This window comes from Malus sylvestris, chromosome 5 (assembly GCF_916048215.2).
Source record: "Malus sylvestris chromosome 5, drMalSylv7.2, whole genome shotgun sequence".
In the NCBI taxonomy this organism is placed as follows: Eukaryota; Viridiplantae; Streptophyta; class Magnoliopsida; order Rosales; family Rosaceae; genus Malus; species Malus sylvestris.
Genome location: NC_062264.1, coordinates 21,597,024 through 21,669,112, shown reverse-complemented (window position 1 = coordinate 21,669,112; position 72,089 = coordinate 21,597,024). Strand labels below are relative to the sequence as shown.

The window sequence follows — 72,089 nt, the reverse complement described above, 5'->3', positions numbered from 1 at the left end:
CGTTTTGACTTGAACTTTAGTGAAGAGGCAACCATGCCTTCTCAAGACAACATATGGCGCCCATCTTTCTTATCCCCTACTGGTCCTCTTACCGTTAGGGACTCTGTGATGAAGAATGATATGACCGCTACGGTGGTGGCTAGAAACCTTCTCACTCGTAAAGATAACAAACTACTTTCCAAACGATCTGATGAGTTGGCCACCAGATGGTTTGGATACTTTAGTATATGTAAAGCAACGCACGAGGTACTTGAATTAGTTGAACTTAAACTTCCAGAATATACTTATGAGTCACAAGTAAACCTGAGTACTTTTTAACTTTGTCAATGGTTCTGTTGTTTGGTGTTTTTTAACCTTGAATTGTTTGTTTGGTTCTTTTGTATATATAAAATGCTTCATCATCTCATCAAAACAGGCAGTGTGGATTCTAGTTCCACATTGGATAAAAGAAGCAGTGGAGGCAAAAGAACTTCCGTGCTGGACTGCATGCTGCAACACATGCTGTTCTACACGTTGTGCCTTTGTAAGTCCCTTACATTTCTCTTCTTATCTAACATTCTTGTTAGCCATTTAGATTTTCTTAAGAATTTAAACCCAATAGGATCAACAAATTGCATAACCCAATTCAAAAGATCATCAAACACAGAAATCTCAAATGTCCCTGATCTAAGCATAAGGTCAAACAAATCCAAAAGGCAAATAAAACGAAAATTTTGCATCTTTGATTCTTTATGCACCTAACTTTGAAAAAAGAGATCCATTATGCAAATAAACAACTCTAAATCAACATTCAGCTCAATAAGTTCCCAACAACCAAATAATTCAAGTAAAATACATAAATGTACAATATGCAGCAGAACAACAGATGTCAATCTACTTCAATCCACCCTTTTCCCACATTTTCTCAGCAACTAATCACTCCCCCCAATACAGATACAAAACAAAAAACATCAAAACAAATCAGACCCAATACACAAATCCAAAATCTAATAACAAAGTTTCCAACTTATTGTAATTCGTAAGTGGGCAGGAATCAACTCAGGCTCGCTCTCTCTCTCTCTCTCTCTCTCTCTCTAACAAGTGAAGTGAAGTGAAGTGAAGGAAGCAATGAAATATTCAGCAGGATGCGATGAAACACAATTAATGGAAAATATTTCATTTATTTTCTATGAGAGGTCAGAGTCTTCGTCCACAAACTCATTTACCCGTGTCGTTCAAACCAAAAAAATTCAACATAGAGATAAAAACGCAGAAGAAGTAGGGATTTACTTGTTGAAAATAATGAAATGAGCTGCAACTAAGAGGAGAGAAAGGCGTGCGTCTGAGAGAAGAGAGAAAGGAGCTGCGTAAAAAGGGAAATAACAGTCTGGGTTAAAAGGATAATCTTGGAAATAATGAAAGTAAGTATGGTCATAAAGGGAAAAAAGTTAGCATTCTGATTCCTCAAGCCATCCGGAATCCAAATACCTCTTTTATCTTAAGAATCCAAATCAGCCAAATATTGGAATTGGATTCCAAAATTTGTGTGAGACCCATTAAATTTTGATTCCTCAAAATTTAGTAAACATCGGAGTATACCGTAATCGGAATTTAATTCCGTTTCTTGATTCTGATTACCCTTACGTAAACGCGCCATATATATGCTTCAAGTTCGAATTCCCTTTTTTTTTTTCATAGTTTGTATCTAAATAAATAAAAAAATACTGACCATTCTAAATATTTCCTCAATGGTATCCAAAATCGTAACAACCAAAGCTTGACAATTCTCTTGTTTTACAGAGGCTGAAATTGCAACAAGACAACAATTATACATTACTCTATGAGACTGATAAAACCGATGTTTATTTATTCATTTGGAGTTATGCTTTTTATCAGTTGCATTAACGTGTCTAACTTTCACAAAAGCAAAACTTTCTATAAAAAAAAGAAAAAACGTAATTGCCTACCAAAAAATTATATAATTAGGGTTACAATTACACACACGTCCAAGTATTTAATCAAATAATTAATCAACCAGTTATTAATCCTTATCATTACACCGAATACATCCACTCTGGACAGCCTGGATTTAATTTCCCATCAAAAATAATTTTATAAATTTCCCATCAAACATTGGATTCTTCTCAAACAACTCAATCATGTATTAACCAAATAGCCCAATCAATTCACAAAAATTACAAGAAAAAAAATAATTAATCTAAAAATTTAAATCCTGCCGACTCATTCCTCACTGTACACTCTCATCCAACAAAATTTAAAAATTTAAAAATTTGAAAAACGGCAGCCGAAAAAATAATGCTGTGTTGGCAGTTAATCACCAAGAAAAAAAGAATCCGATGCCTAGCCGAATCCGAAACGACAATGCCTTCCCTCTAAACGACAACCATCCCCCAGCGAATCTACTGCTGCCTCAGCTCCTTCCGGAGTTTCTGAGAAAACGGCCGGCAAGCATCCATGCTCAGATCCATTGCCGCCGCCAATGCCACATAAGCGGCCGCATCTTCCGTGCAAGTCACGTGCTGTACCCCGACCTCCACCTCCGGCTTGCTACACTTCCCGACACCCTCCACCGTAGAGGACATCACAAACCCTCTCTGTACCAGGCTGGGAAGCAGCCCGAACCCGAAGTCTGATCCGGATCCGGATCCCGGTCTTGACGACGACCCCGACCCTAAGTCGAAGCTGCTGTGGGGGCTGTTCGCCGGAGTCAGGCTCGAGGTCAGGTCGATCGAGAACTTCCCGCCATTTTTTGCGCCGAGGGTGGAGTTCGCGAGAGTCGAGTTCTGGAGCTCGAAACGGTACCCAACGTTGTCGGAGCCGCCGCGCTCGAGCCAAGCCTCTAGCCGGCCCCAAGGCTGCCACGTTCCCTCGTTCGGGCGGAGGATGAGCCACGCTCCCGGGTTGGACCGGCTCACGCGGTGTGAACCTGGCGAGGCTACGAACGGGGTCACCATCGACGCCGCCGCCACGGGCGAGCCGGATAGGTCGTGGATCGTGATCGACCACCCTTTCCGCTCCTTCGCGCTTTGCTCCTTGTGGGTCCCACCGAAAGGCAGCCAATTTCGCGGTGTGCCTGGCTGTGATGACATTGACCTATTGAAAAACAAAACGAAATTAAAAAGGAAAATTAGTTATTGAGTGGCGATTTATTTGTTTCCTACTGCGGAAATCCAATTTCGCACTAGGGCAAAATTGAGAGATTTTCTCGGCAACCAAACATGTGATTAGGACTGGAAAGTGAAAACTAACCTTGATTGCAAATCGTTTCTGAAGCCGAACTTGCAAGTGAAGACCGGCTGCTTCACATTCCCTTGTACTTGAAATACTTGAGGGCTACACTCGGGCTCTCCGTCGAACTGAAAAATGAATCTCGGGTCGGGTTCGGCTCGGACGCTCAAATACAACTCCGCCGACGAGGAGCCATTGCCGTTACTCTTCTTCTTCCCACCAATGGCGATCCACCCGTTCTGATACACAACGGGCCTGGACTCCGCCACACCCAGCTCTGACAACGGCACATTAACCCGACCCAACAACTTCGCGCTGTTTAACCCACAAGTGGCGCCGACCCGACCCGTGTAGACCGCGATTTTCAAGATGGATCGCTTGGAAGATAAAGTCTCGATTTGGGTTTTGTTCAAATTGAAGCAAGCGGCGAGGGAATGGTTGTGGGTGGCCGTCTGCGCGGCTTGGCCGTCGTTGGCGATGAGCGGAACCGTGGAGACCTGGTGGGGGAAGTTGGAGAGTTTGATCTTGCAGAAGCAGGGGGAGGAGGAGGGGTGGACGGTGGCGGAGGAGGGCCTGGAGGCCATGGGAAACTTGAGGGTCAAGTCCCCGACGAGGATCCGTACAAACGGGCACGGATCCATTGAAAGGGTTTGGGAGGTTTGGTCAGGGTTTGATCTGGGAGGTTTGATCGTTGTGATTGTTGGGTTTTGGGTGGGATTAGGAATATAAGGGGAGAGAGGAGCGTGAAGACTGGAAGAAGAAGATAGAGACATGAAGACGAGAGACAGGCTGTAAAAACAGCTAGAGTCTGATGTGCAGAGACTCTATAGGCTGCGGCCGAACTCAATGACCTAAGCATGGGCTCTCTTTCCTTTTTCTTCTTTCAGATTTTCATTTTTATGGACAAAATATTTCATATTTATTAATATTTAAATGGATTTTATGGTAGTTTGGAGAAATAAACAAATTAAATTTTGATAAAAAAATTGTTTTCACAAGGTTAATGATTTATGACTTAAAGAGAAAAATTATGGTGATGAGAATACTCGAGAACTAGTTCGATAAAGAGACAAAATATGTTTAGTGTCTACTTCAAATTCTCGTCTCGTCACATATTACATTTTAGTGTGGAAACTTTTAAATGAGATTTTACTTGTAATATGTTTTGCTAAACTAACAATAACTATTCAATAGATAGAGGAATACGAGTTAATATTGTCTTAATACAATTTATATCTTCATTATCCCTCATTTAATATCGATAGGTTTCTTATGGCATGACAGTCAGGATATTTAATGATAAGAGTACTACAATTTAGTTTCTAATAGTATTATATTAATTACCTTCTAACAAAAATTCAATTCACAAACTTACATATAATGGTCAAAACTGATGTGCATGCCAATACAACGACAATTTTCGAACAAAAAAAACAAAAGTTATGATGACATTTCCTTATTTATAAGGAAATATTTTCCATGTTGAAAAACTTTGCATAATTGAAAAATACGTATTAATAATAAATCATTTCTAACGTTCATAAAATGACACAGAGAATATTAATTTGTTGACAAGTGTATATTTCATCCAGAACGGCTGGAATTCTAGCTGTCAAACATATTTTCAATTCATCACATTCTCCTACAATTCAATCAACAATTTACAAAATTACAATTTTCTACTTTATATTCTATTTAAATGTTGAAAAATTGCAAATTAGGTTCAGCCAATACCCTAGGGGCAGCGGCGGACATGTGTCGCAATCAAAAAACCAGCTCACGGAAACTGACAAAAAGTGAGCCACAGATGATTCGGGCTCCTTTTAGAAACGTATGAGCGTGCGTGGGTTGGAAGGAGGAAGCTGGATCACAATGCGCACGTACCCACCCAATTAATTTTTTATAATGGAACTTTAATCATTTAAATTTAAATTTTATTATTAAAATTTAAAATTTTCAAATCTTTTCGTTAATTTCCTTTTTTATAATTTGCCAGCAGAGAGCATCCCACTCATGTAATATTCGGACCCTTCTCGGTTTTCGGGTTCTGTAGTACGGATTCGAGTATGGCCCACAAAGAGCTTTATGGGAAATAAAATTGCACTACATGGCGATCCGTTGGAGCCCTGTCGGAGCTCCAACCAGCGGACAGCTGTGCCCAAAATTTATGCCAGAGAGGACCGGGGTTGGACGCCACTCTGACCAACCACATCCAATATGGGTCCCACGGATTTGACCATTAAGGTTAATCAATTAAAATTAAAGCTAATTGCACTTTGGACCCTTGTAGTTGAGGGTATGTAACAAGTTGGTCCCAGTCTTTGTGGGGATAGGATAAAGGTGACATATAGGTGTTTACCAAAAAACAAAAGAAAAAAAAATAGGTGACGTAGAGGTTATTGTTGGAGCATCAGAAAATAGAAAAGTTTATGGGATTTCAGGATTGTATTTTATTGTCTAAGATCTCTCTTTGAGTTAGGTCATCGGAGAGGTTTGTTTGTCCTTGTAACTACGTTCGTTTGTTCAATTAGAATTGATTTATTTTCTACATTTTTGGGGAATTGATTTTCGGCTCAATGGCAAAGTGCTCGGCTTAGAAGAAAAATTTAGTGTTGATAGAGTAGCCGAGTCCTGGATAAGTTAGGATTGTTGAGGATGGAGATGCTTTCTGATAAGGATTAGAATATTCTAAGGATCGAAGATTGTGGCTGGTGGGATAGGAATGAATTAGTTGCATAATAAGTCTAGGTTCAGAGTTTTAATCAAAGAAATTGAGACTTGACAGCAATAAATTTTTGGCGGAGAATAATTGACCATAGTCAGAAATCATGCTAAGGAATTAGAATATTATCAGAATTTTACAACTCAGCAGACCTAGGGATAAAGAAATTTGACCCTAAATTTATATTTTTAGGATTTTGTCCTACTTTTCTCTTGCTTTACCCTTCATGTTACCCTAGTTTATTAAGCTTTTGCCTATGCCTTTACCTCTAAAATTTGTTAGGGTTTCCTTGTTTGTCTTGCCATACTTGCGTCCATGTTGCTATTTTGTTGTGACAATGCCTTGGCTTGCTATTACTAGTTGTTGGTTGTTCATAAATAATATTTGTCACTTCATCAGTCTAATCATCGAAAATAACTTTCTTGCTATATGAATGTCATAATGGCACTATCACAAGTCACTTACGCACTATCTTAAAAAGTATTATCCACTTCATCAGTCTAATAATGACTATCATGCAACAAAAATGCTATAGTGGCTGTCATAAGCCATTTATGCATTGTTTAATGCGTAATTGGCTTGTGATACTTGTTAACACTCAAATATGGCAAGGTCAACAAAAGATCAATACGATTAACTATGATAGGTGCAATTGTACATGATATTTAAAAGACAAATGAGTTTAAGTGGTTCATCCAAAGAGACGGGTTACATTCACTGACAATATGTAATATATATGTTGGGTTATAAGGCTTTCAAGGAACATACAATGATACAATATTAAGCCTATTCTCTTTGCAGAATCCAATGCTTTCTTTGGGTCTTTGCTCCTCCTTATACAGGCTTTGCCTTCTTAGTCCAAAAGATATTGTCATGCCCTAATCCCGACATACGTTCAGGATCGACACGTGATGTCACAAAGTATTTGTATATCCAACAGACCCCGCCTCCAGGATATTTACAAAGCATAATTCAAGATTTGAATTGCTTAGAAATTTTCGTATACTTTTTGGCTGCATCTAACCTCCTTGTTAGACTGCCTACATACCCTAAATAGGAATCAAGTCATTCGTAGTTCACCATTTACTACAATTCAACAAATATCACAATATATTCAAGCCGAAAGGCATAACATTCCTTAATCAATCATTAGAACTTAACAAGCACGAAATTACTAGACTCACGGCTACATAACAAACCCACATGACAATCAAGATTTCCAATTCATCCATCATATAAATCATTATGTTCCACATAGTACCGCAATACATAGTATGCAACATCTCAAAGAACAGTCAACGAAGCACAATGTTATTCTCTAGCCACATTGGTCAACGAGTCTAATCATAATAATAACAATCATATCCAACATCATTTCACAATCACTCCAATTAATCAATCCTCAGAATTAGAGATGCACTATATTAACATTTAACTACATTAATCAATCAGTAAGATCACATTTCAATACACGAAATTTAATAAAGGAATTCTACATAATTCCCGACCTGGATTCCAAGTCATAACATGATAATTCTAATTTATAAACATAACGTCTACTATGAGCAATTCCTAAGCACTTGAACCTAGGGTCGGACTAACTTTATGGAAATGAGCAAGAGTAGGAATTCTGGACCACTCAACGGAATCCAACCAAAATATGATCGCCTATCGAAATTTACCAAGTGCAACTAATCCTCATCACCCCTAGAATGCGTATGGTCCCTCATCGCGGATATACCAAGCAAAACAGTAGGCATAATCTCATCATGCAGACAGTGATCACCCATAGCGGATATACCAAGCATGATCACCCCTGAATACGTATGGTCCCCGATCGCGAATATACCAAGCAGGACCACATCCTAACTCTAGGTAGTGATCACACATCGCGGATATACCAAACATGATCACTCCTAGAATACGTATGGTCCCCTATCGCGAATATACCAAACAGAACCATATGCATAGTCTAATAATGTAGGCAATGATCACCCAAAGCGAAAATACCAAGCATGATCACCCCTAGCAGTCCCCCATCGCGGATATACCAAGCAAGACTGTATCATATAACTCTAGGTAGTGATCACCCCTCGTGGATATACCAAGCATGATCACTCCTAGAATGCGTATGGTCCCCCATCGCAAATATACCAAGCATGATCACCCTTGAAATACGTATGGTTCGTCATCTCTGATATACCAAGCAAGACCATCCATGTACCACTGCTACATGGTGCAGTATATTCAACACACAAGCTACCCATACCTCAACCCCTATGAGTTACAACGTAGTCACCTACACCATCAACTTCTCAAGGCCACTAACTAATACGTCACACAAGCATATAAGTTCTACATAAAGGATGAATTTTGTGAAAACATGTTCATTTGAATAACAACTATAGCATGCATTTAACAATTAAAAGGCGGAATCATGCTTGCATGCATTCAAAAACAAAACATTAACCATGAAATTCAAAGCCTAGTAGATTGGTGAACCAAGACTCAACTCAAATCAAAGTGAGTTGAGAAATTATACATTTGTAGATTCCTCTTTGCATAAGCAAAGACTAATCACCCAAAGAGAGGGCCTTCATTCCTTGCATCTAAAATCTATGGATTTGGATGGATGAAAAGGTTTCTCCAAGTTCCCAAAATTGAGAACCTCTAAGTCTCCACACCAAGGAGAGATTGGAGAAGAAAATGAGTGACCTTGGAGTAGTGGGATTGCTAGATGCACCCTCCAAGGGGGCCGGCCTCCTAGAGAGAAAAGGAGAGACAAGTTCTCACCAATTTTCTCCAAAAGAAACCCTTAATGAATTTAGGCTATAAAGTCCTTTATATAGTCACTTCAAATAAGTGACCTAAAGAACCAAAAGGCCATTCTCTCTAACATGGCCGGCCATAAGGGTTTTATTGGGCTTTTGGGCATTTGTGAATTAAGTTGTCATACAACTTAAGTCAATGGGCTTGACGTTCGAAGCCTATTGGGCCTTGAGGCCCAAAACTAACCCGTGGTCTTTTAACGAACTTTATTCGTTTGATTAATTAACATATTAATTAATCTTTGCCATAAATAATTAAACCATTTAATTATTCTTACTCATCTCCATTGTTTCTTCAATCTTCACCTTACACGGTGTACGATCCATTAGGTTCCTTTTAGCGAGGCAGTGGGCGATTAAAACCATTTCACATCGATTGTGAATTGAAACTTACTTTCAATTCTCCCTTTAGTGATTACACACGTTTAGGGCTTCCACAAACCATGAGTGACACCTAGCAGCATATCATGGTTACCCAAGCTAATCAGAAGAGGTGGAGAACCTATTCAGTTTAGGATTACAAATGCAATATGGTCTTTCTCTAATACAATACTCTTGACCACATTGTTTGGTTTGATAGTTTATTTATTCATGTCTACTATCCAATGTGATTCGTGTGCTTATATGATTACTTTGAATGTGATTTGGAACGACTTCCTAAATCTCATTCATACTCTGGCCAAAGATTCCAAATCATATCATAGAGTATTATCCCTCAAACGGTTTGAAGGTTAGAGATCCCTTGTTGCACATTCACTTGTCTCCATGGCTAAGTGGCTTAACCCCAACGATGTCGTGGACACCCTCCAAATGGAGTGACTTTGACATAATCAAAGATCAAGGACTTAACCACAAGACAACTGTGATGCCTCAGGTCAAATGACTACTTTGCATTATCCCAACCATGAGTTCTCATGTGACATGAATATGAGAACTCTTCGTTGATCGTGTTCAGTGAACTCATTCTCTATTGAGCACCTACGTACTTGTCTTGATGTCACACACACCAATGACTCGAGACTAGTCACTCTCCCTGAGAGAAGACACAGCACGTACTGATCTTAACGGACTGTCAATGCCCAATTGGCAATCCTATGATCAGGAACGTTTAGGATGTGTCTACGAAAGAATGGTCTCATGAATCTAACTTCTTTAGATTGCATTCTCCCAATCACATATTCCTTGGACTTATCGTTTAAGCATATAACATTTATATGAGGCGGCTCAAACAATAATCTTTGCCCTTTATATTTAAACTAGATTAGTTTAACATGTGAAATGTCCATAAAGTATCATCATATGATTGGTTTTAGGGCACATTTCCAACAATCTCCCACTTGCACTAGAGCCAATCAGCTTGGTCTTCTGTGATGATACCTCTTCTGTAGTCATTTCATAAATGGCTGAATAGTAGGCCTAGACAATGGATATCTATATGTTATCCATAGAAGCAACCTTGAGAATAACGACGTCACCATTATACATGATTCTCAATCATGTGGTTCAGTCTCTCATTTGTTTTCGGACCTTGATGAGACCTTGATTTCCTGGCTTGAGCTATCGCCCCATTAGTGTCATACACTTTCTGGTTGGAACCGAATAGAGAGTTCATAAATGAACTTTCCCATCCAAACAACATTGTTGTAAGCTTCTATATGGCAATATATTTTGCATTCATAATGGAACACACTAAAGTCATTACTTTTAATGTTTCCATCCAAATATCTCTTTAGTCATAATAAAGAGATATCCGTTTATCTCTTCATTCATAATGAAGAAACATCCAATGATGGATTAGATTCATAATCTAATACATTTACGCTTCCTTTACGTTACTCTAATTCTTCCTCATTTCTTTGAGGAATCTATCCTTTAGTATTTCTTAAATACTTAAGGATTCACTTGACAGTTGCCATGGTTTTGATCCTGGGCTTTCACTGATATCGTCTTGTACCATTCTAGGTACAACTCATATCAATGTTTTTCATACAATATGAAATACATAAATCACCTTTCTGCTTACGCATAAAGGATTCTATTTACGCATTATTTCTTTGGGAGTCAAAGGGTACGTTCCCTTTGAGAAGGGCAACTTGCTAGTCTCACTAGAATCGTCCTTCTAATTGAAGTTTATCATTATATGAGAAACTTCCTAGCATCTCTTGTCTATTATTAGGGATTGATATAATCCAATTATATCCTAAAATCTATCATTATAGATTTACATCCCATGTATATAGACTATGTCTCCCATATACATTCTATCTTCATATAATGTTTTAAAGTCATAACTTTAACGAAGAAGTATTCTTTTCATTTCCAAAATTAATATATCATATATATTTGAATTTTAGGAACATGATTAACTCCCATATACATTCTATCTTTATATAATGTTTTAAAGTCATAACTTTAACGAAGAAGTATTCTTTTCATTTCCAAAATTAATATATCATATATATTTAAATTTTAGGAACATGATTAACTCCCACTAATCTTTTGTAAACCTAGTAAACAAAAGATTCATTTACATCTTTATGAGAAATCAAACGATTTGATCCTTTTCTCATAAGATGCTTATAGCTCCCACTAGCTTGCTAAGATTCATGATGGTTGGATCTCTACAACTTATATGTCTTGTGATTTATAGTTTTAGACATATATTATCAAGACTATCTTAATAATGGTTTCGGAAACCCATATTATGTCCAAACATTGAATCACCATTTAGTTGTAGCTAGCTATCTTCGAATTAATTGAAACCAAGACTACGTCAAAAATGGTTTCTTCAAAGTCAACCATCCTTTTGATTGTAGTTACCTTAAGCTACCAATTAGCTTATGAAGGTTTCATTATTTCGGGTCAAATGGTACTTTACCATTTCCTTGAGTATATATCATATATACACTCAATGTAGTCATAAGGATTTTCATTCTTATTTCTTCGAATTAAGAGGTGCAACTCTATGACATAGTCATAAAGTTCAAACCATTCAACTGAGACGGTTTATAAATCCTTCTTGACTACCTTGGAGCTTTTGGTATAGGAACTAGGTTGTTATATTTGTTAATTACTTTCTTGTCTCTCAAAGAACCCATTCTTTGAGTTCTATCTCTCGTTCATTTGCTCTTAGGCAAATCACATTGTAGGATTACAATGAACTACCCAACAAAACAACATTTGTTAGTTGGTTTATAGAATCGATATCCAAAAGTTAATTTAAGGATATCCCACAAGATTGTTATCAAACAAATATTGCTTATTAGCTCACAACCCCAAATCTTAACATGCTTAAGATTTGTCTTTCTTTCCAACTACCCCAAATCTTAACATGCTTAAGATTTGTCTTTCTTTCCAACTACATCTTATGGAGTTATGAAAAATTTGGAAGATCTTCTAATTGACAATCATATTGTTTTTAGAAGTATATATCCTATATATGGGTAATAGATAACATCCAACGAACTAAATCTTATTTAAGTTCGTTCTTCTCCTTAATGGAGAAATTTATTATCTTATGATGCTTCTTTCCTAGATATCTTTCAAGGAAACTGTTCTAAAGTGTTACCTTATCTTGGATCAAATCTAAGGAGGTAAATACTTTAGACGTCTTACTCATCAACTTACATTACTTGAATTCTTTGAAACATTTTGCAAAGTATTCGGATTTGTGTTTATTCAAAATAAACTATAGTCCAACCGAGAGTGATCTTCGGTGAATGTCATATAACATGAGTAGTATTATGTTGTGGACAAGTGCCACTAACATCTAAGTGAATTAACCTCAACAACTTTGTGATTCTTTCTTCTTTCCAAAAGAATAAAGATTCGAACATTTCACCTCTATACAATTTTAACAAGAAGGTATTGGATCCGGATCTAACGATCCAAAGCATCCATCTTTGACCAACTCGTAATTTATGATTTAGAGGTATCACAATTTAGTTGAGATTAGTCACTACCTTGCAACCTTTTGGGTTTTAAGCATCGTTATATTCTAAACAGTTAACACTACCATATCATCTCTACTATAGAGAGAATCAATTAGATTACTATAATCCAATCATTGATTAATAAAGAACAATGTTTTGTCAAACAAAACATTCATCCATCTCTACTATAGTGACAGAATTAAATTCCTTAAAATTAGAATGTAAAGACAATCTTTGGTTTTTCCAATTTCTTTGGTAGTTCATATGAGGAAGTAAGTACTATCTGCCTTCGCAGAGATCTTTATTTTATTCACGTTCCGAATGTGAAGTACCTTTTCTTCTCTCATATATCTTCTACTTCTTATTAGTCACACTTTTACAACGATTGTAAAACATAGTTACTAATACGGAATCAAGCATTCAAGTAGAAGAACCAACTATTTTGAACTATTCAAGAACAATTTACAACACCTTCGAAAGGTGTGTTCTTGTCATTTGCAAGACATTTCTTGCAAATACCCCTTCCAATGTCCATCCTTTCATAAAGAAAGTTTGTTCCCTTGGAGTTAATTTTATCTTCTTCATTTGACTTTCCACCTTTGACTACATTTAGTCATGGTCCCTAAACTCCCACTATCTCTCTTGAACTTATTTCAATTGTGTTATACACATCAAACATTTTGGAGAGTATGTGGTTATTGTTCACTACATAGTTTACAATAAACTTAGTGAACCATTAGGATAGGGACACATAGGTGAAGTCCTTGCCTAGTTTCCGTCTCGTTAAGTGGTTTATCACTTCAACACTCAATGATTCAAAATCATCATAAGTCCATGTTAATGGACTATTTTTGTCAACCAACCATTATGTTCTAAACATAATTACAAACTTTCAAGAGTTGTTCAAGGCAACTCTCATTTCTTCATACAACTATTTGTAAGTGAAGAATCATGGCACATTAAGTGTCCATGCCTTTGTGCTTTCTTCTAAAGTTCCTTGTTCATGTAACAAAGAAACAAGCACTAATGTTTGCATTGATTAAGGGTTGTTCAAAGCAACTCTTATTTCTTCATACAACAAATTGTAATTGAAGAATTATGACATTAAAAGTGTTGTCCTCTTTATGATAGACTTTATCTAACATGTTCTTCCAATGATACATTATCAATAGGAAGATTGTGAGGATGAGACTACTTAGGTACTTCTACAATCCATTTAAGACAATCTTTGGGATTGTTGTACCAAGTCCGGAAACTAAAGCATTCGGCTTTTATTTGTCAAGTGTTGGATAGCGTTTGCAAATATATTGGTAAACAAATACATAACGAATATAAATTGATTGATTTTAAGCCATTTGATTCGGGTCTTTAAATCAAATAGCACCACCCACTATTTTTGGAAAATTCCATATCCCTCATTGGAATTCGAGAGTTTTGGATGAAACTCTTAGTAGGGTATGGGAGACTCACTACTACCAAGCCCACCTCACAATGATATGATGTTGGCTAGCATTAATAATAATGAGAGAGTACGCTTACTCATTTGCATCACTTGCAAGTACCCATCTTATTTGGCCTCTAGAGAATGTCACCTCACAATGATATGATGTTGGCTCCATTGCACTTAGTTAAGTCATTCCCACCATGCTTAGTTCATGAAGGGGTTCAAGAATAGCCTCACGATGATACGATGTCGGCCATCCTCGTTGCCTACACTCACCTCATCAAGTATGTATATAGACTCCTCCTGAGTATAAGCATGCACTTTGCACTCCCCCATGATAGGGTGAAGGCGGTGTACAAGTCATAAACGATTGGAGCCTACCACGGTGGAAGGCTACGAAAGAGTGTTCAAAGCACTCTCACGCTTATCAACTTAATAATGGTTTGGTTGAGGGTTTTAGGTCTCATCACATATAAACATACATTTTAATCTCTATTAAAACAATTTTGGTCCTATTACAACTATTGGTCCATATGATTGTTTTTAGTTGTATATAATACTCCCACTATGCTTATAAAACGGTTTTTAAAGCAAGAGTATATGATACTACTAACATAACCTTTGCATTCATTTGATGGACTATATAGTTGCCTTAGGGCCTTAGGATGACTATGAACCTTTGTTTAGATTCAACACGAGCCTTGTGTTGAATCTCGGTCTAGGGATGGTGATTGATTTTAGTTACGCGTTTAATCACATTAAGGCGTGTTGTCTTAGGGGCGTTGGACCCAACTACTTCATTTTCATGCATATCAAATAAAGCAAGAAAGAAGTACTTCAAAGTAAAGGTGAGCTTATGCTCATTACAACATTTGCATAAAACAAATTACTTTAAAGTAAAGAAGGGCTTATGCCCTTTTACAACATTTGATCAAATCAAATTACAACCAAAATCTAATCTACTCATTCCCATGGTTCAAACAAATTTGAAACGGCCTTTCACATAGCTCAATTATATTAGGCTTAGGTTCATAATCACCCTTTAATTAATTAACACTTTAACTAATTAAATTGAATGCAACATTTTCATTTGGTTTTTGTATCCATAAAATTGATTTAAATGGAGCTAAACAAAATGAAAATCCAATTCTCATTTCAAGAGACAAAACAATTTTGTTCTCTACCTAAGTTGGGCCAAAATGCAATTACCACAACCTTTGGGCAATATTGCAAAAACATAAACTTTTGGGGTCACTTTGTAAGAACACAAAAGTCCACTACTTCATGTAATTACACTAGAACCTAAAATTTAAACAATGCAAAACTTTATTAAAGGAGCAAAACAATTTGTCCTTTAGCGTTTTTGGACCTAAACGTAAAAACGTAAACTTTTGGGCCAAAGTTCAAATACACAAAAGTATCAAAACTTTATGTAATTGCATAAAAGCTCCAAAAGTACTCCCACTTGAGGGAGGGCCAGTTTTGGAAGAGAAATGGAGTGATATGTGTGTTGATTTGTGAGTTTTGACATAAAGCATGCAAGTGGTGCAAGTGGTGTGTGTGAAAGGAAATTAATCCTTACACACCCACCAATATCTCTTACACCATTTAAACAAATATCTAACACATTAAATCATTTGAAAAACATAAAACATAAACTTTATGAAATAAATCAAAACTTTGAATCAAAACACAAAACTTTTTGTTCTTGGCAAAAATGTCAAGAACAATGAAGAACATTCATGAAAAACCCAAAAAATTTCCATGAACATTTTTCATCCAAAAACATCCCAAAACCATTCAAACTTTAGGGAAATAACATATAACCAAACTAGGGTACATAGGGGTTCCAAAAGTTACTTGAAAACACTTTTAACAAGTCAAACAAGAACCCAAAAATCCACCCTTTGGATTTGGCCGAAAATTCCCAAAAACATGGCATCAAATTTTAGCTCCAATATTCATGCTCATATGAACTAAATCTACAACATTTGAGATGGCAAATTTTCTAACAAAATTTACATTCAAAGAAACAAGAATAAAGCTTGTAACATATTACAACTTTTTAAATCACAAACTATGAACCACAAAACCCAAAAGGATTCACCAACTACTAGACCTAGGCTCTGATACCACTTGAAGGATGAATTTTGTGAAAACATGTTCATTTGAATAACAACTATAGCATGCATTTAACAATTAAAAGGCGGAATCATGCTTGCATGCATTCAAAAACAAAACATTAACCATGAAATTCAAAGCATAATAGATTGGTGAACCAAGACTCAACTCAAATCAAAGTGAGTTGAGAAATTATACCTTTGTAGATTCCTCTTTGCATAAGCAAAGGCTAATCACCCAAATAGAGGGCCTTCATTCCTTGCATCTAAAATCTATGGATTTGGATGGATGAAAAGGTTTCTCCAAGTTCCCAAAATTGAGAACCTCTAAGTCTCCACACCAAGGAGAGATTGGAGAAGAAAATGAGTGACCTTGGAGTAGTGGGATTGCTAGATGCACCCTCCAAGGGGGCCGGCCTCCTAGAGAGAAAAGGAGAGACAAGTTCTCACCAATTTTCTCCAAAAAAAACCCTTAATGAATTTAGGCTATAAAGTCCTTTATATAGTCACTTCAAATAAGTGACCTAAAGAACCAAAAGGCCATTCTCTCTAACATGGCCGGCCATAAGGGTTTTATTGGGCTTTTGGGCCTTTGTGAATTAAGTTGTCATACAACTTAAGTCAATGGGCTTGACGTTCGAAGCCCATTGGGCCTTGAGGCCCAAAACTAACCCGTGGTCTTTTAACGAACTTTATTCGTTTGATTAATTAACATATTAATTAATCCTTGCCATAAATAATTAAACCATTTAATTATTCTTACTCATCTCCATTGTTTCTTCAATCTTCACCTTACACGGTATACGATCCATTAGGTTCCTTTTAGCGAGGCAGTGGGCGATTAAAACCATTTCACATCAATTGTGAATTGAAACTTACTTTCAATTCTCCCTTTAGTGATTACACACGTTTAGGGCTTCCACAAACCATGAGTGACACCTAGCAGCATATCATGGTTACCCAAGCTAATCAGAAGAGGTGGAGAACCTATTCAGTTTAGGATTACAAATGCAATACGGTCTTTCTCTAATACAATACTCTTGACCACATTGTTTGGTTTGATAGTTTATTTATTCATGTCTACTATCCAATGTGATTCGTGTGCTTATATGATTACTTTGAATGTGATTTGGAACGACTTCCTAAATCTCATTCATACTCTGGCCAGAGATTCCAAATCATATCATAGAGTATTCTCCCTCAAACGGTTTGAAGGTTAGAGATCCCTTGTTGCACATTCACTTGTCTCCATGGCTAAGTGGCTTAACCCCAACGATGCCGTGGACACCCTCCAAATGGAGTGACTTTGACATAATCAAAGATCAAGGACTTAACCACAAACCACAAGACAACTGTGATGCCTCAGGTCAAATGACTACTTTGCATTATCCCAACCATGAGTTCTCATGTGACATGAATATGAGAACTCTTCGTTGATCGTGTTCAGTGAACTCATTCTCTATTGAGCACCTACGTACTTGTCTTGATGTCACACACACCAATGACTCGAGACTAGTCACTCTCCCTGAGAGAAGACACAGCACGTACTGATCTTAACGGACTGTCAATGCCCAATTGGCAATCCTATGATCAGGAACGTTTAGGATGTTTCTACGAAAGAATGGTCTCATGAATCTAACTTCTTTAGATTGCATTCTCCCAATCACATATTCCTTGGACTTATCGTTTAAGCATATAACATTTATATGAGACGGCTCAAACAATAATTTTTGCCCTTTATATTTAAACTAGATTAGTTTAACATGTGAAATGTCCGTAAAGTATCATCATATGATTGGTTTTAGGGCACATTTCCAACACTACAGTATACTTCTAATAGGATTCTAGGATCACATTGTCATAACATTTATCATACTTATGACTTAAGAAGATAAATAAACACATATATAGATCACAATATGATGTCCCATACACGTAAACCGATGTATATATTATCTGGGATAACTCACTAACCAATATAGGCCCATTAAGCCCTACATAGTCTCTAGTAATACTGATTTTAATAATTAAGATCAATTCGTAGCATATTGACCAAAAGTCAAGTCTCTGTCAAATGTGGGGTCCACAACCCTATACAAGTCAATCTGGAACATCCACCCATGGATTTTCGATCCGTAACTTCCCAAAGGTCTCGTTTATCTTCTAGAACAACATTATAAAATTTTGGAACGATCCAACTGTCAGATCTCTGCCAATTGCTAGAATTAGGTTGCTATCAACATTTGGATTTACAAACATAGAAATTCAAATTGGGAAGATCCATACGTCGGATTCCCAATCCTGTAATACCTATGATCCTCAAATATTACGTACTATAACGTATTAAGGTTTGGTAACGAACCAACGATCGGATCGTCGAAGCATAAAATGGTCAAGTGGCGTAGTATTCCATACTAGGTTCAAACTATCGAATTATATCAAACAGTTATCAAATTTGAAATCAGAACATCGAATTTAACTTAAAAAGATAGCGTTGGCCCATTCGCCACGCACCGCCGCGGATGGCAGTTTCCAGTGAACGAAAACGCCAAATTCCCACCACTAAAATTCACCAAAATTTGCAAAAATGTACAACTCAAGGAGAGGAACATTTTTCATACTTGGGCCGAAGCCTAGTTCTGCCGGGAAGTGACAGAAAAATCCCTCGAACCGTCAGAAACCTCAAAAATTGGGAGCTTCGATTCATCCCCAAACAAACTCCAACGCCTTATCCAATGCTTGGGCCTTGCTCTTGGGGTTGAGAGGAATCGATTGATGATGGTGATCGATGATGGAGCTCGCATAAATGGTGAATCGCCACCGTGTACCCATTAACGCCGACGAGTTCCGTTCTTCGTGAAATTAAGGCCAAACTTCTTCAATTATGGGTGCAAATGGGAGAGGGAAGATCGGGGAAGGTTTTCCAGGTGGTAGCTCGATGAAATTCGTCAGAAAATTGACGGAAAACGGTCAGAAAACTCACAGAAGTCCAGCTAAACCGGGTTAGGTCATCGATTCCAGGGTGATCCGGTGTTTCTCCATTATTTCCCTTCCCCTCCCAGTTCTTTCCTTTCATTCATCCGACATCCCCCTGATTGGGTAGTTCCACACCCATTTCTCTTCTCTTCTCTCCATCACAGCCATACACGTGGCTTCATTCTAACCATTCCTGCTCCAACAAATTTGGAGCCTTCCAGATTTAATAATTAAAGGACTATTTTGCCCTTGTCTTTGTTCGTTAATAACTCATTCGTTATAACTCCAATTTTCATTTCGTTTGCGCCCACACATTCGTATCGACATGTACCTTTCAGATATGCAAAGAAATCTAAAAAAATTATGAAAATATCAAGTACGTCCACAAAGAATCTCGTTTAACACAATAGGGGTAATTTCATCCTACGAATATGAATACGAAATGCGAGATATGTAATTTTAAATAGTGAAATCCAGGGACGGGAATTCACATTCTTCCCCCTAAAAAACTTCGTCCTCGAAATTTCCATTATCAACCCCACCAACTCAATTTGCAATAATTCCACTGATAATGAAACACTGAATGACGTTCACACTTCATCTATTCTCATATTAAGCTAACCTCAAGTTCGACGGTTTCGAACTTCAATTCACCACACAAAACAATCACAAACATAGCCATGTCATCAATAACAATACCAATTCCATAATACAATTTTTAACATCCACATGTAAAGGTACTTAAACCTAATACCTAAGCTCTAATATCACTAAAAGTTGTCACGCCCCGATCCCGACATACGTTCAGGATCAACACGTGACGTCACCAAGTATCCGTATATCCAATAGACCCGCCTCTAGGATATGTACAAAGCATAATTCAAGATTCGAAGAAATTTTCGTATATTTTATGTTGCATCTAACTTCCTCATTAGATTGCCTAAGAACCCTAAATAGGGATCAAGCCATTCGTACTTCACCATTTACTACAATTCAACAAACATCACAGCCCATTTAAGTTGAAAAGGTATAACATTCCTCAATCATTCATTAGAACTTGACAAGCATGAAATTATTAGACTCACAGCTACATACCAAACCCATATGACAATCAAGATTTCCAATTCATCCATCATATAAATCACTATGTTTCACATAGTACTGCAATTCATAGTATGCAACATCTCAAATAACAGTCAACGAAGCACAATCTTATTCTCTAGCCACATTGGCCAACGAGTGTAATCATAATAATAACAATCATATCCAACATCATTCCACAATCATTCCAATTAATCAGTCCTAAGAATCAGAGATGCATTATATTAACATTTAACTACATTAATCAATCAATAAGATCGCATTTCAATACATGAAATTTAATAAAGGAATTCTACATAATTCCCTACCTGGCTTCCAAGTAATAACATGATAATTCTAATTTATAAACATAACATCTACTGTGAGCAATTCATACTCACTCGAACCTAGGGGTCAGACTAACTTTATGGAAATGAGCAAGAGTAGGGATTTCGGACCACTCAATGAAATCCAACCAAAATATGATCGCCTATCAAAATGTACCAAGTATAACTAATCTTCATCAACCCTAGAATGCGTATGGTCCCCCATCGCTGATATACCAAGCAAAGCCATAGGCATAGTCTCATCGTGCAGACAGTGATCACCCATTGCAGATATACCAAGCATGATCACCCCTGAATACATATGGTCCCCCATCGCAGATATACCAAGCAGGACCACATCCTAACTCTAGGCAGTGATCACCCATTGCGGATATACCAATCATAATCACTCCTAGAATACGTGTGGTCCCCCTTCGCAGATATACCAAGCAGAACCATATGCATAGTCTAATAAAGTAGGCAGTGATTACCCATCGCAGATATACCAAACATGATCACCCCTAACAGTCCCCCATCGCGGATATACCAAGCAAGACCATCCATGTACCATTGCTACATGGTGTAATAAATTAAACACACAACCTACTCATACCTCAACCCCTATAAGTTACAAAATAGTCACCTACACCATCAACTTCTCAGGGCCACTAACTAATATGTCACACAAGCATATAAGTTCTACAGAATACTTTTAATAGGATTCTAGGATCACATTGTCATAACATTTATCATACTTATCATTCACATTATTAAGAAGATAAATAAACACATATATCACAATATGACGTCCCATACACGTAAACCGATGTATATATTATCTGGGATAACTCACTAACCAATATAGGCCCACTAAGCCCTACATAGTCTCTAGTAATACTGATTTTACTAATTAAGATAAATTCGTAGCATATTGACTAAAAGTCAAGTCTCTGTCAAAGGTGGGGTCCACAACGCTATACAAGTCAATCTGGAACATCCGGCCATGGATTTCCAATCCGTAACTTCCCAAGGGTCTCATTTATCTTCTAGAATAATATTCTAAAATTTCGGAATGATCCAACGGTCGGATCTTCGCTAATTGCTATAATTAGGTTGCTATCAACGTTTGGTTTTACAAACATAGAAATTCAACTTGGGAAAATTCGTACATCGGATTCCAAAAACGTTAGTTCATATGGTCCTTAAATATTACATACAATAACGTATTAAGGTTTGGTGATGATCCAACAGTCGAATCATCGAATCACAAAATGGTCAAGTGGCGCAGTATTCCATACTAGGTTCAAACTATCAAACTATATCAAATTTGAAATTAGAACATCGGATTTAACTTAAAAAAACAGCATCGGCTTACTGGCCACGTGATGCGGCTTGTGGCGGTTTCCGGGGAACGGAAACCCCAAATTCTGACCAACACTAAAATTCACCAAATTTGTAAAAATGCACAACTCAAGGAGAGGAACATTTTTCATACCTGGGTCGAAGCCTAGTTCGGCCTGGAAGTGGCCGGAAAATCCCTCGAACCGTCAGAAATCCCGAAATGGGTGAGCTTCGATTCGTCACCAAACGAACTCCGACGCCTTATCCAATGCTTGGGCCTTGCTCCTGGGGTTGAGAGGAGTCGATTGATGGTGGTGATCGATAGTGGTGCTCACAAAAACTGTAAATCGCCGCCGTGCACCCATTAACGCTGATGGGTTCCGTTCTTCGTGAAATTAGGGTCAAACTTCTTTTATTATGGGTGCAAATGGGAAAAAAAAGATCGGGGAAGGTTTTCTAGGTGGTACCTCGAAGAAATTTGTTGAAAATTTGACGAAAACTCGTAGAAGTCCGGTTAAACCGGGTCGAGTCATCGAGTCCAGGGTGATTCGGTTTTTCTCTATTCTCTCCCTTCCCCTCCTGGCTTTTTCCTCTTATTCGTCCACCCTCCCCCTGATTGGGCAGTTCCACACCCTTTTCTCTTATCTTATTTCCATTACAGCCACACATGTGGCTTCATCCCAGCCATTCTTGCTCCAACAAATCTGGAGCCTTCCAGATTTAATAATTAAATGATCATTTTGGGGATGGGATTTCACATATATGGTCTCTGTTTATCGGGCTTCTTTCTGGGCAAATGGGTTATAGTTGAGGGCTTTCCACATGCTATTTTCCTTGGCAATGACTGATACGTGATGCAGAGTTAAAATTTGAGCAGACCTGTTTAAGATTATGTGTCAAAAAGCTATTAGACACGGTGCTAGGTCACAGAGATAAGAAATTGATCAGGCCGAGCAGTTTAGTTTTTTAGTGATCAATGCTGGAGATTGAAGAATGAGTATGCCGAGTTCTTTACTTGTAGTGCTTATTGACTAATGATATTATGCTCAATCTGGAACTTCTCGAGTTGGTATTGTGGGCTTTATAGCTCAAGTTGTTGTTCTTTTGGGTCTATGTGGACCTTTTTAGGCGGCTCATACTAGTATGGTAAGGCCATTCATTAGTTTTGTTAACGCGGATCCCTATCTAACCCAACCCTACTCTTGCCATGTCACGGTTTTGAGGAAAGTCTCATTGACTGGGACTAGATTACCGTTGAATGGAGGACTCTTTGATCAGGGACTAGATCATTGTTAGATTTAAGAAACCCTTTTGCACATGATAAACCACCTCTCTCGAGTTCTTTATGGACGGGCGCCTTTCCAGAGCTCTCTATAGACGATTGCCTCTCTCAAACTCTCTATGGACGAGCACCTCTCCTAGGTTCTTTACGGACGACCACCTCTCCAGAGTGCTCTACGAACGACCACATCTCCCAAGTGCCCTACCGACAATCGCCTCTCCAGAACTCTCTAGGACAACCACCTCTCCCAAATGCTCTACGAACGACCACATCTATCGAGCATTTTACGGACAACCGCCTCTCCAGAGCTTTCTATGGACGACCGCTTCCCCTGAATGCTCTTCCTATAAACCACCATTAAATGAAGACCCTTTGGCTATTTGACCAAGACTAGATATTTGTTGGTCTCTAAATATTTATTGAATGGTTTAGATGAGGCCACATCATCTTATAAATGTGGGTTACCTCTAGCCACATACATGACCCTCTAGTAGAAGGTTTTAGGCATAAAGGGGTTGTCATGTTGAAGAAAAGGGTTGGACCCCTTTATCTTTAAAGGGTTCCCAAGTCTATTCTCGTGTAACACAAATATACATGGGTAAACTACTATATATCCTTGTGTTCATCCTATTATGAATCTCCATGATATCTCTTTATACCCACCAAGCGTTGACAATACTGATCTTTGTTGACTTCTCAATTTTGTTAACAATTTTAATGGGGCAAAAAGGGACCATGTGCTAATATTACTGTCACAATGACATCTCAAATGGTGTAAGTTTTTATATTAATCTTTCTTATTAACATTTGTGTTGCTACTTAGTATTGTGGTCTAGTAGTATTCCCCATTGCTTGTAAATGAGAGGTCTTAGGTTCGATTATTGTCAAATGCAAATTTGAATCATATTATTACTAGCTCATTGTGAGCCTTAGCCTACACCTCCACCATTTAATGTAGAAAATATTTTTTTTTGTGAAAAAAGAACATTTGTGTTTTATAGTTAACTCTTAATTGATTTTATTTTTTTAGGTCTGTATAGATGCTAATTCATAATCGTAATATCAAGATTGTTAAATGAACAATAAACATGATTATTTTTTTAACTTGCCATTCTAAATAAATTGAGGTGTTACCGTTGAAAAAATAACACTTCACTTAATAGATTGGCCGAAAGAAGAGCTTAAGTTATTTTTCAAACATATGGCGATTGATTACAATAGTAAAAATCATTTATGCATCTGAACTACTTAGCTAATTGAAGTTAGTATTCATCTTCATTTGAAAGTGAGAGGTTTTAAGTTTGAATCTCGTAAATGACAAATTCGATACCAAATTAGGTTGCTAATTATATAGTTTAGTCAAACTACCTCTCTAGTGTAAAAATATTGATATACTAAAAAAAAAAGTTATCGCTCTATTTAAAAAGGTTTTTGAAAAATGTAAATGGACCGAACTGGTATAGCTCTAGAGTATAGAAGGTCATAGTACAATTATCTCTTAAAATATAAAATAAAAAAAATGTGGGCCGGGGCTGATTAAATCAATTGATCGCGTCATAACAAATGACATGCCACCTCATCTCTTTGTCAATATTTGGATATGATCCAGGTGCACTTTTCTTTCGAATTTGTTTTATTGATCCTTTCCGAATTTTACACTGCATTTCCTATTAATCTATCTCACTTTGATCATTTCACACACAATTTATCTCTTCAATTTTTATATATCTTTTTCTTGAACGTTTCCATTTGCTTAATCGATAAGATTTCGAATTTGTTAACAACACTGGATGCTAATTACACATGCACAATTTATCTCTTCAACTTTTATATATCTTTTTCTTGAACGGTTCATATTGCTCAATCTATAAAATCTCGAATTTGTTAAGAATGCGAATTACACATGCACATTGCTTACTATACATATTTTATGGGGTGTGCTATCCACACACCCTTTGCTAATTTATGTCCGTTGATCTTTTTCAATTCATCAAATCTGACTGCCGAAAATTAGAAGGGTATGTGAGAAGTAAAAAAAGGTATGTGAATATCACTTCCCTATTTTATACTAGAAATTGTACCCGCGCGTTGCTGCAGGAGTGAAAATTGTATGAAAAATTATACAACATTATTCTCTTCATAAAACAAATATAATAGAAAGTTCTTAATAATTAGATAATTGAAATTGGGTACAAAAACATGAATGTGGTATGGTAAACGTAAGTGGTGAGAGAAGCTATCCCAACTATGCCCACAATCTTTATTGAGCACATGCTTGAACAAAGAAGCAATCATTTCTACTTTTGGTGATTGAACATGAATTCTGCCTCAGTTAACTAAGGGCTATTTCGTCGTACTGACCACCTACATAATCTCCAACGTAAAAATACATGACATGATTAAGCAACAAAGTTTATAAGTGACATCTTATGAACATTGTTAGTCCAAACGCAATAGTGTAATATAACGGAATAGAATATGGTTTTAAAAAGTTCAGTTTCCATATCAACTAGTTTGAAAACAAAAATTAAAATCAGTTGAGTTACAATTCATCTAGAAGGATAATCATCAATTAAGTTGCAATTCAACAAAAATTAGACGTGTAACCTGTAACTGAAGAAAAAGAAGAATCTTACTACCATAAGGCCAGTTTTCTTCTCGAACTCATACTTAACTATGCTGCTTTTGACAATTTCAACAAACTGATACACAAATAACAATATTTACAACCCGGTCAACATTCAAGCAAAAGGGAGTGTGTGGGAGAAAGAGTCCAACCTTAATAGTGCGCATGAAATTCTGCAACTTCCTATGGTACCTCTAATCGTGTCACCCATAGAACTACATAAATGAAACCAACAAATGTGGAAATCTAAAGAGCATTCATAAACATCATAAAACAACTTAAGATTATTCTTCTAGAGGCAGATTGTCTGCCCTCCTGTTTGGGTGCCCTTCTCATCCCCTCCTATTTTATGCGGTCACGATTAAATCACATCAATATTCTATATTAATTTTTTTTATAGAGATAATAAAACAAAAAACAATAAAAATATAAAATATTAACGTGGCTTAACCGTGACCGCACAAATAGAAGAGAATAGGAAAGGCACCCAGGACGGCAGACAATCTGCCTCCTAGTCTTCAAGATGTAAAATTTAAAATTATAACCCACATCACCATTCGACCAACAACAGATAAGAACAATGATCGAGACACTGATGAATTAAAGCTTGCTGCAACAACTTCAAGACCTATTGACATCACCTGAGCGAATAAAATACATCACTTAATTGCCAAGCTTGTAAGCAAGGAAGAAAATATCGGTAATATCGAAAATATCGGTAGTCCGAAAACACGGAAATATCGATGGAAATATCGGTAAAATATCGATATCGATAAAAATTACATGGAAACCACGGAAATTGTAAGAAAAACTTGGAAATTTTTATTGAAACTTTGCATGATGTTTATTTAGTTAATTATCTATTAGTTTATCACAAAAAATTGGAAGGAAATGCATTGCATGATGGATTTAACATTATCAAGTTGATTATATAGCGAGCTGACAAACATTGTGAGTGTAGAAAATATGTAGTAATTAATGAAAGAAGTCTAAACACACCATAATCATTTATATATAATGAATTAGTACAATATTTTACACTTTATACATTGCATGGTAAGATACATGAGTGACTTAGTACCACATAGAGTTCCTATGAGGTTCAAAATTTTCACTATCTTCGTCATCTCTATGTGTAGAGTAAGTGTATTTTAGCATATTTTCACAAAAACATAAGTGATATGGTGGTCAAGGTGTTGAAGGAATAAAATGGGAAGGGTTCGAATCCCCTTGGTATTTTTTTTAAATATAGAAATTTATCCTAGATAATAAATATTAGCTTGCAAGCATTGCAGACATCTTAACAACCATATAAATATTACAGGCAGAATATGTAATTACAAACACATCTATAGCGAGTTGGATAAGGTCTAGATATGTGGTTGACAAAGGAAGGGGTTTGAATCCCCCTGGTGTTTTTTTTTCTTTCTTATTTTCTTTTCCTTTTCCTTTTTTTCTTTTGTTTTCTCCTGCCTTTCAACTAAATAATTCATAATTTAAATTTATATAACCTTTATATATATATATATATATATATATATATATATATATATATATATATATATATATATATATATATATATATATATAAAATATATCTCAAACTTTTAAAATTATAAAATACCCACGTAGTGTGGGTGGATCTCAAACTTGGACAACTTTTTAAAATACAAAGAACCCACTACGTGGGTTTTCATAATTAAAACATGACCACAACTTTTTTTTAAAATACAAAGAACTTATCGGAAAGGGATCCAGAGAGAATTTACGAAATCTACCAATTCAGATCCTTAAAATTTAATCTAACAGTTAAAGTTATTATAACTTTTAAAAAGAATCACTCTTTTTAACCGTTGGATCAAATTTTAAAAACTCGAATGGATAGATTTGATGGAAGGGATCTGAAAAGGATAGGATCCCCTTCCTCTTTTATCATATGATCACCATATACGCAATCTAATAGATAATATACCAATAATTAATCACTAGTTGGATCCCGTCATTCCATTATTCTTTACATTTTTTCCACTATGGTTTGTTGTTTTCAATCATTTCGCTGCGCATTTTGTGGGTCTCTCCCCTACTCCAAGACCCCATTTCCTTCTCTCACTCTCTTCTCTGCACTGTCTCTCTCTCTCGAAAGTTCGAAACCCTCTTACCTCTCTCCCTCTATTGCCGTGACCACACACACACGCGCAGCAGCACCATCTGCTCGACTCGAGCAGATCGAGGACACCACCATCATCACACATCATCAGTCTTCTCTCTCCCGCCTCTGCGAGAATGGCGGAGCCCATAACTCTCCGGCGAGTCTTCTTTGATTTTCCGGTTAGGTAAGTCTCGGATCTCTTTCTCCGTGTTAGTGTGAAGCTCAAATTAGTTCGATCTACTGCACTGCCCTTCGTTCACCACCGCAGATGGAACAGACAGGGAGCTTGTACTGCTCTAGGGGACTATGGCAAAGGTAGCGCATTCGTCGTCACCGTCGTCGCCATCACCGCCATTGCTGTCGGTGGTCAGGTCAACTCCCGGTCCCTCACCTTCTTACCTCTTCGATTGATTCATGCATATGAATTGTGGTTGTGTTTTCAATCGCTATGTAGCTTAGATCTTGATCTTAATCGTGTTTTTGCAAGGTTTTTAGGACGAAATCGGCTCGGGAATCGGCACACCCATTTCCGGCGTTCTTCTCCGAGAAGCCCACTTCCAAAAATATCGCGATAGTTTCGAAAATATCACGATATTATCGATAATATCGAAAATATCACGATATTATCGATAATATCGATAATATCACAATATTTGGACGAAAACCATTCGGATACCAATTAAAATATCCATTGCGCGAAAAACCGATAATATCGGCGATATTTCGCCGATATTATCGGCATTTTCTTCCATGCTTGTAAGATAATGAAATTCGCGAACCCAAAAAATGATATGCAATTCCACTTTAAAATGTCAAAAGCATTGCAACAATAGATCTGGAAATTATAAAAATCTATCCAGTCAAGAAACAAAAAGCAATAGTTGTGGGTAGGTGAATATGCAACCAAGAATCTAAGATATAATTGACAAATTTACGATTCCATTATAGCCTAAATGATAAAAAATAATTTGCCCATTATACACACAATACAATTTATGCACAAACTCATCATGAATCAAACAAATTTAAACACCAAAACAGAAATCTATTCCTTCAGAATAGAGGGGGGAAATAATTTTTTACTTGAAAAGTTGGAGTAGCAATACTACATAAATTACAAATACAATATTGAGGGAATACCTACCAAATAATGTTTACTACATTCTGAGCAATGCTGAAGTACATTCTTAAGTCGTTTCAAGTGCTACATGCAACGAACATACAGTTTGGATACCAAACTTGCTCCTACGTCGAGCTGCTTCCAGAGAAGGAAAAATTGACATTATTAGAGTGACTTGCACAGCTCTCCATGCAACTGCATAAGAAAACGAAGACAGTCAACCATGATGTACGATGATAAAACCATAAGACAAAATAAAAAGCTGATATTCAGAGGACCTATGTTGATAGTGAAAAAATAAATATGGACGACAACTTCAAAATTGAGTTTCAGAGAGGGAGAGGTGAAGTCACCTTGTAACCAAATATCAAATCCTTTTTTTTTTCTTCTCATTATCTAGGTTGCAATTCGACTCGAGAAATCTAAAACCAAACACCCGAGCTAAATTCAATCAAATTTTAGCATGAAATATTAATTGGAAGCTAAAAAGATTGAAACTTCTCTCAAGTGATGTATACAGTTTGGGCATCTGCTTGTGGGACTGTTGTGACATGCTGTAAGCTGATCTCAGCTTCTCAAAAGTGACATCAGCCGTTGTTTGCCAGATAGGTAAAGTCCATAAGATATCTTACAATCCATGAGATAAATTATTGCGTCAATGTTATATGCTAAAAGAAAATGCATACTTCTATATGAACCCAAAGGAATTATTTTTGCATATACCTTGATGGATTCATTGACACACCCCGACCGAGGCCAAGGCATGCTGGCCGTCACGTGAGAGTGACGTAGCCATGTGCACAGTGCGGAAGCGATAAAGATAGCAGACATACGAATAATTAAAAATCATATTAATAGAGTGCACTACTAGCAGGGAGTGATATGAGTTAGTTACAACCGTAAACTTTCCTAATCAGAGCATAATAAGTCTAGGTGCAATCCAGTAGGACAAGTACTAGTTATACAGTACCAGGAATGTCCTACTATTATTTGAATAGGTCAGAACTGCCGAAGATCCTGAGCCACCCACATCAATCTTACTTAAAACCTGGAGGGGGGCAAAACAAAAAACGTGAGTGGGCAAAAACTGATGTTTTACAAAACCATTTCATTTATTAACATACTAACCCCTCGCTGTAAAACATGTATAATTTTTCCAGAATCAAGATGTAAGCATATACATATATATGTCTGAAATCATATCAATTCAATTCATGCTTCACATAATCATATTCATATGTATGTCATGCCAAGATATAACTAAGTAAGTAATTCAGGTAAGGATGATTTCATGGAAATATGATACATTAGCCGGAACTCCTGTGGTGATCTGTACGACTGAATTCATAGCTCAAACTCAATCTAACCGGAGTCACTACTATGACCTATACGGCAATATTATGCACATAAGTCGAAACCACTAAAAAGGGGTCTGTACGACAAGATTGGGTGTAATATAATTATGCTCAATTTTACTCTCTCAATGCTAGCTGTGCGATAATACGTTAGTCACCTACAAGTCGGAACCACCTATAGTGGTCTGTACGACAAGATTGTGCACCTAATTGGATCCAATGTGAGCAAATGGTGAGGGAGGTGACATAATGTTGGAAATGTGCCCTAAAACCAATCATGTGATGATACTTTACGGACATTTCACATGTTAAACTAATCTAGTTTAATATAAAGGGCAAAGATTATTGTTTGAGCCGTCTCATATAAATGTTATATGCTTAAACGATAAAGTCCAAGGAATATGTGATTGGGAGAATGCAATCTAATGAAGTTAGATTCATGAGACCATTCTTTCGTTGACACATCCTAAATGTTCCTGATCATAGGATTGCCAATTGGGCATTGACAGTCCGTCAAGATCGGTACGTGCTATGTCTTCTCTCAGGGAGAGTGACTAGTCTCGAGTCATTGGTGTGTGTGACATCAAGACAAGTACGTAGGTGCTCAGTAGAGAATGAGTTCACTGAACGCGATCAACGAAGAGTTCTCATACTCATGTCACATAAGAACTCATGGTTGGGATAATGCAAAGTAGTCCTTTGACCTGAGTCATCACAGTTGTCTTGTGGTTAAGTCCTTGATCTTTGATTATGTCAAACGTCATTCCATTGGAGTGTCCACGACATCGTTGGGGTTAAGCCACTTAGCTATGGAGGCAAGTGAATGCGCAACAAGGGATCTCTAACCTTCAAACTGTTTGAGGGAGAATACTCTATGATATGATTTAGAATCTCTGGCCAGAGTATGAATGAGATTTAGGAATGCGTTCCAAATCACATTCAAGGAAATCATATAAGCACACGAATCACATTGGATAGTAGACATGAATAAATAAACTATCAAAACAAACAATGTGGTCAAGAGTATTGTATTAGAGAAAGACCGTATTGCATTTGTAATCCCAAACTGAATAGGTTTTCTCTACCTCTTCTGATTAGCTTGGGTAACCATGATATGCTGCAAGGTGTCACTCATGGTTTGTGGAAGCCCTAAACGTGTGTAATCACTAAAGGGAGAATTGAAAGTAAGTTTCAATTCACAATCGATATAAAATGGTTTTAATCGTCCACTGCCTCGCTAAAAGGAACATAATGGATCGCACACCGTGTAAGGTGGAGATTGAAAAAACAATGGAGATGAGTAAGAATGATTAAATGGTTTAATCATTTATTTATGGCAAGGATTAATTAATATGTTAATTAATCAAACGAATAAGTTCGTTAAAGACCTCGGGATAGTTTTGGACCTTAAGGCCCAATGGGCTTCGAACGTCAAGCCCATTAACTTAAGTTGTATGACAACTTAATGAATAATGATTCACAAAGGCCCAATTAGTCTAAAATATCCTAATGGCCGGCCATATTGTTTAGGGTAGTGAACTTGGACTTATTTACAAGTTTGCCACTCAAATGAATAAAGGTATAAATATGACTTTATAGCCAAAATTCATTAAGGGTTTGTTTTGGAGAAAATTGGAGAGAACACGTCTCTCCATTTCTCTCTAAAGAGGCCGGCCACCTTGGGGGTGCATCTTGCAATCCCACTACTCCAAGGTCACTCATTTCTTCTCCAATCTCTCCTTGGTGAAGAGACTTAGAGGTTCCCTATTTTGGGAACTTGGAGAAACCTATTCATCCATCCAAATCCATAGATTTATTATGCAAGGAATGAAGGCCCTCTCTTTGGGTGATTAGCCTTTGCTTATGCAAAGAGGAATCTACAAAGGTACAATTTCAACTCACTTTGTTTTGAGTTGAGTTTTGGTTCACCAATCTACTAGGCTTTGAATTTCATGGTTAATGTTTTGTTTTTAAGTGCATGCAAGCATGATTCCGCCTTTAATTGTTAATTGCATGCTTATTGATGTTGCTTAAAAGAACATGTTTTCACAAAATAATCCTTCAAGTGGTATCAGAGCCTAGGTCTAGTAGTTGGTGAATCCTTTTGGGTTTTGTAGTTCATAGTTTGTGATTTAAAAGTTGTAATATGTTACAAGCTTTATTCTTGTTTCTTTGAATGTAAATTTTATTAGAAAATTTGCCATCTCAAATGTTGTAGATGTAGTTCATATGAGCATGAATATTGGAGCTAAAATTTGGTGCCATGCTTTTGGGAATTTTCGGCCAAATATATAGGGTGATTTTTTGGGTTCTTGTTTGACTTGTTAAAAGTGTTTTCAAGTGACTTTTGGAACCCTTATGTACCCTAGTTTGGTTAGATGTTATTTCCCTAAAGTTTGAATGGTTTTGGAATGTTTTTGGGTGAAAAAAGTTAATGGAAATATTTTGGGTTTTTCATGAATGTTCTTCATTGTTCTTGACATTTTTGCCAAGAACAAAAAGGTTTGTGTTTTGATTCAAAGTTTTGATTTATTTCATAAAGTTTATGTTTTATGTTTTTCAAATGTTTAAATGTTTTAGATATTTGTTTAAATGGCAATAGAAATAATGGTGGGTGTGAAAGGATTAAAACCCTTTCACACACACCACTTGTGCACTTGCATGCTTTATGTCAAACTACAAATCAACACACACATCACTCCATTTCTTCTTCCAAAACCGGCCCTCCCTCAAGTGGGAGTACTTTTGGGGCTTTTATGCAATTACATAAAGTTTTGATACTTTTGTGTATTTGCACTTTGGCCCAAAAGTTTACGTTTTTACGTTTAGGTCCAAAAACGCTAAAGGACAAATTGTTTTGATCCTTTAATGAAGTTTTTGCATTGATTAAATTTTGGGTTCTAATGTAATTACATGAAGTAGTGGACTTTTGTGTCTTTACAAAGTGACCCCAAAAGTTTTGCAATATAGCCCAAAAGTTGAGGTTAATTGCTTTATAGCCCAAAGGTTGTGGTTATTGCATATTGGCCCAAATTAAGTAGAGAACAAAATTGTTTTGTCTCTTTAAATGAGAATTGGATTTTCATTTTGTTTAGCTCCATTTAAATCAATTTTATGGATACAAAAACCAAATGAAAATGTTGCATTCAATTTAATTAGTTAAAGTGTTAATTAATTAAAGGGTGATTATGAACCTAAGCCTAATATAATTGAGTTATGTGAAAGGCCGTTTCAAATTTGTTTGAACCATGGGAATGTGTAGATTAATTTTGGTTGTAATTTGATTTGATCAAATGTTGTAAAAGGGCATAAGCTCTTCTTTACTTTAAAGTAATTTGTTTTATGCAAATGTTGTAATGAGCATAAGCTCACCTTTACTTTGAAGTACTTCTTTCTTGCTTTATTTGATATGCATGAAAATGAAGTAGTTGGGTCCAACGCCCCTAAGACAACACGCCTTAATGTGATTAAACGCGTAACTAAAATCAATCACCATTCCTAGACCGAGATTCAACACAAGGCTCGTGTTGAATCTAAACAAAGGTTCATAGTCATCCTAAGGCCCTAAGGCAACTATATAGTCCATCAAATGAATGCAAAGGTTATGTTAGTAGTATCATATACTCTTGCTTTAAAAACCATTTTATAAGCATAGTGGGAGTATTATATACAACTAAAAACAATGAGATGGACCAATAGTTGTAATAGGACCAAAATAGTTTTAATAGAGATTAAAATGTATGTTTATATGTGATGAGACCTAAAACCCTCAACCAAACCATTATTAAGTTGATAAGCGTGAGAGTGCTTAGAACACTCTTTCGTAGGCCTTCCACCGTGGTGGCTCCAATCGTTTATGACTTGTACACCGGCTTCACCCTATCATGGGGGAGTACAAAGTGCATGCTTATACTCAGGAGGAATCCATAAACATATGATGAGGTTAGTGTAGGCAACGAGGATAGCCGACATCGTATCATCGTGAGGCTATTCTTGAACCCCTTCACGAACTAAGCATGGTGGGAATGACTTAACTAAGTGCAATGGAACCAACATCATATCATTGTGAGGTGACATTCTCTAGAGGCCAAATAAGATGGGTACTTGCATTAGTTGCAAATGAGTAAGTGTACTCTCTCATTATTATTAATGCTAGCCAACATCATATCATTGTGAGGTGGGCTTGGTAATAGTGAGTCTCCCATAACCTACTAAGAGTTTCATCCAAAACTCTCGAATTCCAATGAGGGATATGGAATTTGCCAAAAATAGTAGGTGGTGCTATTTGATTTAAAGACCCGAATCAAATGGCTTAAAATTAATCAATTTATATTCGTTATGTATTTGTTTACCAATATATTTGCAAACGCTATTCAAAACTTGACAAAGAAAAGCCGAATGCTTTAGTTTCCGGACTTGGTAACACAATCCCAAAGATTGTCTTAAATGGATTGTATATGTACCTAAGTAGTCTCATCCTCAAAATTGTTCTATTGGTAATGTATCATTAAAAGAACATGTTAGATAAGTCTATCATGAAGAGGACAACACAAACAACCAATGCTTAATCCTTTGTTAAATGAACAAAGGAACTTACGAAGATTAGCATAATGACAAGGACACTTTTAGTGTTATTAGTTCTTCACTTACAAATCGTTGTATGAAGAAATAATAGTTGCTTTGAACAACCCTTAGTCAATGCAAACACTAGTGCTTTTTTCTTTGTTAAATGAACAAAGAACTTGAGAAGAAAGCACAAAGGCATGGACACTTTATGTGCCATGATTCTTCACTTACAAATTGTTGTATGAAGAAATGAGAGTTGCCTTGTACAACTCTTGAAGGTTTGTAATTATGTTTAGAACATAATGGTTGGTTGACAAAAATAATCCATTAACATGGACTTATGATGATTTTGAATCATTGAGTGTTGAAGTGATAAACCACTTAACGAGACGGAAACTAGGCAAGGACTTCACCTTTGTGTCCCTATCCTTATGGTTCACTAAGTTTATTGTAAACTATATAGTGAACAATAACCACATGCTCTCCAAAATGTTTGATGTGTATAACACAATTGAAATAAGTTTCAAGAGAGATAGTGGGAGTTTAGGGACCATGACTATTGTAGTCAAAGAAGAAGTCAAATGAAGAAGATAAAATTAACTCCAAGGGAACAAACTTTCTTTATGAAAGGATGGACATTGGAAGGGGTATTTGCAAGAAATGTCTTGCAAGTGTCAAGAACACACCTTTCAAAGGTGTTGTAAATTGTTCTTGAATAGTTCAAAACAGTTGGTTCTTCTACTTGAATGCTTGATTCCGTATTAGTAACTATGTTTTACAATTGTTGTAAAAGTGTGACTAATAAGAAGTAGAAGATGTATGAGAGAAGAGAAAGTACTTCACATTCGGAAAGTGAATCAAATATAGATCTCTGCGAAAGCAGATGGTACTTACTTCCTCATATGAACTACCAAAGAAATTGGAAAAACCAAAGATTGTCTTTACATTCCAATTTTAAGGAATTTAATTCCGTCACTATAGTAGAGATGGATGAATGTTTTGTTTGACAAAACATTGTTCTTTATTAATCAAAGATTGGATTATGGTAATCTAATTGATTGTCTCTATAGTAGAGATAATATGGTAGTGTTAACTGTTTAGAAAATAATGATGCTTAAAACCCAAAAGGTTGCAAGGAAGTGACTAATCCCAACTAAAGTTGTGATACCTCTAAAACATAAATTACGAGTTGGTCATAGATGGATACTATGGATCGTTAGATCCGGATCCAATACCTTCTTATTAAAATTGTATGGAGGCGAAATGTTCGAATCTTTATTCTTTTGGAAAGAAGAAAGAATCACAAAATTGTTGAGGTTAATTCACTTAGATGTTAGTGGCACTTGTCCACAACATAATACTACTCATGTTGTATGACATTCACCGAAGATCACCCTCGGTTGGACTATAGTTTATTTTAAATAAGCACAAGTCCGAATACTTTGCAAAAGGTTTCAAAGAATTCAAGAAATGTAAGTTGATGAGTAAGACGTCTAAAGTATTTACATCCTTAGATTTGATCCAAGGAATGGTAACACTTTAGAATAGTTTTCTTGAAAGATATCAAGGAAAGAAGCATCATAAGATAATAGATTTCTCCATTAGGAGAAGAACGAACTTGAATAAGATTTAGTTCGTTGGATATTATCAATTTCCCATATATAGGATATATATGCTTCTAAGACAATATGATTGTCAATTAGAAGATCTTCCAAATTTTTCATGACTTCATAAGATGTAGTTGGAAAGAAAGACAAATCTTAAGCATGTTAAGATTTGGGGTTGTGTGCTTATAAGCAATATTTGTTTGATAACAATCTTGTAGGATATCCTTAAATTAACTTTTGGATATCGCTTCTATAAACCAATTAACAAATGTTGTTTTGTTGGATAGTTCATTGTAATCCTACAATGTGATTTGCCTAAGAGCAAATGAACGAGAGATAGAACTCAAAGAATGGGTTCTTTGAGAGACAAGAAATTAATCAACAAATATAACAACCTAGCTCCTATACCAAAAGCTCCAAGGTAGTCGAGAAGGATTTATAAACCGTCTCAGTTGAATGGTTTGAACTTTATGACTGTGTCATAGAGTTGCACCACTTAATTCGAAAGAAATAAGAATGAAAATCCTTATGACTACATTGAGTGTATATATGACATATACTCAAGGAAATGGTAAAAGTACCATTTGACCCGAAATAATGAAACCTTCATAAGCTAATTGGTAGCTTAAGGTGACTACAATCAAAGAGAATGGTTGACTTTGAAGGAACCATTTTTGACGTAGTCTTAGTTTCAATTAATTCGAAGATTGCTAGCTACAACTAAATGGTGATTCAATGTTTGGATATAATATAGGTTTCCGAAACCATTATTAAGATAGTCTTGATAATATATGTCTAAAACTATGAATCACAAGACATGTCAGTTGTAGAGATCCATCCATCATGGATCTTAGCAAGCTAGTGGGAGCTATAAGCGTCTTATGAGAGAAAGGTCAAATCGTTTGCTTTCTCATAAAGATGTAAATGAATCTTTTGTATACTAGGTTTACAAAAGATTAGTGGGAGTTAATCATATTCCTAAATTTGTATATATATATAAATATATATGTGATATATATGAATATATATATGATATATTAATTTTGGAAATGAAAAGAATACTTCTTCGTTAAAGTTATGACTTTAAACATTCTATAACGATAGAATGTATATGGGAGTTATAGTCTATATACATGGGATGGAAATCTATATTGATAGATTTTAGGATATAATTTGATTATATAAATCCCTAATAATAGACAAAAGATGCTAGGAAGTTTCTCATATGATGATAAACTTTAATCAGAAGAACAACTCTAGTGAGACTAGGAGGTAGCTCTTCTCAAAGGGAACGTGCCCTTTGACTCCCAAAGAAATAATGCGTAAATAAGAATCCTTTATGCATACGCATAAAGGTGATTTATGTATTTCATATTGTATGATAAACATTGATATGAGTTGTACCTAGAACGGTACAAGACGATATCAGTGCAAGCCCAGGATCAGAACCATGGCAACTGTCAAGTGAGTCCTTAGGTATTTAAGAAATACTAAAGGATAGATTCCTCAAAGAATGAGGAAGAATTAGAGTAACGTAATGGAAGCGTAAATGTATTAGATTATGAATCTAATCCATCATTGGATGTTTCTTCATTATGAATGAAGAGATAAACGAATATCTCTTTATTATGACTAAAGAGATTTTTGGATGGAAACATTAAAGTAATGACTGTAGTGTGTTCCATTATGAATGCAAAATATATTGCCATATAGAAGTTTACAACAATGTTGTTTGGATGGGAAAGTTCATTTATGAACTCTCTATTCGGTTCCAACCAGAAAGTGTATCTAGTGTACTGACACTATGACACTAATGGGGCGATAGCTCAAGCCAGGGAATCAAGGTCTCATCAAGGTCCGAACTCAAATGAGAGGCTGAACCACATGATTAAGAATCATGTATAATGGTGACGTCGTTATTCTCAAGGTTGCTTCTATGGATAACATATAGATATCCATTGTCTAGGCCTACTATTCAGCCATTTATGAAATGACTATAGAAGAGGTATCATCACTGATGACCAAGCTGATTGGCTCTAGTGCAAGTGGGAGATTGTTGGAAATGTGCCCTAAAACCAATCATGTGATGATACTTTACGGACATTTCACATGTTAAACTAATCTAGTTTAATATAAAGGGCAAAGATTATTGTTTGAGTCGTCTCATATAAATGTTATATGCTTAAACGATAAAGTCCAAGGAATATGTGATTGGGAGAATGAAATCTAATGAAGTTAGATTCATGAGACCATTCTTTCGTTGACACATCCTAAATGTTCCTGATCATAGGATTGCCAATTGGGCATTGACAGTCCGTCAAGATCGGTACGTGCTATGTCTTCTCTCAGGGAGAGTGACTAGTCTCGAGTCATTGGTGTGTGTGACATCAAGACAAGTACGTAGGTGCTCAGTAGAGAATGAGTTCACTGAACGTGATCAACGAAGAGTTCTCATACTCATGTCACATGAGAACTCATGGTTGGGATAATGCAAAGTAGTCCTTTGACCTGAGTCATCACAGTTGTCTTGTGGTTAAGTCCTTGATCTTTGATTATGTCAAACGTCATTCCATTGGAGTGTCCACGACATCGTTGGGGTTAAGCCACTTAGCCATGGAGGCAAGTGAATGCGCAACAAGGGATCTCTAACCTTCAAACTGTTTGAGGGAGAATACTCTATGATATGATTTAGAATCTCTGGCCAGAGTATGAATGAGATTTAGGAATGCGTTCCAAATCACATTCAAGGAAATCATATAAGCACACGAATCACATTGGATAGTAGACATGAATAAATAAACTATCAAACCAAACAATGTGGTCAAGAGTATTGTATTAGAGAAAGACCGTATTGCATTTGTAATCCCAAACTGAATAGGTTTTCTCTACCTCTTCTGATTAGCTTGGGTAACCATGATATGCTGCAAGGTGTCACTCATGGTTTGTGGAAGCCCTAAACGTGTGTAATCACTAAAGGGAGAATTGAAAGTAAGTTTCAATTCACAATCGATATAAAATGGTTTTAATCGCCCACTGCCTCGCTAAAAGGAACCTAATGGATCGCACACCGTGTAAGGTGGAGATTGAAGAAACAATGGAGATGAGTAAGAATGATTAAATGGTTTAATCATTTATTTATGGCAAGGATTAATTAATATGTTAATTAATCAAACGAATAAGTTCGTTAAAGACCTCGGGATAGTTTTGGACCTTAAGGCCCAATGGGCTTCGAACGTCAAGCCCATTAACTTAAGTTGTATGACAACTTAATGAATAATGATTCACAAAGGCCCAATTAGTCTAAAATATCCTAATGGCCGGCCATATTGTTTAGGGTAGTGAACTTGGACTTATTTACAAGTTTGCCACTCAAATGAATAAAGGTATAAATATGACTTTATAGCCAAAATTCATTAAGGGTTTGTTTTGGAGAAAATTGGAGAGAACATGTCTCTCCATTTCTCTCTAAAGAGGCCAGCCACCTTGGGGGTGCATCTTGCAATCCCACTACTCCAAGGTCACTCATTTCTTCTCCAATCTCTCCTTGGTGAAGAGACTTAGAGGTTCCCTATTTTGGGAACTTGGAGAAACCTATTCATCCATCCAAATCCATAGATTTATTATGCAAGGAATGAAGGCCCTCTCTTTGGGTGATTAGCCTTTGCTTATGCAAAGAGGAATCTACAAAGGTACAATTTCAACTCACTTTGTTTTGAGTTGAGTTTTGGTTCACCAATCTACTAGGCTTTGAATTTCATGGTTAATGTTTTGTTTTTAAGTGCATGCAAGCATGATTCCGCCTTTAATTGTTAATTGCATGCTTATTGATGTTGCTTAAAAGAACATGTTTTCACAAAATAATCCTTCACATAATATACAGGCCTGAGCCAGTTCTCTCTCTCTGGCTAAATCGCAATCACCCTGGTGCAGGTTGTGAGCTTAATGTTCATCAATGCATTTATAATCATTCCATTCACAACTAAGGCCTTTGTCTCAAATAATGTATGACTAAATCTAACGTATCGTTAGACTGCCTACGTACCCTGAATAGGGATCAAGTTATTCGTAGTTCACATAATCAAACATAACTTACCTGAACTTACCTATGCCTCCACAACACTACATTTATATATAAATATATATGCAACTATGAAATGCATAACCAAATATAAAGGCATTTGGCATTTTATTTCAAAGCATATTTTCATTTAAAACACATTTCTGGGAAATATATCAAGTATATAACTATATACTGAAAACAAAAGTCCACTCACTGATAAGTCGACGAGTCGTAACCCCCAAGTCGCCCGTGGATACGCTCGTCCTCGGGATTAGTCTCACATATATGCGAATTAACTATAAAACGTTATTTTAAAGCACATAGATAAAACTAGCTAATAACTTCTCATACATTGCTCAAAATGGGTATATGAATATACCACAATGATCTACACGACCTCACAAACATCGTGATATTTTTAGAAAAATTTAACTATGGCTCACGCGCTCTCACGCGTCGGGGAGGGCACGGCATCATGCACCCTCACGCGCATCACCCTTAACCTCCAGACTTCGGAATAGTGCCACCGGCACCGGATTATGGGCAGACCTGCAACTGCCCATTTCTCTCTCGTTTTTGCACCATTTTCTATGAAATTTTCACCCAAATGTCACAAATTTCAAGAGGAAGAAGGTTATACCTCTTTGGAGCCTCAAATCCTTCGAAAACACATCGGGAAAATCTCACCAAAACCGGCCACCTTCGAACCTCGTGATCCCGACATCCAAAACCTTCAAACGAAGCACTTCAAGCTTCCTTGGGACCTCACTAAGCTCGCTATAAGCTTGGATTGTTCTAAAACACAACCATTTAAAAGTTCATGAATAGTGCTCAACTCGGAGCTTGAATTTTCAACGTGATATCGAACGAGTTCTTACCTGAAATGAGCACCCTTGAACTCGTATGATCCTCACAAACACAATGGTGCCATTTTCTTCCTCGATCAGTGAAGATTTGGCTTGGTTTGACCTTGTCCGTACGGAAGAGAGGGAAGAGAGAGTGAGTCCGAGAGAGAGAGTGTGCACGGGAGTGAGGGAGAGAGAGAATGAAAGTGATGTGAATGTGTGTGTGTGGTCCAACCTATACACCAATCACCACTAACCAAGGTTAAGTTCTCATTGGCCCCAAAACTTAGGAAAATAACCACATTGGTCCATTTCTAAAACTGTCACATATGACTCACAATGCCACAAACGCTCAAGGGCATTTTTGTCTTTTCACATCAGCGATAACAAAATAATGTACATTTCCGGGACGGGTTGTGACATTCATTCCCCACAAGAGTTTCTCATACTCATAATCCATGTCATGTGAAAATCTCATGCTAACTTCTGCAGAAAGCCACCAAAAAAAAGAAAAATAAAATTAGACAAAAAGGTTGGAGAGAATATAAAAGAACTAATTAGAGAGAACAAAACCATTGTAACCAATCGGGAAAGATGCTTTTAAATTCAAGAAAAAACATTTAAAGAGAAATTGAATAAAGAAAAAAACCATCATTTCAATTATTTTTTCAGTCGTACAATTGGGATTACACAAGAAATATAACTAAAACCCCCAACTTTTTCAGAAACTACAACTATTTTTACAAATTTCTATCACCCAACATTAAAAAATGAAAATTAAGAAGCAACGAGGAAGCAAGCAGACAACAGAATAAAAGAGTGGAACATGCGAGAACTGAAACGTTAAAAACAGAACATACCCATTTCAAAGACCAAAAATCCCAAAAAAAAAAAACAGTATATTAGCACTCCCTGCAATACCCCAGAATCAGAAAATTACAAAAATTGAGTTTGATAATATTGTACCTCAAACCTCTAAATTTCTAATCAAAGGAAAATTAATACTACATCTGCAAAAAATAATCAGAAGATAAAAACTCAAATTCATAAAGTGTTTGTCCAAAGTATTTATTAGAGAAACTTACTGTTGATCTCTTGTATCATGTTGCGAATATAATAGGCTCTCAGCATTCAAATGATTTTCATACACACTGCAGAAAATCAGACCATAAAATTGCATAGAAGAAAAACAAACGTACAATGATAAATTCCAATCTATAGCACAATAAAGAACAAAGAAAATGTCACTTATTATAAATCACCTGCTTTGCTTCATCATCGTTTGCACAATCTTCTGCCGATTCATACCTAAATATCCTTAAGATTAAACAAATAAATCCCCTGAACATATGCAAATCCAAACTGCAATAGTTCTGAAGAAACCTAAAACAAAATTATTCTTATCTTCTATATTATTTTGGATTTCAAATTGAACGAAAAACAAAAAATTTACCTAATTCAATGCACATAAATAGTTCCAAAATACCTAACCCTCCATTTGGTTGCTGAGAAGACTGAAAAAAAAAAAGCACAAATTTGAATAACATGATTTTAGTTGCTCCTATTACTAAAGAACTATAGAATAACCCAAATCAGTCAGTCAATTAAATTATGATAAGCAAATTACAGGATAACTCTCACTACTACAAAACCATTTATTAGTGTCGCTATGATAACCGACAAGAAACGTATATTATTGTCAGATATTAAGCAAAATTCGACATAAAATAGATGCAGTGGCATATATAATAAGCGACAGAGTTGCTAGCGTCAGGAAATGAATTTTCCAATAGAAAATACTCTAAAATCAACAGAAAATATATTAATAATGAATAAATAAGAGCATTCTCTGTCGGATAAAACCGATAGAAAATACTCTAAAACTGCTAAAACTTGTGTTGGATATAACCGACATATAATTTATTAATAATAAAAAAACACAAATGTATGTATCATCTCTAGTAAAGAGACAATACAAAAAAAAAGAGTAAGAATAACATTTTTTATTGTAATTACATACGCATGATGTTATAGGTACTCTTCTTCCTCATAATACATTTCATGGAACAATCTTGTAAGCCTTCATCTTCTTAATCCACGAAATGAAGGACTTTTTGGAATTCCTGAACCCCAAAAAGCCATGCTCTTTGCTCTTATTCATACTGTCCGACAAAGCCTCCCCACCCAACACAAAGTCAGCAAACCACCACACCGCCACCTCCTCCAACTTCGTCGGCTGCGGCTCATTCTCCCTCACAATCTCCTCCCACACACCGACTTTCCCTTCCATCATCTCGACCAACCTCAGCCTACCACTCTCCTCCTTATCAAACCCATACTCCTCTATCCCAAACTGCTCAGCCAACACCTCCCAAAAATGCTTCCACTTAAACACATCTCCATTGTTCACATTAAACGCTTCGTTTTTCGCATACGGATCCACTGCCGCCCATATATGCTGCTCTGCTATCAAATTTGCATCCGAAGCCACCGCATAACACTCCCAAGCCGCTTTTCTACCGGGAAACTTCAATGGTCTTCCTTCCTTCTTACATATAGCAGCATAAACACAAAGCGCACCAATTATGTTTATCAAGCTATAAGGAGAAAACCCAAAAATATTATTAGGCCGATGTACCGACCAAGTTAAACCAAGCGCACCAATTATGTTCATCAAGCTATAAGGAGAAAACCCAAAAATATTATTAGGCCGATGTACCGACCAAGTTAAACCTTTTTTTTTTTCTCAACCTCTTCGAACAATATGTCTTCAAGAGTGTAGTAAAAATTGGGCACGTCAAGCCTAGGTAAGCCCTCCGACCAAATTAAACCCTTTTTTTTCTCAACCTCTTCGATTTAATAACATAATCAAAATTTAAACACAAATTGAACGTAATACAAATAATTTAAAACGTATTGGTTTCGGAATGTTGCTTCTCGAATTGTTCATCCATGGTGATTGAAGCAAGAAGGAGAAGGGCAGAAGAGAAGGAGAAGGAGAAGGAAATGAGGAGAGGAGAACAGGGGGAAAGAAGAGGGAAAGAAGAAAGCACCGGCGCAAGGAAGAGATGGAAGGGTTTTATTTTGGAAAATTTTCATTACTGTCGGTTATAACCGACAGAAAAAAAAATGACGGCAAAAATCCCCCCAAAATTTTGTTACGATTTTAAAAAATAAAATAATAATTGTTTGGCTTAATAAATAAATAAATAATATGTATTTAAATAGAATACATTTTTAAAATTTAAATAAATAATTGTTTGGTTTAATAGATAATAACCCATGTAAAATATGCAATAAAGAAACAAAAAGATAATTGCACAATGAAAATATCATCACACAAACTAAATATTGTCTAATCAATACTTGAAAAACATAAATAAAAATTTAGCACAAATTACTTTTCCTACTTCAATATTTACACTACTTATTTTATACTTAATGGAAGTATAATATTAACTTTAAATGTTTGTTTAATCTACTGTTTTGACGCGATATGTATCCTATGAAACTTTTTTCAACGATCCAACCGTCAAACTTATTTGTACACACTCCGAAATTGCATACGTAAAAAATCGTAAAAAGCAAACATTCAGAGATTACGTAACGGAACAAAAGTTTTCGACGGTTATAAACGAAAAATTACAATTTAACGGTTATTTTAAGTCCGATTTTAATGATTTTTTACAACTACACTCCTCGACCGTATAAGAATGTAATGAATAAATTTGATCTTCAATTTAAAATATTTACACTAGTGGATACCACAAAATCTTATTTTATACTTAATGGAAGTATAACATTAACTCTTTAAGTCTTTATTTAATCTACCGTTTTGACACGATACACATTCTATGAAACTTTTTTCAATAATCTAATCGTCAAATTTGTTTGTACACACTCTGAGATCGCATACATAAAAAATCACAAAAAACAAACATTCAGAGATTAGGTAACAAAACAAAAGTTTTCGACGGTTATAAACAAAAAATCACAATTTAACGGTTATTTTAGCTCCGATTTTGATATTTTTTACAGCTACACTCCTCAACCTTATAAGAATGCATTTAACTAATTCGATCTTCAATTTAAAATATATACACTAGTGGATACCACAAGATCTTATTTTATACTTGATGGGGAAGTATAACATTAACTCTTAAGTGTTTGTTTAATCTACCGTTTTGATGCGATACACATTCTACAAAACGTTTTTCGACGATCCAAAACATTTTTCGACGATCCAATCGTCAAACTTGTTTGTACACACTCCGAGATCGCATAAGTAAAAAATCGCAAAAAAAAAAAAAAACATTCAAAGATTAGGTAACGGAACAAAAGTTTTCAATGGTTATAAACTAAAAATCACAATTTAACGGTTATTTTAGCTTCGATTTTGATGATTTTTTACAGCTAAACTCCTCGACCCTATAAGAATGCAATGAATGAATTCGATTTTCAATTTAACATTCAAAGATTATTCTGACGGCTGCCCAAAATTTTGTTTTGTTCGTGTCGGTTATATCTGACAGGGCCATGAGTGAAAAAATATATATTTAAACCATGTGTTTATTTATTTATTTTTAATCAATATAACATTTTAAAATAATAAAATAGTCAATTTCTGTCGATTATAACCGCCAAAACACTAAAATAATAACCACCTGAAACTAAAATAATAAAATAGTCAATTTATGTCAATTATAACCACCACCATTAACTTAAAAACCGCTGGAATATGTTAAAAATATTTATATAAAAAAAAAGAATTCAAAAATAATGTCGGTTATAATAATTTTCTGACGGTTGCATCCGACACTAAATATCCGTCAGGAATTTATGTCGGATATAATTGATAGGATTTTATTGTTATTCGACACCAACTAAATGATGTGTCAGATATCTTTTATTCGACATAATGGCTTATTAAACCGCCACTATCATCCGACACCAAAAGCTAATATTGTAGTAGTGTCTCTCCATTATAGCCAATCAAAAGCTAAGATTGAAGTTCTGTTATTTCATTTTCTTTTCAAACCTTTTTATCAGCAACCCAAGAATAATTTGAGTTGAAGTTCTGTTAGCGGTTCACTATTGTTATTTTATGAGATTGTTTTACGAACAAATCAGTTTGGGTAGGAGTTTTGATGGAGTAACCAAACACAACTGCAAAATTGAAAAAGCTAAATTAGCGATTGTAATATGAAAGAAAGAAAGCCCACAATAGTTTATCGTCAAATACTTGAAAGATAGAAAGATGGAAGCCTCCTATGCATCTTATCAATCTCTTATTTTCATAATAAAAGCGAGAAGAAACCCGAAAAATTACTCCAAAAAAAAGAAGGAAACAAAAAAATCCAAACCTCGAGAGTTTGATTCTACCGCTGCACCTTGAGGATGTCCTTAAAGTTCTATTAAAAAAATAAAAGATGAAGGCCCAACATAAGCACCAAAACTGATGATGACAGAGGAGATAAACACAAAAAATGAAGAATAAGAAGTTTCACAACCCTGAAGCTAATTAGTATAGAAAATTATAATCAAATCCAAATAAAAGTCTAAACCCAAAATCTGATTTCAATATAATCAAACAACAAAAAAGCAAATTCAAGTCCAATATGATAAAAAACAAAACAAAACTCTGAAATTTTGAAATTGGTCATAATATTCTCTCAATCTGTTGGTTTGCATCAGAGAAGCTTGGTTGCATGCAAACCCAAAATGATTTTGCACCTGCGAATATTATACTCGATGATCAAGAGGTACCAATTCAATACCTTTTTAATTTATGTATGTACTTGATAAGAACTACAAAATCGAATAACAATGAGAATCAAATCCAATGAATTCAAAGATACAAAGAAACTAAACAAAATCTATACCTTTGTCCTTTCTCGGATATGAAATTTTCGAGAGCCCCATCATCATTTTCTTCAGTCCAGACAACAGATTGAGAAACCCGTTTACAGAATACACACATGCATGAGTCAGAGTCGCTTGATTTGACATTCGGCCATGAAAACGAAGAAAGGGAGAGGTGGCCATGCTTTTACCTTTATCGGTGATGGGATATGCGGAGTCCTCCGTGAAGGCAAAGTCTCGATAATGAATGCAGTGTTGGATATATGTCAACAATCTGTGATAATTTATATATGCTAATAAATAATAAATGCTATAGGAATTAACAGAATATAAACTAGAATACGAATTATAAAAACAGACAACTTGAAGATCGAGGCTTGCATACTACAATGTCCTTGAAACAGAAATTTTGTCCCTACTCTGTGCTTGTAGTTCTACGGACGTCTGCTTCACCAGGATTCAACGATCAAGTTAAAATTCCAGCACCGGAAAATTTAACTTCTGGCGAATTTAGTGTGGTTCTCTCAGTAAGAAGGTTTAAGAATGTAGAAGATGAAGTTGATTATTTTCTGTATCTTAAATGCCATGCAGATGGATGTATATATAGCAGATGGATGCCTGTTTGCAACAGGTATGAGAATGGGGTATGACTGTTGGGAGACATCTCTTCAGAGAGGTGCCTCTGTGTTCAGAAAGAACTCTCAGACTTCATCTGAAAGGATGAGTCTTTTCATAAAAAATAATTAATTAATTAAATTCGAATTTAATTAAAAATAATTAATTAAATCAGAAAAATAATTAATTAAATAATTTAATTATTAGAGCCCGAGCCCAAAGGCCCAAGGCCCATCTTTTAATAATTAATTATATATTATTTATTAATACACCCCAAAACTCAACCCCAAGGGTGAGCCCAAATGTCTTCTCCAAGGACTATCTTCCAATCACTTTCTATAAGAGATAAGGCCTTATAAAGCGTGGAGACCTTGTGGGAATGGTCAATGTGGGACAAACCCCACATAAGAAATTTCTACTCAAAATTTCCAACATGCAGAGCCGATCTGAGCAAGGCACCGCGAGATGGTGATGGATCCTGATCCAGTGTTGGGGTTGGATTTTTGGAGATCGATTTAATTTCTTGTTTCAAAGTGTTAATCGCAGAAGACGCAGCATAAATGCTTGCGGGAGGAGTGCTCGGGGCGAAAAACGATGAAAGCCGAGGTATGCAAGAGAGGAAAGCGGAAGGTCTTGTGCTGACGATTGTGAGATCAAGATAAAATGGTCGAAACCAAATTTGAGGGCTTTGACAAAACGTTGAGAAATTTGGGTTTCCAAGGAGCAGCTCCTCCTCTAAATATGGAGGACCCAAACAAAATTCCTAGAACAACCAAAAACCAGGTTTTCCTTTGTGGGTACGTTGTGAGAGAAAGAATGCAAGGTTGGGGAGCGAGGGAGTGCGAGATCGAGTGCGACAGAATAAGAGATTTGTGAGAGAGTGCGCGAAGCAGAAAAGTGAAAACGAAGGGTAAATGCGTGGATCAAATGGGCAAAACCGACTTTTGACGGTAAACAGTACGGCATTTCAATCCTGGCACTAATAATGAATAGTGCCGTCCTAACCCAGTTTTAGTATATACTAGAAAATAAGCCTGCGCGTTGCTGCGGGAACAACTGTTTCATGCGTAACTGCATGAATAAGACACATTTAACCTGAATAAATTTAACACAATCATGAATGAACAGAGGAACACATGAGTGAATGAGGTCGATAAGATAAGCAGAACTTATGTAATCATGTTAACTACAAACTGAGAAATGACTTTCTTTCCTGCATAAAAATTTACTAAAGAAACAGAACTTGCGTAATCATGTTAACTACAAACTGCACTACAAAAAATTTGAAGTATTTCCAAATATGTTGAAATCTGAAAGGAAAAAGATGATAATTCTTCTGACTGCATAAGATTATACAATAAACATAAGATGGTGTGATCTCATAAAACTCAGTATTTAGGAGAAAGGAAGATATAAACATACGCAATCCACTTTCAGACTTGCATCAGGTTGGACACCAACTGACAGCCAAAAAACTAATCCACTTGTGTACACATTATTTTGATTTTTCTTGTTAATGCACCTTAATTTCCTTCTACTAAGGGGTATTACATCTACAATTAATCATCTACTGACAAAAGACAATCTCTAGATAACATAATCTCTAGATACTCGATATCAGACATCCTACATCAGACATCAGACATCAGACATCCTGCTAAGGGGTATTACATCTACAATTAATCGTTTACTTATTCAGCATATCTACAGAACCAGAATGGATCAGATATCAGACATCCTATTGTCAAACATTATGTTCTCTCTAACCAGATAAGACATTGGATTGCACACTAAGTAAATAAAGACCCCAAATTGGAAAATACCCAACACCAATTAGACAAATAATACACACACTGATCAAATTAATTAGTGCACATATAAAGAGATAGAAAACATAGGGAAATATAGGGGAAAAACCAATCAGACACAAATAACACACACTGTAAACAGATCAAAGACATAGGGACACTTATAGTAGATGACCTTAGTTTACTTAGTGCACATATAAGCTAATGTTTCTTAAAAAGATATAATAATTAAAGGCAACCTACAATTAAGCCTGATATCGGACTTAACTTGTTAAGTTATCTCGGTTTGTTTAATAATTGGGAAACCTCCTTATGGTCTCATCAGTGCATATATATTGGGAGATATGTGCATAAATATGGAGTAAAGAAGTGGTGCATTTATGGCCAGATTTTTATTGATTTGGTATTCAATTTTGTTGTGACTTATGAAACCAAAAGCCTTTCACACTAAAGGTCTCATCAAGGTTCTGATCATAAACCCCCCAAACAAACAAAATTGATTAATCTTTATCATTACCTTTAACAAAACAGATCACAGTGAAAAATAAGTTCATGTTTAATAAAAGCGAGAAAAATAAAAATTGAAGATTGATAAGGCTTACAAATGTCCATCTTTACGATCTCCACCCAAATCACCTTCTCAAGTGTTGACCCTTGGCAGTTCATGTTCTGCAAAATAAGTACAGAACACTTCCATTTACCAAAAAAAAAAAAAAAAAGGAAAGCCATTAGAAAGAATCAATTTTCTAGGCCAATTATACATTAAATTTCACAAAGTTTGATAAAAAAAAAAAAAATCCAAGCTTTGAATTAAAGAAGCTAAGAAAATCTACTCCTAATCTTACAATTGATGAAGAAATCAAAGATTTTGAGGGAAACCCAAAATCTGAAAAGAGGGAAAGCATTGAGAAAAATGGAGAGAATCTGGTTTGGGGTTGAAGACATGGTTGGGGGAGAGGGATTCTCCCACAAATTGCAGTCTCCATGGATCAATCCTTTTTTTTTTTTTTTTTTGTTGAGGAAGGTACAGTTTAATCCAACACCTGATTTCATCCATTTCCACAAACAAACCATCAACAAAAACTTTTAAAATTTAAAAATAAATTAAAAGAAAGGAAAAATGGAATCGTGGAAGATCGTGGCGGTGAGACCGATGGCTCTGCACATGCCAACAACGACACCACATGTGAGTGAATGCGACATTTGACAAAGTCCTCTTTCAAAACCTATAGATTTAAGTGACAAAACTTACTAAAGTGATCACAATGGCATCAGCAATAAAAACATAAAAGCATAAAACTTAATTTCCAATTGTCCAGAATGCCAGAGAAGAGCTCATTTCTTAGTAGCATAGGACATATAGAGATATGATAAAAATATGGCTTTACCTTGAACCGGTCAGTCTCCGCAAATCTCTCACTCACATGAGTAGCCATGTGTGGATCCTAAAGCCCATATAACACTACACATAATCAGTGCAATACCAACTTAATTCCACAAATTTACAACAAATACAAACTCAGAGTTGTAATTGCATTCAAAGAAGAAACACAGAAACACAGACATTTAAACAACCTTTTTGATTGCGAGCACAAATGCACCAGCATTAATAAGAACATTGGTCAAAGAACCTGTTCGCATCCTAATTTCTAACATCACATCACCTTCCCCAACTTCGACCGCAGCAGTGAGCTGATTCGTTGATCTCAAAATCTGACATTGAGTGCTGCAAACACACCAAAATCAATCAAAGAAGAGAAATTCAGAACTAAAACGATTTTACCTAAGATGCAAAAAATGGTTTAGATCCTAAGTACCAAGCAAATATAGAAGCGATTCAACAATTATTAAAGAAAATCAACTATGCATGGAACAAAACTTAGAAAGTAAACAATTGTCAAATCTTGTGAAGAATGCTAAATCCAACTAATTCGAAACATAAAAGTAACGCGAAAGAGAGAAAACTTATAAATTCTATAGAAATTATAATCCTTAACAGAAGGATGGAACAAAAACAGGTTCATTCTTGAGAATAGATGTAATTTTGCACATTGCATATATGTAGATTAAGGAGAGTGGTAACATACCTTGTAATTTGTACAAATTAGTATTTTCATTCAAAGAACTATAATAAACACAATTTCCAAAAAAGTGATTCAAACTTATTCTTCTCTTAAGGAAATTACTCACAGTAGAAATTCTGAATGGACGAAGTTTTGGCTTCCCTTTCAGGCTATACTTGATTAACCGGGAACCTTTTTTTAATGCAGTGAGTGCCTTCATGAGAGAGAGAGAGAGAGAGAGGAATATTAAATGAAAAGTATTGCCAAATCACACAGAGATCAAAATCTTGAATATATATGTTTAACCATATCAAAGTGAGTGTGTGAAAGGGTGTAGTCTGCAGAAAGGGCAACATTTTCACTGCTAGAAAGTTGGAAACTAAACTTTTACACAGATATTGTTTTTTTATTAATTCCCTTCGCGAATCGAAAAGCAAATTGTTCAAGTAATGCAGGTAAATTCGATATACATATGCGTTGATCTATGGAAGACGGTTATAAGTTATAATTGTATCGTCTTAACACAAAAATGATCATAAATGTAAGTGTCCGTATAACGGAAGTAAGGGACTTACAGCAATTGCTATGAGCTCTACCAGCAGTCACTCCAAGTACCGTATTACAGAAGTAAGGGACTTACATCAATTGCTATGATCTCTACCAGCAGTCCCCCCAAGTGGCGCAAGGGCTAAAATTATAAATAAGAAGTAATTTAAATAGTTTAACTTAATAAAATATTGTAATTTAAACAATGCCTATATATTCAAACATCCCAAAACAGGAATGAACTTCCAGAAAATACACGCACGAAAATAAACGGCATTACTCACCCATTGAGTTGGACCATCAAACTGGAGCGTTAGAAGGATCGTCATGTACCTATGAAACCGAAAGGAAAATCTTAGCAACCCCAAAGTCTGTATGCAAGCGTGAATAAGTATGCATGTATGAATCTATTCATAGTGAAGAAGACCACCTTAAGAAATATTTGCATCTGCAGCTTCATATGGCCATACAACGAAAAGCACCGCATACGATAACAAACTCCAGTTGCACCACAAAAGGAATATGATCTTCCTCTGAACTTGTATTTGCAGTTGTTACTGTAACATCTGCAAACATCATACATAAGCACTGATTCAATAATTCTAAAGAAAAAAACTCTTATTCAATAATGCACCAAATCCTTTCCAAAAACCAAAGGGGTGCCATATCCCTAGATTAACAGAGGATCTTTCTTTGTTCCAAAACAAATTGCAATTTGGCTTTGCTAAAGTAGAAAGATTACCACACACCTCAGGCATAATCTCAACTCTGTTCCATTATTCGAGCATTTTACTGTCCTTTTAGTTCTATCTCTCAACATGGGAAATACAATATGACAGTAAAAACAAAAGTTAGTGATAGCTATTACATAGTGAAAGAAAATAAGACACTCACATAGTGATAGCTATTTACTGTCCTTTCTCATCATAATCTCAACTCTATTCCATTATTCGAGCATTCTACCGTCCCTTTAGTTCTACCATATGTGAATGTCTTAATACATGTCAGCTATATATATATACAGAATTTTGAAAGCAATGAGAGAAATATACCTTTTTGGCATCGATGCCAGAAGGGTGAGTGAGGGATCTAAGATGTTTGAGAGCAGGAATTTTTGAGCAATTTGTGCGAAAAAGTTGAAGAGCTTCGAACAGAGTGGAGTGAGTCGGCCTGGGCTAAAATAAAGAGGATGAACTCTAGAAAGTAGAAAATGCTGTTGTTCAACCAAACTCAAAAAGTAAAGAAACCATACTACTAACATATAAATAAGTTTTATATATCAATGTTTACATGTACGTTGTTTGAGAAGGTAAATTAGCAACATATACAGTGATCAAAAGATTAACAGCAATAAACTGCTCATTATTCGAAATATACATGAAAGTTGTCATTCACATGATCCAAATGGTAGTTAATGCAGAGGACAAAACAGAAGGAAACAAATATTATAGCAGCATAAGTTGAATAATTGCAGCAAACAAACAAATATAAGACTCAAAAACTGGAAGTGAAAGCAGGTAACATTGAGTTTTAATAACCGAAAAGAGACCTTGTTTAAGCAGCTCCACGGCAGCATTTATACTTGGAAAACAGAAAAAAAAAAAAAAAAAAAAAAAACACACACACGCACAAATTAAACAAAAAGAATATAGAATTTAACACTAATTCAAGGATTAAATATCAAATATAAAGTCATTAGGATTGGGACCTTTGCATTGAGAAATATCTACTACATTATGAGTTCCCTCCTAATAAAGCCCAATCAGGGGGTTTTCCGGTGAGCCACGAACGGCTAACATTGCGCGAGACCGTCATCCCCACTAACACAAAACCCAAATAATATCAAGATCAAAACTAACCAATACCAGAAAGATATTTCTTTTATTTAAATTTTAAGAAAAGGCCTAAACTTTACGAAATTAAGGGGAAAAAAAAGTTAAGTAAAGCACCAATTTGAAACTGTCAAAAGTGAAATCTGAGATGTAAAATCCTGGGATTCATAGCAATGGCATCAACAGTGCCACCACATCCCAAATAAATGAATGAAAATATAGCGATTGACGGCCAACTAAGAAGCTCAAGCTTGAACATAAACCAAGGCAAGAGCTTACCAAACTTTTCAAATGGCTAAATTGTTCTTTTAACTTGATAACTTCTTCCTGCAATCCATAAGTAAGATCATTAGATGCGGTTAATAAAACATCATACTTCATCCATGGCAATCTAGCTGAGAAACCAATTGCATTCAGATGGAACCTAATTTGTGGAACTACATTTATATGCACTGAAATGCATTATCATGTTGTCATATTTAAAACTGAGGTTTATGCACTTCATAATTTATATACTTTCAGTTTCCCTTCTAATGAAGGTATGGACTGCTTTCCATTTGGAATTTTTGTAAGACAATGTTATGAATCCTAATTTAGAATGTGTTTCCATTTTAATGAATGCAAGCCCTAAATCATAAAAATTGTACAATTAGCTCTCAATTACTCTGATGTGTTTGAGCATGTGGCAGGGCATGAGAATCAGTTTGTTGGCCAAAAGTTTTTAGCTTCGTGTGTAATTAACCAGTTTGTCAATTACCCTAGAGTAAGCATAGGCCAAAAGTAAACATGTTTATTACCTCCCCACAGCTACTTAAACATTTCTGCTCATTACATGTCCCAGTATAGTTACACACGCTACAATTTCCAGTTGAGGCAAAAACTCTTGCCATTTACGCATACTTTAACTTTGCCATGCTGCTCGTATCTACAGCTGATGGTGAACCTTACTGCATAAACAGCATAGTAGCTCCCGTTTACCTACAATAGATTAAAACCATTTGGAAAAAATAAATAAGCCTTTGGTTATAGGTTTCACTTGCTAACTGTTTCTGATGAGCCACAAAACACAGCCAATAAAAGAAAATCAAACACATACCAAAAGAAGATTAAGCGTAATATTCCAATTATAACCATTTTTTAATTCTGTATAAACACATAGAATATATAAACAAAAAAAATTAGTAAGAAATATTGTATTTACAACTTTTGAAGATGATTTGTTAACATGCTAATATTTTGAATGTAATTTCACACTTGTTTTCAAGCCTTCTAATCAGCCACTTTTTGTTCTAACTCCTGTATTGCAGTAATGTGTCCAAGAAAATCTTGTAATCTCAAAGAAGCTTATGATAATTAATATAATAAAACCTAAACAAAATACCAAACTCAACTCCAATATAATGAAAAACTAAAAATCTCAATTCAATAACCCTATAAATTGAAATTGCTCACCTTGAGTACACAGGGCAGCCTGGAAACAAAAGCCTCAAAATAAGAAAAACCACCGTCTGCTGAAACCGAACCCAATATAAAACAAAGTTGCAAGTATTTAAATATTATTCAATGGAAATGGCTGATCCACTTAGCATGTTGATTTGATCTTTTCATAATAGATACATCGTGGTAACGTTAGTTAATGTTAGAATGGAAAAATAATGTCGGCTACGATATGCGGAAAGTCCTAAGATTAAACGCCTATGTCCACGACGATAAGCAGACAATTAGTATAAAAAAAACAAACCCATCGAAAGATAGTGCACCATTAGTCTCCCCAATGACAATACTTAGTTATCCCTGCTATCTATACACCAAATAAGATTAAGATTAGCTTTGTTTTATTAGAAATTCAGCACGGTATACTTACTGCTATATTAGAATATACCAAATAATCATAACAGTATTATGTATCATCTAATATATTATAAAACCATCATATGACTTTTGCAAGTTAAGATGACGGCAAGAGGTCTGAAGCTTTAAGCACAGGTAATAAGAATCTTACTGTTGATAGCTTCAGGTCGAAAGAGAAGCCAAAAATATTATAAGTATACTGGATGAAATGTAAGACACCCTTTACTTCATCTTTCACCTGACAACAGAAGCACAAAAAACCAAAAGTCTTAAGAACGAAACAAAAAAAAATGTAAAGTTGTAAACAGTAGGTACAATTTAATTAAGCTCAACTCACTTGGGACTCCCTGCAAAAGATATGGGCATCATCCTGTAGGATATTACTAAAACATGTCAGGAGTACATGTAATCAGATAATTATATTTGAATAAAAAGGGCAAACACGCTGAAGAAAAATGGGCCAAACTGCAACTGACAACTAACTAATATTATAACTCTTTTATGCCAGTAATCTAAGAGATAATTTAATAAAAAGGGCACAGGCAGCGGGGAATTTCGGGGGGGGGGGGGGGAAAAAACTTGGGCTTTTGGGTCATGGAATTAGCAAAATGGTAAACACGAAGATTAATTATTAGGCAGCCAAGCCAGTTCCCTTCTCTCCTCTCTTCTCCTTTACCTCTCTCTCCACCACCCTCCTTTCTCTCTCTTCTTTCTCACTCCTCATCGTATTACCCTAAATTCTCCAACTCTCTTTCTATCTCTTTCTTCCCTTTTTCTAACCCTAGCTCCTCCACCGCCTGTCTGTCTACCCCGAAACAGACACCCACCACATTCTTTTTTTTTTACTCTCCCCACCCCAATTCTCAATTCCAAATTCGTCATTCACTGAGTTTTCAGGATGTGAATATTACTGGACATCCCCTAAATTTTCTCGGAATCCAAACAGTGAGCAAGATAATTTCATACAAAGATCAATTCCAATTAAAGTTAAATACTCATGGGTTAAAATTGTCTACACTACACATATGCAAATAAATTCCTGATAAATTAAGAGAAAAAATAAAGGTAAGTAATATATCAATTTATGGTTGGAAGCACCTTGACAATTGGTAAAAGATAATCTCTTACAAAACTGAAAATAGAACGATTTGAACTCGAATATAGAAGAATGAACATAATATTGTCTTATTAGCTAAAATTATAATGATTGACAATGGTAAAAATGACAGCAACACCACCTCACCATTTTATTTTATTTTTGGGTGGGGTGTGGGTGTGCTAAAAACCATACCCCAATCGGATAATTCTTTAGATAAATCAGGTCAGAGTGCACACAATCTGTGAATAAAAGGTCACCACTTCAATGCTTATATACATCGAACTTAATCTTAGATATATCCATAGAAAATTGGTTGAGAACGACGACTTCACAACGGCCTAGGATCTTGCACAAAGAGAATAAAGTAAAAGAAAAAAATCTAAAGAGAGTGAAAAAAACATTATATTTCATTGCATTCTATTGACTCTAATTATACACTTCACAACGGCCTAAGGATGTTGCACAAACAGAATAAAAGTTAAAAAAGACTAATTACACTGAAAAAAATATATATATATATTTCACTGCATTCTATAACTCTAATTATACAGGAAAGTGGTTTCTAATTGGTTAAATGAAGCCTCACCGACTCACACATACAGACTTTTCTAAACTATTACCTTCAAGAATGTGCATCTTTTAGAGCTCACTTGCCTTTGAAACCTCATAGTCCTAACCGAGTTAAACCAATTAATAAAGCTCATTTCGATAAAACTTGCACACAGAATGAGAAGCCAGTCTCAAGTACAAATGCTTACTTAAGTACTATGAAAAGCCTGCTCAAGTCGCTGAATTTGAATCCATTGTTCAGTAACAATGTTGTTCATCTGCAATCCAAGACAAAGAAGCCAATTGCAAAATGACACCATACTCATAGTCTCATAGACCAAAGATTGCAGGAAACGTATCAGCATATAGTATATGTGACCTTTTGAGCCTGCGAGGCAACTGTTTCAAGTCGATCCTTAAAATCCCGTGCTTTCTGACTCTTAAACATGAAGATAAAAGTTGGAACTTTCTAGACGCCTCCCATAAAATCCATACCTAAAAAGCAATTCCAAAACTTATTTCTCAAAGTCCAACACTGGATTGAAAACTTGCAAAAACAAATTGGAAAATTCGAAAGAATTTATAAGGCGGTGGGATGTTGTACAGGGTTGGTACCTGGAGCTTGAGAAATCAAGGAGCTTGCCAGTTTGAGAAAAGATGATAACAACAGCTTCAGATTCACACAGAATCGACATCTCTCCAGCTTTCTTCAAATCCCCGCTTCTCCTCTTTGAGAAGGTCACCTGCCTTGCCTTCTCTCTCGCATCACACGACACCTCCCCCTCCCTTCTCACTGGCTTTGTTGTAGGCTAGGCCTGCCCGTGTCGGCCATCCATCCGAAAAATCCAACCACAAACGAAAGGCACCAACCAAGTCACAGCCCAAACCCCCAAAAGCCTATCCAACTAAACCTGAAAAAAAAAGCCCAGGCGAAATGCTAAGATGAATGGCAAGTCCGTAAATAGAGTGAAATTGGGGTCCAAAAACAATGAACAGTAAAGAACAGTGCCAATTGCAATGCTTTCTTTAGACTAAAGTAATAATTTTATAATTTTGTTTTCACTTGCCTCCTTTACTCAACACTCAGCAGACGTACTTTTTTGCCATTTTCATTATTTTTTTTTTGGTTCTAGAGTCTGAGATGCATTTTACTTTTTAGTTTCGTTTTAAATTTTGATTTATTTGTTGTATTAGGGATATAAGAGAAATACATCAAGGGAATGAATGTAGAATAGTGAATGACAGAGGGTTGAACAAGACATTGAAGAAATGTATAAATAAAAACTCTAAAAGTAAAAACTATTTTAAATTGCTTCACTTTCAAGATTTTGTTTTCGTTCATTCATATGTATTTCTTCTCCTCTCTCTCTCGTCTCCTTCTTCACTATTTATTTTCCTCATATACTTTTTTCATTTCTCACGCAAAAAAAGTAAAACGAAAAATTAAAAACAAAATTGAGTGATACTATAGAGATTATATTTGTATATCATATGATGTGGTGGTTAGAAGTCTTCTTTAAATTATTAAAAAATAATCAAACCATCAACCATCACATTATTTGTTTTACAAAATATGGTATAAAAAATGATCTTCCTATTATTTTTCAAACAAAATAGCTATCATCGTGCCTTTTTTTATTCATTTTTAAGACAACTTAATGATAAATGGAGGAAAACACGCATAAACAATAATGTGAAAGAAAAAAAAACATAAACAAATCTGTCCATATACATTGTAGTTTATTTGTACGGAAATCTACCTCATCACCGAGGTGTCCAATATGTAATTGTCAAGATGAATCTATTGAGCATCTCCTCTTATTATGGTCTTAGGTGAAGCCTATTTGGTTTGGTGGAGTTCTCAATTGATCGATCTCAGATTTCTTCTTGGCTTGATTGGTTCCAATCCATTGCGACTAGGAGGTTTGGGTCGAAAGAGGAGCAATGCTTTTTGCTTTCTCATGTTGCCTTTACTTGTTGGCATATTTGGAAAGCTAGGTGCTAGTTTCTGTTTAATCACTCTCCAATTAACCCTACACAGGTTCTTTTTGCCATCTTTACTTCGGTTTCTATGTTCCTAGAAGTTACTGGTGTTCCTTTTGTTTTCCTCCTGGCTCTCTCATTGGTGGAGGCTTCGGTGGTTCTTTGGTCACCCCTTACATTTCCTTTCCTCAAGGTGAATGTAGATGCTAGCTGGTCTTCATCGTCGTGGAATGGTTTTGTGGGAATTGTAATTAGGGGACTGAGAGGTTTGTTTGTCGATGCGACATGGTATGCGGTCCAGGCTCCTAATGCCGCTACAGCTGAAGCTTTGGCTATGCTGCACATGTGTGAACTTGTTGCTGCTTTGGGACATCGTCAGGTAATCCTTGAATTTGACTCAAGGGATACGATTTCATCTTTATCAAATTTGTTGGATGTTGGCAGTTGGGAGGCCTTTCATACCTTAACGCTTGTTAAACGGCACATGAAGTCTTCCCAGGACTGTCGCTGGTTTTAGGTTCCAAGATAAGCCAATATGGTGGCAGATTTCTTGGCGTCGTGACGTAACACGGAGATGTGCAATTGCACTTGGGTCTGCAAACCTCCATCTTCATTGGTTCATGTACTCAATAAAGATGGTTTACCTTGTGCCCCTTGATCTTTGATGGCAGTTGAGGGGGTGACACTTGAACTAGGTTCTAGTGTCTTTCTCCTATCCCCTTCGCTTCTTTGTTTGTATTGGTTTGTGTTTGTTGGCCTCGGGGTACGCTTTCTTTGTGGCTATCTAGCATCTTTGCCCTGGTAATATATATTTCCAGTTTCCAAAAAGAAAAAACAAATTCGACCTGGCAATAGGTTGTACGGATATGGCCCACAACCCAAATCCATATCGACTCCTATAATTTTACTTTTATTTTTGGACAAAATCTATATTATTGACTTCTATAATGAAATGATATTTAAAAATAAATAAATAAATAAAAATATACTATTAATGAGGGAAAGGAGGGAGTTTCCAATCTGGTATGCCTATGATATTGAACTACATGCAAATATATATATATATATTTTTTGAGCTGAACCTTAGATGAGGTCGCCATCTATGACCACACGGTTAAAAGTCGTGCGCTCTACCGCCTAAGCTAAGACGGCTTTGTAATGACTAATATTTTGATTTTTTTTTTTCAAAATTAGAGCAAAGCAAGCCAAAGCATCCCCGACAGTGGGGTGAAGTGTTATTTTGGGTTGTCAATTTTACATTTGAGACCTCATATCAGATAAATGCTAAAGTTTTCAAAGTTCTTCTAATTGTAAATACTATTTAGGGTGCCTGAAAACATAATTGATAAAAGATATGAAATTTAAAGCATCTTTAATGAGATTAAAATTATTTTGTCATTGATCATATAAATTATGTATTTGTTTCTTTCATCACGTAAATTTTGAAATTGTGAGGTTCCCTTCAAGTGCCAAGTTTTTCATTTCTCGTATTTGGGATGGATGCATGGGTGATGTCCTCAACTTGATATTTTTATTTTTATATGAGTGATCTTGATGTAGGGTAATCCAACACAAAATTTGGGGCGGATAATAAATGCTTCACATGCCTCTTGCTATGTCATTTAGCTAACTATTTTCTTTAATTTGCAATCTCATATATAAAAGTAAGGAGAAATTTCACTTGGAGAAATTATATTATATTTATTTATACACTAATGGAGAAAATGTTCATTGAGCAGTGTGATTCCGTTTTTGCCCCTCTTGTTTTTTTTTTTTGTTATTTCAACTCCACCGGTTTGTATGCTGTGAGAACAAAATGGTGACGCGTGGTTCTTCCTTCTCGATGTTTCGACTAGCTGCTTTCTCGCTCTGCTCTAACCGACTCACTTCCGTCAAATCTTTCTTTCGCAGTGACCAAAAGCTCTCTTTCGCAGAAATGACGAACCCAGCTCGACTTCTCTTTCAAAACTCAGGTCGCGTCCTCGACTTCTCTTTCAAAACTCAGCTCGAGTCCTCGCGTAAAACTCATCTTCTTCCCTGATTTTGATGGGTTTTCGAATTCCATCAAATTTTGATAAAAATTGTGAAATTTGGGATGTGGGTATTGATGGGGTCGATAGGGTTATTTTCCTTTCCTCTTCTTTTCTCCTCACTCTCCGTCTGTGTTTGCCTTTTTTTTTTTTATCTCTCTATCTCTTTCGTTTCGATTCCGATCCGATCGTTTGTGAAGGTGGTTTGACTGTGCTTCCCGTTGCTTTCTAGAAACGAATGCAATGTTTTAGGTGCGTTGGTTCATTTGTTTCTCTATTTTCTGTTTGGTCAGGAAGAAATTTTTTCAATTAATTGTTGTAAGATTCCTGCCTCTTCTGCTTCCTGATTCTGTCTCTGTTTGTTATTTGGCGTGCTAGAATTTGTGGTTTTGTCCGTTAATCTTGAAAAAAATTTGGCCTAAGCGGAGGAACCAATTCAGGTCTCAGTCATGCTCCCTTCAATTGCAGTTTTGTTGACTTCTATTCATGAAATACATGATACAAATCTCTAAGCTGCCCGGCGCAGCATATTGGCCTCTCTCCATAAAAATCTCCCCTTTTTTTTGTTTTTTGTTTTTGTCTTCAATCAAGGATTTTGATTCAGACCCGGCAAACCCATTTGGGTTTTGATTCGAATCTCATCGAAATCAAAATGTGGGACAAAATTGAATGAAATGGGTTTTGAATTTTGCCTCTTTTTTTTTTCTTTATACTTTAAAAAAAAAAAAATAATAATTTATGTTTCCTGGGTTGGTGGGGAATGTGAAAGCTTTATGGTTGAGTAATTTTAGCTTTGGGATTAAGATTTTTCTTTAAAGTGTGTGTGGGATCTGCTTTGGTTTCAAGTTATGAACAAACTGTTGTTTTGGGTACGTAGTTCTCTCCTTCTCTGTGTCTTTGTAACCTTTGGTTTCATATGTAGTTAATTATATATATAGGTTGTTGCTGAGAAGAAATGGAGGGAAGTGGGAGGTGTTTTCATGTTCTCCCCAACAACAAGCGCTTCGTTTGAGCTGAGGAAACATTACTCAACCCTTCTCTACCATTACAAACAGGTTCGCTTTTTTATAGTGGGTAATTTTGTGGTTTGAAAATTATGTGTTATAAGTGTAAGTTTGGGCTTAGAAATGAGTTTTCTGTTAAAATTTCATTTTTCTGATTTTGAGGGTTTTGTTTCAAGTACGGAAAATACCCATGGGTTTGGGTAACTGCGGTTATCCGTTCATTTAAAGTTTACGGTTACGGTTATGGGTAACCGTTAGATGAATAAACGGTTATGGGTATAACTGTTTATCCGTGAAATTTAAATGGATGGTTATGTGAATTACCCACTGTTATAACGGGTATCCATTGGTTATGAGTATTACCCACGGTTATAACAGATATCCATTTACCCATTTAAATGAAATTTAATGTTTTGATTTTGACGTCTCGTTTGGAGATGCTACTATTAGGAAAATTATCCTTTCATTTCATTGTCTCAATAAGTTTACACAATGATGCCTTATATACTAGTTACTCACTAGTATTAGATAACTAACTAATTACACCTTCATCAACTAATCACTCACTAATTACAAAATTACGATAACAACCTTAATTGTTTACAGTTTTACCCTTATTATCCCCCCTCAAACCTAACTGAGGTAGCCGAAGGGAGAGTTTGTCCCTGAGAAGATGGAATCTGTGCTTGGACAGAGCCTTGGTGCAGATATCAACAACCTGATCTTGAGTACACACAAACAAAACTTGAACTTGATTAGCAAGCACTTTTTCCCGAATGTAATGATAAACAATCTCCACATGCTTGGTTCGAGCATGGAAGATTGGATTTCTAGCCAATGAAATGGCAGAAATGTTGTCACACCAAATCTGAGGGGAAGAAGGAAGATCAAGACCAACATCAATTAATAGCTTGCATATCCATGTCAGTTCAGCTGCAGTGTTAGCCAAGGATCGATATTCAGCTTCGGTCGATGACCGAGCCACAGTAGGCTGTTTCTTGGCACTCCAGCTTATAAGTGAGTCACCTAAATAGACACAAAACCCCCCAGTAGATCGGCGATCAAGACTGCAACCGGCCCAATTGGCATTAGAGAAAGTAGTGAGAGTAAGAGGTTTAGGACATTTTGGAAACCATAAGCTAAGAGACAGAGTACCCTTTAGATATCGGAGAATGCGTTTGACTGCCTGAAAGTGAGCTTGTCTCGGACAGTGCATAAATTGACAAACCAAATTAACTGCATAAGACAGATCTGGCCGTGTCCATGTTAAGTATTGCAAACCACCAACCAAAGATCTATATTCCTCAGGTTTATCAAGCAGAGAAGAGTCATGATCCAATTTAGTTGTACTAAGAGGAGTGACACAAGGTTTGGAACCTTCCATGTGTGCTTTGGAGAGAAGATCGAGAATATACTTGTGTTGAGAGAGAAGGATACCAGATTATGACCGCTGGACTTCAATACCAAGGAAGTAATGAAGAGGACCAAGATCTTTGACAGGAAATAAAGAACTGAGCTGAGAAATAATATCTTGGCAGAGTTGAGCATTCGGTCCAGTAACAATAATATCATCAACATAGACCAAAATGAAAATCAACGCAGGAGCCTTCTTGACAAATAGAGAATGATCATTTGAGGAACTTGAGAAATCCAGGGACTTCAATGTAGTGGTGAGCTTGTCATACCAGGCCCTGGGGGCTTGCTTGAGCCCATACAAAGATTTATAGAGATGACAAACATGATTTAGCTTGGTAGGGTCTTCAAATCCTGGTGGTTGGATCATGAACATAGATTCTGTCAAGGTACCATGCAAAAAAGCATTACTGACATCAAGTTGATTGAGAAACCAATCAAACTTGGCAGCCAAAGTGAGAAGTAACCGAATAGTAACAGGCTTGGCAACTGGACTAAATGTCTCAATATAATCAATGCTTTGCTGCTGATGGAAGCCTTTGGCAACAAGCCGAGCTTTGTACCTATCAATGGTACCATCTGGTTTTCTCTTGATTCTAAACACCCATTTTGCACCAACCAAGTTCTGAGTGGGATTAGCAGGAACTAGAGACCAAGTGCCAGTTTGAATGAGAGCATTGAACTCTTCTTGCATTGCTCGACGCCAATGAGGATGTTTGGAGGCTTGAAGATAGGTAGATGGTGTATAATCGGGAGAGAGATCAGAAGAGATGGGATACTTGGTTGCCATAAGTGTTTTGGGTTTAAAAATACCCGATTTGGATCTGGTTTGCATGGTATGAGTATAGAGAGGTATTGAGGGTGCAGAAAGTGGATGGAGAGAGGGAAGAGTAGGGTTAGGTAAGGCAGTAGAAGATGGGACAGGAAGAGATTGGGATGGAGAGGGTGAAGATGGATTTGGAGATAAGAGAGGAGACGGAGAGGGAGAAGGTTGAGATAGAGAAGGAAAAGTCAATGTGGTTGGAATAGGATTGGAGGGTTGTAAATGAGAAGAACTAGAGCTGGAATGTGATGGCTGAGGATGATCCTTTTGAGCAAAAGGAAATGTATCTTCATAAAAAATAACATGCTTTGAAAGATACACTCTGCCAGTGGAAGGATCAAGGCATTTATAGCCTTTGTGGTTCAAACTGTACCCCAACAAAACACATTCCTTGCTTTTGGGATCAAGCTTGGAAGTTGTATAAGGTTTCAACCATGGGAAACATCGACATCCAAAAATTTTCAGTGAGATGTAATCTGAAGATCTGTGAAATAGTAGTTCCCAAGGTGAGAAGTTGGTGGTTGTTGGCATCCGATTTATGAGATAGATAGCTGTGGCAAAAGCTTCAACCCAATAAGAATGAGGAACCTTGGATGCTGCTAGGAGAGTTCGAGCAGTTTCAACCAAATGCATGTGCTTGCGCTCAGCACAACCATTTTGCTCAGGTGTGTGGGGGCAGCTTAACTGATGGGAAATGCCATGTTCTTAAAGAAACTTGATAAACTTGAGACTAAGAAATTCCCCACCAGAATCAGATCGCAAGATAACAATCTTGGTACTGAGTAAAGTTTCCACCAACACTTTGAATTGCACAAATGTTTCAAAGACATCAGATTTAGACTTGAGAGGTAAAAACCAAGTTTACTTAGTGTAGTCATCAACAAAAATGAGATAATATCGATATCCATTAACAGAAATGAGTGGTGCAGGACCCCATACATCAGTGTGCAGGAGCTCCAAAGGCCTACTGGATGTACAAGAAACAAAAGCAAAAGACAACTTGGAACTCTTGCCTAGAGCACAACTGGAGCACACATATTTATTTAAAGCACTGGAACTGAAATACAAGACTGAGATGCTAATTTATTAAGTATTTTGAGGGCAGGGTGACCCAATCTGTGATGCCAAGTCTATTGTGAAGCTTTAGCAGAAGCTGCAAATGCCTTTTGATTACCAACAATAGAGGATGCATGAAATGGATAGAAACCAGCTCTCACAGGACCTTTAAAAAGCATTTTCTCCGAAGAAAGATCCTTCACAATGAAGTGAAAAGGATACAAATGAATAGAACATCAATTATCAAGAATAAACCGATTTGCGGAAATCAAATCTTGCTTAAGATGAGGAACATGCAAGACATTTTTAAGATCAAAACAATGAGAACCAGTATTAAGTGTAGAAGAACCAAAATTAAGTATAGGCAAACCTTTGCCGTCACCAATATACACTTGCTCAGGTCCAGTGTAGGGCTCAGGATTCTGCAAATTTGTGGAGGAATGAGTCATGTGCGAGCTCGCACCAGAATCAAGAAGCCAAGTAGGAGGGGTAGAGGCATGATAAGCAGCTGGAGAATTCTTGGTACCAAAATTGGGATTCATGCGCTGAGGACACTCAACAGCTTCATGATCCAATTGGCGACAAATTTGACAAGAAATCTTTATGTGAGAATTGTTGTACTGAGAACGAGGACCACGATTGTAACGATGATTGCCCTGAGAACCGCGATTGAATCTTTGATTGCCCTGAAAACCTTGATGATTCCGCCGTGAACCACGATTTGTGTAATTACGAGATTGAGAGAAATTGCCACGATTCGGAGGACCATAGGATTGTGAAGAAGATCCGTTCTGAGTAAAGAATGCTTGAGCACCAAAATCACCAAGAGGTGTGGGAAGAAGACCAGCAGAAGCATTAAAAGCTTGAACATGAGCAGATGGTGAGGTTTTCTTGCGAGCAGTCAGTTGAAGCTCCTTACTCAAAAGCAGCCCATGAAGTTCATCAATAGCAGTTGAACCCAGGCGAAATTGGATTGCATCAATGAAAGACTCATACTCAGAGGGCAAACCATGTAAAATTACAGAAATCAACTCAGAATCTTCGATTGGAGAGGCTGCATTTGCAAGAGCATCTGCGATTTCTTCAATTTGTTGAAGGTAGAGCGCAGCCGTAGAATCACCCTTCGTGATGCTTTGAAGACGAGAACGAAGCTCATGAATGTGCGATTGCGATGCAGTTGCAAGTCGCGATTCCAATTTGGACCAGAGCTCACAGCCGAATTAACTCCAACAGTATACGGAATTAGGGCATCCGATAGGGTAGAATTGATCCAAATCAAGATATTCTGATCATTCTCAAACCAAGTAACATATTGAGGATTGAGAGTAGAGATTTGATTACCTGAGGAGTCAAGAAGGTATTTCGGCGGAGCAGACATTGTGCCGTCAATGATTCCGGTGAGATTGTACCGGCGAAGGATGGGAGTGAACAGAGCACTCCAGGTGAGATAGTTCGTTGATGTGAGCTTGATCGGCACCATAGATCCAATATTTTGGATCATAATCGACGATGTCGTCGAGGAGAGAGAAGAATTAGGGCAAGAAGCAGAGCCAGAAGGAGATCCACCCATGGTGATTGCTAGGTTTGGAAGAATCGAAGAGGAGGAAGCGGGAGATTTCTAGGGTTTGAAGATTCGAAGAGGAAGAAGCGGGAAGCAGAGGGAGAGGATCGGCTGTCGTAGGACTTAGGCGAGTGATACCATATTAGGAAAATTATCCTTCCATTTCATTATCTCAATAAGGTTACACAATGATGCCTTATATATTAGTTACTCACTAGTATTAGATAACTAACTAATTACACCTTCATCAACTAATCACTCACTAATTACAAAACTACCATAACAACCTTAACTGTTTACAGTTTTACCCTTATTAGCTACAAGGTGTGAGGGGGTAATGCTAACGTTAATTTTTTTTTTGGTCGAAATAATGGTAGTGTTGGTTCAGTCGTTCATTAAAATATATAGAGATTTCAACCAAGTTTGCAAAGATCCTAAGAAAAGGCCGTTTGCTCTTCTCTTTGCTCTTGCAATGCAGACGACTGCAGTGACCTTTCTCCGACGATATCCATATTTTGATAAACACGTTTATAATTAAAGACTTGCTTGGATATAGCAGAAGAATATCGTTCGTAAACTATTATTTCAATTATTGAAATTGTATGAGGACTTAAATGATTAAAATAGGAAAATGCATGCTAAAATGTACCTATAACGGTGTTTAATTGTCAAAGAATGAAAATTATGACAAATTTATCTTTTCTAATTTTTAAGTTGTTAAAAAAAACATGTAGACTGGTGAAAAAAGAGGTAAATGGGTAAAAAAAATGATAAACAGGTAAATGGTTATGGTTAAATGGATAAACGATTATGGTTAAATGGGTAGACGGTTATGGGTACGGTTAACCGTTTATAAACGGTTATAGGTAAATAATCGCGATTACCCGCCTGCCATAACCATTGCCCATCCCTAATTTCAAGCAATCTCATCCTTTTTATTGGACTTTTTCCAAATTTTATTGCTGGGTTTTGGATGCCTTTGAATTTGGTGAAATTTGTGATTTTTCAGTGCTTCAATGGTGTTTTGGAATGATTGGTATTTTGGTGTCAAATGCAACCAATTATGTGAATCTTAATTTGTAGATATCTAAGAGTGACAAATGCAACTAATCATGTGGATCTTAATTTGATGATTCATTTCTTCACTCGGTGTGTCAGGAAATGAGTTCAACCATGGATTTGTATACATTGAAGTCCACGTCAGATTTGCCTGCTCTCTTTCGATCATCATTTATTTTTAGGTAATATCCTTGCCATTGGAGTTTTGTTACTGGTATTAATTAGGGTTTTGTTCCTGATATTATTTGGGTTTGGTGTTAGTGGGGATGGTAGTGTTGCGCTAAGTTAGCCGTTCGTGGCTCACCGGAAAACCTCTTGGTTGGGCTTTATCAGGAGGGAACTCATAATGTAGTAGATATTCCTCAGTCCAAGTATTAACGCTGTTGTGGAGCTGCTTAAACAAGGTCCAATTTCAGCTATTAAAACTCAATGTTACCAGTTTTCATTTCCGGTTTTTGAGTCTTGAATTTTACTTCTTTGTATAATGTTCAGGTATTACGGAATTACGAGTTGAGCCGTATGACGAAGATGAGGGGACTGGTGATTTGGAATGTTCAGGTTTTACAGAACTCCTTTGTATAATCTTCAGGTATTATGTGGATGTGACTGACGTGATTCATAATAATGCAATTGCACATGGAAAGCATGTTAGTAAGTTGTAATGTTTTGGAATTCAATTAATGGTGGTGTGTGCAGATGGCTGTGACAACACACAATACTTCCCATCCCGCTTCTGAAAGATATAGGAATGGTTAGTAGCTGAATTCATCAAAGTTACCTGAGTTTCTAGAATGACCTTTTACGTGATACTTCATTTCATCGTTGTAAATATTTTCTTTAAAAGGATTAAATTAAATAATGAGAACACTCAAGCAAATGTTCTGGATGTAAGCTAAAAGATCAATTTAACTTTTCTTCCCTGTCAATTTTAGTGCTTTTTCATTTCTTATTACTTTTCAGAGTTAATTTTTTAGGTATACTTATGACTAACCAATTTACTGTTGCCTCTCTCATCTTTTTTGCTGAAGATTTCTTTTGAACCTCGCGGAATCTTCTATTTAGATGCTCCATCATCATCAGTTTGTCTGCTATTCCAGTTAGAGAAGCATGCCACAGAAGAAAGCAGGCTTACACCTCCAGTTTATTCACGCAAAGAACCAGTATGTCCAAATATATATGATACTCGATCCTTGAAAACCGTATGGCATGACAAGATAAATTTACAAATTGCTAATTTTTCTGCTTTGAGTCGTTGGAGGAAGAATTTGCTTGCTTGACATTTTAAGGTATATAATTTGCTTCATTTTCTTTTCTGGTTTCGTGGATTTTGTTTCAAGCCTCAAAAGTTACCATTTTCCGAAGCTCTTTATATTCAATGTGAGCAATTTAAAATTTTGGGGTTATTGAAATTGGGTTATCCAAATCAGAAAAGGAAGGCTTTGTCAGAAATATTCTCGTCCCTGAAGGTTTTAACTTTTTCGGATGGAGAAGTTTAGAGGTCTTATTGTCTGAAATCCTCCGTGGGGGAAAGAGAGTGGGGGCTACTCAGAGGAAAGTGAAAAGAGTCGGAAAAGAGTTCGTGAACAGCCAGACGGGTGCAGGCCATCAGGTTTCGTATAGGGATGCTGTCCTCGGAGGCAAGAAGGCGACAATTGTGGCACCCATTCGAAATGCCAAAGAGGAAATATGGATGAAGAAAATCTGGAATAAGAGAGACATTTCCAAGGAAGCCTACAGCTGGGGGAGCGTAGTTGTTTGTGAGAGACAGGTGGTACATCAACCTTGGAGAGAGGTGGAGGCCTCACTTCGAAATCTTCTGGGAATGGAAATAAGACTCTCGCCTTTCCAATGCAACAAGGCGTTGTTCGTTTGTCAGAACGAAGAGGAAGCAACCAAAATTGCTCAACTTGGAACTCTAGCCATGAAAAAGCTACCAGACGTGGTGATGTCTGGATGGTGGGACAGTATCAATTCAAATCACAGAAAGGTGGTTAGTTATGGTGGTTGGGTGGCTCTGGAAGGATTACCGCCACACCTTTGGACCAATAATTTTTTCCTGAAGATTGGAGAGGCCTGCGGAGGTCTGGTAGAAATCGACCGAAGAACCGCTAACTTTGATTTTCTGCTCGAAGCAAAATTAAAATTGAAACCCAACGACACAGGCTTTATTCCAGAGTTCGTTGATGTGGCAGATGGAGAATCAGTTTTCAGGGTTAAAATTCGTCAACTTTCGCCAGCAAAGAGACCTAATCTTTCGGCTGAAGACGGTGGAGCAACTAAATCACCAAATGGATCTTTGAAGAAGGACCTGAAAATACAGAGGCTCACCGGAGCTACCCTTCCGGCGAAGGCGGATATGCAACAATCAGTTCCTTTTCCGGGGACACGTGTCTCTTTCCGGATTGGTGAGTTTGAATGCCCTGTCACTGTTGGAGCTGACAGAAAGTATGGTCTGAACAGGCTTTTGACAGAGGATGCACGGCATGAGGTGTCTGCAACCCATGACTTTACTTTCTCTATTAGCAAGCACGGGAGGCCACTTAAGAAAGAATGTCTGACAGATTCGGCGAGCTTTATAGAAGAACAAGAAAATGCAGATGCAAAGGATAATTTCAAGAATTCAAAAAGGAAAGAAAGTCTCAGACAAAGGTGCTTTTTGGAAAATGGCAAAGGCATGGAAGTAAGTGGGAGAGCAGGTGGCGGTGGTGGTATGTCCACCGAAGAAGCACAAAGCTCTACAAGTGGGTATTATTTTAATAGATCAAACAAGGAGGTTAGTCTAAAAAGTAAAGAAAAAGCTTTGATGGTGCGTGGGCCTCTGGTTCACAAGGATTTTGTTCTAAGTGACTTTGTAAGGCTCGTGGGTCTTGTTCCACAAAATAATTATGCTGGGTCATGTCTAGGCCCACTTATTCTAAACTATGATGGGCTGAGATATCATTTTCAGTTAGGAAGGGAACTATCAAACAAGATCTTTTGGCACTCAGCCATGTCGGCAGAACCAAAGTTGTCGTTTCGGGTGAGCAACATGCCAAATTTTACTACAGAGATTTTATTTCAGCGACAACAGGCTAAGGAAGCTCATTTCGACGGTGTCCCAAAAAAAGCCCCCACTTGTTTCAATTTGAAGTTTCTTGGGAGATTTGGTGAAATAGACAAACTTGGAAAAAGGCTGAAGCTTCTTCTCCCACACGAATTCGGATCTAACCAGACTGCTGTCGTAAGGCCTGAAATGATGGAAATCCATTCCCCCAATCTTTCCATCTTAGATTCTGTTTGTGAATTAGAGGAAGAAAAGGAGAGTGATGTTGATGAAAATCCTGTTCGG

The 72,089-nt window shown here is 36.4% G+C and overlaps 2 protein-coding genes, 2 long non-coding RNA genes and 1 pseudogene across 5 annotated transcripts; 1 reads left to right on the top strand and 4 right to left on the bottom strand.

The window, feature by feature from the left end:
• Window positions 1-2,067: 2,067 nt before the first annotated feature.
• LOC126624009 (uncharacterized) lies at window positions 2,068-3,992 on the bottom strand. The gene is made up of 2 exons (XM_050293004.1): window positions 3,250-3,992; window positions 2,068-3,093 (listed from the first exon to the last, which is right to left on the bottom strand). The coding sequence occupies exons 1-2, from the start codon at window positions 3,867-3,869 to the stop codon at window positions 2,400-2,402; spliced, it is 1,314 nt and encodes a 437-aa protein (XP_050148961.1). The 5' UTR covers window positions 3,870-3,992; the 3' UTR covers window positions 2,068-2,399.
• Window positions 3,993-43,515: 39,523 nt separating this feature from the next.
• LOC126623756 (3-oxo-Delta(4,5)-steroid 5-beta-reductase-like) lies at window positions 43,516-44,570 on the bottom strand. The gene has a single exon (XM_050292739.1). It carries the CDS (start codon window positions 44,279-44,281, stop codon window positions 43,667-43,669), a length of 615 nt encoding a protein of 204 aa, XP_050148696.1. The 5' UTR covers window positions 44,282-44,570; the 3' UTR covers window positions 43,516-43,666.
• Window positions 44,571-46,781: 2,211 nt separating this feature from the next.
• LOC126623656 (uncharacterized) lies at window positions 46,782-48,342 on the bottom strand. Its single transcript, XR_007623828.1, has 2 exons — window positions 47,490-48,342; window positions 46,782-47,340 (listed from the first exon to the last, which is right to left on the bottom strand). It is a non-coding gene; the product is annotated as an uncharacterized LOC126623656 (long non-coding RNA).
• A 2,337-nt stretch (window positions 48,343-50,679) lies between these two features.
• LOC126623655 (uncharacterized) lies at window positions 50,680-58,722 on the bottom strand (annotated as a pseudogene).
• A 2,918-nt stretch (window positions 58,723-61,640) lies between these two features.
• On the top strand, window positions 61,641-70,168 carry LOC126623603 (uncharacterized). Of its 2 annotated transcripts, XR_007623812.1 has the most exons (3): window positions 61,660-62,285; window positions 69,351-69,512; window positions 69,790-70,168. It is a non-coding gene; the product is annotated as an uncharacterized LOC126623603 (long non-coding RNA). The 2 variants fall into 2 exon arrangements; XR_007623811.1 differs by lacking the exon at window positions 69,790-70,168 and having other exon boundaries at window positions 61,641-62,285; window positions 69,351-69,687.
• The last annotated feature ends 1,921 nt before the right edge of the window (window positions 70,169-72,089 follow it).

Coding starts and splice junctions, on each gene's coding strand:
- LOC126624009 (XM_050293004.1), bottom strand. CDS start 3,869: ATGGATCCGTGCCCGTTTGTACGGATCCTCGTCGGGGACTTGACCCTC. Junction 3,094..3,249: donor AGAAACGATTTGCAATCAAG/GTTAGTTTTCAC, acceptor GTTTTTCAATAG/GTCAATGTCATCACAGCCAG.
- LOC126623756 (XM_050292739.1), bottom strand. CDS start 44,281: ATGAACATAATTGGTGCGCTTGGTTTAACTTGGTCGGTACATCGGCCT.